Below are 72,089 nucleotides of genomic sequence, written 5' to 3'. Positions count from 1 at the left end.
TTGCCAAGCCTCGTGAGAGGTATTGGCATCGAGGATAAGGGTAGAGACGGAGTCTTGTAGGGTTCCGGCAAGGGCTCCTAATATAAGGTTATCTTGTTTGAACCACGTTATGTAAGCGGGGTTGGGAACGGGTCTGGGGTTAGGTTTGGTGTCGGTGGCAGGAGGTGTGATTGTGGTTGGTGGTGGTGGGTTAGATCCATCGAGGTAGGAGAATAGCCCATAGCCTCGAAGGAGTCGGGTTAGTTGATACTGCCATGAACGGTAGGTTGATGGGGTAAGTTTGATGCAATTGGGAAACGAGATGGAAACGAGTGGTTTGGTGGGTTCATCAGCGTTTGGGATGAGGGTGTTGGTGGCCGACATGGTGAGGGTGTGAAGCACAACTAGGATGGTGACGATCGGGGTGATGATCGATGAGACTCGTGATACCATGTAAGGTTTAAGAAAATGTTATTAATGAATTGTATTTCAATGGCATTATTTACAAGCTATATATAGGGTAATACATGGTATAAACATATAAGAAAATATAGTAACAAATTATATACATTCCTTGAATTGTGGAGAAGATAAGGGAAGGAATAAAACAACTCTGACTAGAGCAATCTTCTTGGCAATATTTGAGCATAATCAAGGATTATGATTTCATATGGTCAACATTGGGGACATTAAAATGTGCACAAATTCTTACAAAATTGTTATATCACGTCCCTGTTTTACTTGTTACGTTTCCTACTTTTTTATTTATTCTTATTTTGCCCTTGGACTATATAATTAATTAAAGTAAAAAATATTTCTCGTTTTTTAGTTTATGGTTTTCGAAGACGGTTTTTACAAAATTATAATCGGAGATGTTTTTTAAATTATTGTTTTATAATTATTGGATTTTGGTAATATCTTTTACAATAACTAATAACTGTATTATATTAAATGATTTTCGTTGAACTTTTCATTTTTGATTCATCAAATATGGTTAGTTATCTAATACTCCCTCCCATTCACAATAAACCTCCCATTTCATTTTGACACACTACCCCACCATATAATTAAATTTGGACCACACAAATACACTACCCCACCATACAATTAAATTTGGACCACACAAATACACTACCCCACCATACAATTAAATTTGGACCACACAAACACTTACCAAAAAAGGAAATAGGGAGGTTATTGTGAATAACCGAAAAAGGAAATAGGGAGGTTTATTGTGAATGGGAGGGAGTAACTTAATAACTGTGGTTAGTTATCTAATAACACTCCCATATCATACTCGCGCGCTCATCATTCATCAAATATTTACCGTCTCAGTGGTAGAAGTGATTCCACATTTTCCCAGGATACACAACCACGATTACGGTTGGAGTTTAGTGATGCATGTGTTAGAGAAGTATAACATTCTTTAACTTTATCAACTTTATTTTTACTATTTATTAAGAATTAAATGAATTTATATATCTAGGGATATTCTATGATATATCCCTGAGTTTTTCAGCTTTTTATATTGTACCCCTTTTTTTTTTTTTTTTTTTTTTTTTTTTTTTTTTTTTTTTCTACATTGTACCCCTAAACTTCTTACTTATTTCTCCATCATAACCTCGTTTAACTCTCCATTAACTTTATCACTATCAAACGACCATACTTTGATCCTTATTCTAACTTATTAATGTTGTATCACCATCCTATATGAGAAACATTACAAATCACTTTAATAAGCACCAACTACTATTAAAACATCTGTATAATTCATGACATGATAATGGAGATATTTTGAACTTTTAGTTTGTTTCGTATACTATTTCTTGGGCTAATGAGTAACTCGGCGAACTAATAAGTAAATGAATAGGTTATCGAGGTAAATAGACGATTTAATAGGTCATTTAAGAAAATAAGTTAGTAAAGACAATAAATAAGGTCTAGTATAGACTAATGTATAGAGTTTAGGGGTACACCATAGAATATAAAAAAAGGAAGGGTACAACGTAGAAAACGGAAAACCACGAGGGTACACCGTAGAATATCCCATATATCTATTATTAATAGGGATCTATATTTCAATATCGTACAGGACTCTCGGAATGTCTAGGACGACCCTGCTCTTTTCTATTTAAAGGGAGTCATGATGACAAGTTTGATGCTTACGACATCCAAACTCAAATCATAAGTATCAAACTGCAATTATTTTTGTCTTTATAAGTATCTTTGAAGATCATTGTATTTAGATTTAAGAATTATATCATTCATCCTTGGGTGCTAAATTATATAAGTAATTTAGCGTTGTTTATTAGATTTTTACACAACTATAACTATGGCTCAAACCCTTGTAGTTTAAGGTAGATCACAAAGTGTAGGAGGGTAGTTACGACCTCCAGAATATCTTAAAGTAATGTGTTTATTTCCATACAACAATATTAAATAGTATCGAAAATGACTATATTTTCTCTTATATATCAATGAGAATAATAAGATTTTCTTCACCCATAAAAAGTGTCAAAAACACAAATGTAAAGATCTTCAATTGAGGGAGATATGGAGTATACATTAGAGTACATTGTTAAGATGAAGTAAAGTATTTCTACTTCCAAAATTAATGAAAGTACACATTTAGAAGTTGAACCAAAATAACCATCCAACTTTATCCTTTTTTATGAATTTAAAGTTACTGATACTATTTTCCCTATCTCGCTTAATAGTTATTTACCTTTTTTTTGGGTGTATCGTTCAATAGTTATCTATTTTCATTTTTGCCATATATTTGTGGGTCTCTCTATGTGTAAGTCAGAGATGAGTGATTTGTATGGTCCAAAGCATTCTCACATAGTTTCTCAATCTTTGTGTCAAAAGCAATAGATACCTATTGACGACGGAGTGGTATTTTTTAGCTCAAAACATTCATAATATATAGAGTTGACAAGTCTGACCCAACCCGAATCCCAGCAAACCCTACTCGTCGGAACCCGATAATATTACAACCCGAAACTGCCCCGACCCAACCCGATGACGACTCGTATCCGGACATGGCCCGATGATCAATGACCCGAACCCGACCCAGACCCAATATTTGTAATACCACGGTTTTCGGAGTCTAGTTTACTCGGCCGAATAGGGCTAACTCGGCCAAGTAAGGGCTAACCCGACCGTTTGTGAGTCTTTCATTCGTCTCTTTCATATCAATTTCGTCGGTAAGTCGCTAGTACTTTGTCAACTGATTAGATTTGTCTTTTAGGGTTTTGCCATAATGGTTGGATTGGTAAAAAGGGTGGATTGGTATGATTGTGATTAGAATTATTGTAATTATTGTTAGGTGAAGGATTCGTAGAGGAACAATTCTAGCTTCCGCTGTGTGCTTGTAATTCGGATTCGTAATAAGGTAGGGTTTCCCTACTCAGTTGTCTGTTTAATTGATTTAAGACGATTTGATTGTTTTATTGGCATGATTGGTATCATTATTGGAATTGTCTATTTTGGATGTTGGATTGGTTGTTGTTTGTTTATGTTTGCGAGGTGCGTCCTCGGCTGAGTGGAGTCATATTCGGGAATGGCTTCACGCCCTTGATTTGCCCCTTGTGGTTCCCGTCACAAGGGGGATGTGCACATTAATGGACATGGGTTATTGCTCGTTGCGATGAGCGGGCCTTAGGTGGGCAAGGCTGCGGTCCCCCACTGGCGGTGAGGATTACCTGTTGCGATGGGTAATCTGGCAGGGCTACACTCTTAGGTGTGTAGTCGGTTACTGGATACTAATGGAGTTTAGAGAATGGTTCTACATTTGGATTAGATTGTATTGGTTGTTTTTGTGATTTTCTTATCTTGATTACTCACCGAACTGACCCCGTTTATGTTTTCTAAAAATGTGGCGATCCATTCGGGGATGGTGAACAGATTGTGACAAGTGATGATTTCATAGTAGCTACGGGGGCGAGGATGGGATGTCATCACTTAGAGTTTTAGCTTCCGCTGTCACGAGTTTTATATACTTTGTTTTACATTCTTTATACTTTGGTTTACAGTTTCGGGATAATGTAATCAGTTAACGTTATACTTTAATTGTAATAACCCGAACTTTTGAGTTCACTCGACCTTGTACTCGATCGAGTGGAGTTTCACTTGACCGAGTGAACATCTCACTCGGCCGAGTGGATTGGATCGCTACTGCTTAGAACCCGTGTGAGTGAGCCTTATCCTCTTCCTTTACTTTTTAGATTTCCTCTATATTTCCCTCATCACCCTATCCACATACACCTTACCCCTTTCACTTCACCATATTTTCCACCACAAATGTATTGAGAGAAAAGTGAGAAAATAGATTAGAAGAAAAGAGAAGGATTCCGTCACTCCGCCTTGAGACGCGAGGTAAGACCGTCTTACACTAGTTATACCTTAATTTAATTATACCACAGACCCGCCTTGACCCCGACTCACCTTAGGACCGCCTTTGACCGTCGTTTGACCACCAAAAAATGGGTTTGACCGAACTAGATCTAGGGTTATAGTGTTGTTATGTGACCGTCTTAAGACGAGTTTTTAACCCTCCATTCGTGTCGGACTTAGGGTGGTATTGGTGGAGGTTGTCGTGGGATGTGTGGAGAGTGGAGTGGTAGTCGTAGGTGGTGGGATAGGGGGCTGTGGTGGTCGGAATTAGGCGTCAAAAGGGGGGAGGCACGAGTTGTTGTTTGTTGTTGGCGGCTGTGGTGGTGGTGGTTTTTCGTGGTGGTTGTGCTCGGACTAGAAGGTGGCGACTGGTGGGGGATCAGGTAGGGACCATCATGGTGTTGGTGGCCCACGGTGGGGACTGTGGTGGCTGATTATTGTTGGTGTCGGGCGTGTTTGTTGTTGTTGGTGTCGGGTGTGTTTGTTGTTGTTGGTGTCGGTTGTTGATGTTGGAGGTGGCTGTAAGGGCTGCTGCTGGCTGTGGCCGAAGTTGGGGTAGTCGGGAGTCGGGATGTGAATAGTTTTAAGATGGGTTTCTATTTAGTTAATTAATTCGTATTTAATTTAATTATATTAGTTAGTAATTATATTTAATTATCGTAATTAGGTGCCAATTTTATGGAGAAGCGCATTTATATCGGTTTGCTTGCTTATTTGACGAGATTGCTAAAGGTAGGTTTACCCTACTCAGTTGGATAATGTGTTTAATTGTTAAATGAGTCGTTTGTCATTTAATTGCATTAGATGAGTCTGTGATTGGCATGTGATACGGTATCTTGCATATTTGTGTCATTTTTTTTTTATGTCGGAGGGCATGAGTGGTTATTTGTTGTTGTGGAGATGGAAGGCGGTTGGGAGACCGTCTTCTGCTTGAGTCGCCTCTTGGAGTTTCCCAATCCAAGAGGGATGTGCACATCAATGACTTGAGTTTTGGAGGGACGCGTGTGGGTGAGGCACGACGTCTGGCAGGGGACCCGAGTCGCTCTTGGGCCCGGTACCACCGACGTGTTCGGAGTACCTTGTGAGAGTGTGGTGTCGTGGACGTGTTCCTGGCACCAGTGGTTGTGGGTACGTCTGGGCCTGTCTCGGTACCGGCGTGACGGTTGGGTAATTGTTTGTCATTCATATCATGGTTATGTTGTTGACTCACACACTTGAGCCGTGTCACACTTTATTTATCGTTACTGACGTTTGTTTTGTCTATGTAATTGTCACCTATCTCTGGGGTGGCCTGTGTCGATCCATATGATATCCTTTGGTCAAATGGGGAGCAGGTTAAGTACAGGTTTTGCTTGTTGACGTGATCGGGATTTGGGCCGCGCTTTGGACTTGGAGTCAAGTACTTAGATAGTGGATAGATAACATAGATAGTAGTCATGAGTTGTATTCCTTTATTTATTCATTCATGTTTTGTAATCACTAAACTTGTTATTTATTTAATAAAGTTTCTTAATTGTAATTCCGATTCACTGCCTCGGGAAACCAAGATGGTAACATCTCCTAATTACCTTGGCCAGGTAAGAAGGGGGTGTTACAAAGTGGTATCAGAGTGACGATTTTGGTACCTAAATCAATAAACCAAATGAACCTAGGTATGTCTAATAAAATGAACCCGACTTGAGTGCAATAGGAGGTCGTTTTTAGGTGAGTAGGATCCCTTATTTCAAAACTAGAACCTATTGTTTCAGTTGGACACTACGTGAATAGTTATGAGTCGGGAAACGCGAAGTGACATGTTGCATTATTGTATGCGTGATATGAATTTTGCTTAGCATCTTGCATGATTTATTTACTGAAATGAAATGTTGCTTGATTTCATGTAGTTATGAATATAGTTTAGTTCCTTGCCTTATATATGGGTCCATTCGATACATGATGATATGTGAAATGTGGCGTGATTACGTGTTTACTATAACAAGTCGATAGGTTTTGCATGATATCGTTATTTATAATGTGGTGCATCTATCGTGTGAAAATTTGGATGTAAGTATTCATATGCATAATGTGTTTTGATGAATGTCTATTACATGTTAGAATGTGATTAGTAATGATTGTTTGTAAATTAGTCGTTAGTGTAAATATAATGTTTGTGAGTCGAAAATTGGCAAATCATAGAGAGGCATCCAACCGAGTGCGAGCTAGTACTCGACCGAGCACCAGTCACTCGACCGAGTGAACCCTACCACTCGACCGAGTGGACTAATTTCCAAAAACTTGAAAACTTATGGAAGTGAGTTACTCGACCGAGTGGAGCGGACACTCGACCGAGTAGACGGGCACTCGACCGAGTGGACGGGCACTCGACCGTGTGGACTCAGCACTCGACCAAGTGCCGATTTCTGGGTTGTAAATTTCGCAAAAATTGAGTTATTACCTAATTTTATTTTACCTCTTTATTCTTTCTTCATTTAAAATTATTTCTAAAATTCCCTTCTGATGTTTGTTGTTCGAATTCAAGTTTTATCTTTCATATAATCCTCTTAAATGAACTAATCTCATCATGTAAGTGTTGTCTTCTTTCCTCTTATTTTCACAACTTGATTTTGTTTAAACCTGTGCTAATCCCTTCAAATTTTGCCAATTAATGGCATGTTTTGTTTGATTAATGATATTAATGTAACACCCCCATACACCAAGGTGCCTTACCAAGAACACCTAATGCATGGAAATGCTACCATCTCGGTTACCCGAAGCAATGTATATCAACGTATTTAAATAAGTGAATGAGTTTAAGTGATTACAATATCAAAATCCCAAACTGTAAAAGAAATACAAATGGATAACCACAGTTTTCAAAGCATTTAAAACGGGGTCAGTTACTGATTACATAAAACAAGATACACAACATACAAACAACACATAACTCCTAACTCCATGATATCTCCACACACCTGACTACACACTAAAGTGTGTAGTCCTGCCAGCATATCCATCGCAACAGATATTCCACGCCGCCAGTGGGGGACCGCAGCCGTACCCACCAAATCCCCACTCATATAATCCGAGCGATAACCCATGATCCATAATGTGCACATCCCCTCATGTGGCGGGTTCCACAGAGGCCGAATCAAGGGCGTGAAGCCACTCACGCAAGTGACTCCACTCAGCCGAGGACACGCCTCAAGAACCACAAACAAACACAACACAACCAATTATACAACAACAACACCAATACAATCCAATACGATAAAGATCAACAACAAACACAACCATCACCAACAACTATGTAACCAATAACCGAGTAGGGAAACCATAACTGGAATAAGCAATCACCAGATCGTCACAACGCAGCTATTCAATAATGCTCCTCTACGAAACCACCTCCTATAATCACATAATCATACCATTACCATCTAATACAACATTATACTCCTAAATTACCCAATTAGGGTTTTAAACAAAATCAACGAAAAGGTATAAAAACTATACAAGGATCTTACCCACGACACGACGAACTCAACGGCGTAAAGAACACGATGATCCGACAACCTTAGTTCTTGGGATTTGATAGCAACGCGAAGGTGAAAGTAACGTAACTTGTTTTCTCTCTTGAAAGGTTTTAGAAAAGATAAAAGTTATGAAGAAACTAACGAGAAGTTTTAAATATCAATCACGCGTTGCTAACAAAATCCGGCTAAAATATCCCGCAGAACCGACTTACTTGATCGAGTAAGTCACTTAGTCGATCGAGTGACCCTTACTCGATCGAGTGCCACAATTACTCGATCGAGTACCCATCAGCAGAACACTGTTTCGTAAACCAAACATACTTACTCGACAGAGTAAGCCCCACTCGATAGAGTACTCAAAGACATAGAAAACCGTAGTATTACAGTCTTCCCTCCTTAAAAAGAACTTCGTCCCCGAAGTTCAACCCATACACAAAATCAAAACATAGAAACTCAAATACGACACAACAACGCAACTAAAACTCAAAACAAAACACCCATCCAAAACTCAAACAGACTCAAAGCAACTACTAACTGTACCAAAACTAACATAAACCATACCAAAACCTTATGCGATCACCTCCTACCCCCCTAAAAGAAACATGGTTACCTCCCTGTAACAACACATACCTGATAAAAAAGAGACGGATACTGCTCCCTCATAGCCTCTTCCGCCTCCCAAGTAGCTTCCTCAACCTCATGATTAGACCATAGGACCTTAAGCAACACCGTTTCCCTGAACCTAGTTTTCCAAACCTTGCGATCAAGAATCTGTTTTGGCACCTCAAGATAAGACGAGGACTCATCCAACTCTATGTTCTCACCTCTAGCACATGGGAGGGATCACTCACATACTTCCGTAATTGAGACACATGAAACACATTATGCACACGATCCAAAGCCGCTGGTAATGCTAACCGGTAAGCAACCTCTCCCAAACGATCCAAAAATCTCATATGGTCCGATGAACTTCTGGCTCAGCTTCCCTTTCTTACCAAACCTCATAACCCCACGTATAGGATACACTTTCAGAAGAACCTTGTCCCCAACCTGAAACTCTATGTCACGGCGATGTAGGTCTGCATAACTCTTTTGTCGATCCTGGGCCGCTTTCATCTTTTGCCTAATCACCTTAACTTGTTCTATCATCTCCTGTACCATCTGTGGTCCTAAAACCACTGCCTCAGCTCTATCATCCCAGCAAATCAGACTCCTACACCTCCTCCCAAACAAAGCCTCAAACCGTGCCATCCCAATACTCATGTGATAGCTGTTGTTATAAGAAAACTCAATCAGATCCAACCTATCCTCCCAGCTACCACCAAACTCCATCACACAAGCTCTCAACATATCCTCCAATGTCTTGATAGTCCTCTTTGTCTGCCCATCTGTTGCAGGGTGAAAAGCAGTACTCATCTTCAAAGTAGTTCCCAGCATCCCCTGCAACGTTTGCCAAAATCGAGAAATAAACCTCGCATCCCGATCTGACACAATATCCTTAAGGACTCCATGTAACCTCGCCACATGTTTCCTGTACGCATTAGCCAACTGAACCTTACTCCAAGTATCTTTCATAGGAATAAAGTGAGCTGACTTAGTCAAACGGCCAACTATTACCCATATCATGTTGTTACCCTGCTGGCTCCTCGGTAAACCCACTATGAAGTCCATAAAGATAGATTCCCATTTCCACTCAGGTACCTCAAGAGACTGAATCTTACCTTCTGGTCATCGTTGCTCTCCCTTAACTCTATGACATGTCAAACTTCGAGTCACAAACTCAGCTGTCTCCCTCTTTATCCCAGGCCACCAGAAAGTCTTCTTCAAATCTTTATACAACTTGTCACCACCTGGATGTACTGAATACGGTGTGCAATGAGCCTATGTCATGATTATCTTTTTCAACTCCTCATCATTAGGAACATACCATCTCCCATCAAACCAAACACTCCCATCTGTATTAATAGAGAACCGAGACACTGTCCCTTTCTCTACTTCAGCTCTCCACTCCACAATCTTAGGATCAAGAGGCTGCTTCCTGCGAATATCATCATAAAGGTCTGGCTCCACTGTCAAGTCTCCTCTAGAATCCCCTTTTTGTATCACATGTATCCTCATCTTCCCTACTTCATCTCTCAACCTCATCAAAGACACCGCTGTGCATAAAGAATGCACACTCTTTCTGCTCAACGCATCAGCCACCACGTTTGCTTTCCCTTCATGGTATATGATATCCATGTCGTAGTCCCCTATCGGCTTCATCCATCTCCTCTATCTTATGTTCAACTCCTTTTGAGTAAAGATATACTTGAGACTCTTGTGATCTGAAAACACTTTAAAGGTCACTTCATAAAGATAGTGCCTCCAAATCTTGAGAGCAAACACAACTGCACCCAACTCTAGATCATGTGTTGGGTAGTTCTCCTCATAAGGCTTCAATTGCCTAGAAGCATAGGCAATTACTCTCCCATTCTGCATCAACACACATCCTAACCCATTCTTCGAAGCATCTGTATATACCTCAAAGTTCTCACACCCTTCAGGTAAAGCTAAGACTGGAGCTGTGGTGAAACACTCCTTTAATGTTTGGAACGCCGCCTCACAACCTTCATCGCAACGAAACCTGTTCTCTTTCCTCATCAACACTGTCATAGGTCTGGCAATCTTTGAAAAGTCTTTCACGAACCGACGATAGTACCCTGCCAAACTCAAGAAACTTCTGATCTCTGCCACGTTCTTCGGTTCTTCCCACTTAGACACTGCCTCTATCTTTGCCGGATCCACAGCTACACCATCCTTGGAAATCACATGCCTCAGAAAGGCAACTTCCTCGAGCCAGAAGTCACACTTAGACAACTTTGCATACAGCTGGTTGTCACACAAAGTCTGCAACACCAACCTCAAGTCCTCCTCATGCTCCTCCTTAGTCTTGGAATAGACTAAGATATCATCTATGAACACCACCACAAACCGATCCAAAAACTATTTGAAGACCCGGTTCATCAAATCCATAAACACTAGCGGTGCATTAGACAACCCAAACGGCATCACCACTTACTCATAGTGACCATACCTCAATGTAAAAGCTGTCTTTGGTATGTCCTCATCCCGAATCTTCACCTGATGGTAACCTGATCTCAAATCAATCTTGGAAAAGACTGCTGCCCCACTCAACTGGTCAAACAGATTATCTATCCTTGGCAAAGGATACTTGTTCTTCACTGTAACCCTGTTCAGCTCCCTATAGTCGATGCATAACCTCAAACTCCCATCTTTCTTTTTCACAAACAGAACTGGTGTTTTCCACGGCGATACACTAGGTCTAATGTATCTCTTATTAATCAAATCATCCAGCTATTTCTTCAGCTCCTCCAACTCCTTATGACCCATGCGGTACAGGGCCTTAGAGATTGGTCTCGTCCCTGGTTTCAGTTCCACACTGAAATCTATCTCCCTCTATGGTGGCACACCTGGTATCACCTTCGGAAAAACATCTGGGAACTCCCCCACCACTGATATCTGATCAGATGTCGAACTCACCTTACTATGGTCTCTCACATGACATAGAATCAAAGGAAATCCCTTCCTCAGATAAGACTTCAATGTCACCGCTGCAATCACTTTAACTTTGGGTTTGACAACAAACCCGCGATAAGACACAGTAACTCCCTTAGGACCTCTCAAAGAGACTCTCTTTTGGTGACAGTCTATTCTAGCCTTGTACTTACCCAGCCAATCCATACCAACTATCATCTCAAAACCATCCATAGGAAATTCTAACAAGTCCACTGGAAGGTCAACCTGCCCAACTATCATATATACACCCTTATACAACCTCCCACAAGATACAGACTCACCCGACAGTATAAAAACCTCATCTTTTACAGACTCAAACTCTCTTAAACCCAAAAGCTTAGCATGACTCGATGATACAAAAGAGTGTGACGCCCCCGAATAAAAAAAAATAAAGGTAAAAACACCATTAACAAGAAAAGTACCCTTGATTACGTGAGCATCCTCCTTAATAGCTTTCTTGTCCATCATGAATAACTTGTCACTGGTCTTTTGTCCACCTCCCTGGACGGTACTCGCACTAGTTGATGGCTTGGCAGCCGACCCCTGGTTGTTATTAGCTGCCAGTTTCTGATAAGAATTACCGCCATTGCGGTTAGATCCCCCGTTGTTGTTACTCTGACCACCCTGATTATTCCATGACCCAGCCGGCCTGTTACTAGCATAACTCTGATACGGACCTTGAGATAAACTCCCCTGTGATGGCCTCTGAAAATCCCTTCCCACAACATTATTACAATCATGTCTCTTGTGGCCCATACCGCCACAGTAGTAACAAGATATACCTCAGCTGCTACTACCACCACCCCGGCCACGCCCATAGGAAGCTCCACCACTAAACCCCGATCCCGATGAGTAAGCCCTCGCTTGGTTATGGTTGCCCCTCTTGTAACTGGACTGACCACCACCCTCACTCTTAGCCTTCCTCTTCTCGGGACCTCTCTCCCTGTTCTGTTTGGCCATTTCGACCAACCTCTCACCTCTCCCTGCTCTCTCATACTCCTCCTTGACATCTGTAAAGACCCCAACCGGTAATTTCTCCATGATCTTATAGGTCAAGCCTTTCTCAAACCTCAGCACTAAGTTCTCCTGACTCAATCCCATATCCTCAACATACCTAGACTTCTCATTAAACTTAGGATAGTACTCAGCCACAGTCATATCCGGAGTCATTTTGAAATCATCAAACTCCTCCCTCAGCTTACTACGAACATGCTCAGGCACAAACTCTCGTCGCATAGCTCTCTTAAACTCATTCCACGGTATAGCTGACTTCCCTTGCCTCACATACAAGTCCAGAGTACTCTCTCTTACCTTATCCCACCATTCTCCCGCAGCATCCCTCAAGTAGAACGCAGCTTGTTCCACTTTAAAGTCCTCAGGGCAGTGAACCATATTCAGAATATTCTCCATCTCCCTATGCCAATTGTCGAGCAAAATTGGCGCTCCAGTACCCATGTATTCCTTTGGGTTGAAACGGGCTATGGTAGTACTCATCTTAGCGAAATATACCCCAACCTCTTTGTCCTTCCCAAACTTCTTCAACGCCTCAGTAAGCGCCTCTTGATGCTCAAGCATCTTGGCAACTTCATCTATACTCATCATCTCAGCCCTAGCATACAAAGCGGATCTCTTTGGCGGGATCTTTGAACTATATAAGAGAAGAGATAAATATAAACACACATCTCACAACTTAAACACGTATATAACCTGTGAAGACCATACTCGACCGAGCTCTCAACCCACTCGATCGAGTTGAGGTCACTCGATCGAGTTACCCACTTACTCTATCGAGTACTTCAACTCCGGAACCTAACCAGAAAGCATCACAAACCCCACTCGATCGAGCCCCTAACTTACTCGATCGAGTAGCCCTCGCTCGATCGAGTACCCGAGTCCCCAACTTACTCGATCGAGTGCCCCAAAACAGCAGCGACTGCCCAAAAATGTCATATACCCCACTCGACCGAGTCCAGCCCACTCGATCGAGTATCCCCCACTCGATCGAGCCATACTGGCTCGTTAGCTACCCGCATGCTCAACTCAACTACTTTCCACAACAACTATATATATATATATATATATATATATATATATATATATATATATACAACAAGCAACATCATATTCACATGTTTCTAATAAGCCACATTAGAAATCAACATCATGCAATTCCGTTATTCATATCAAAATATAGTCATGCAAACTACTCTCCTTTCGCCACCACATTCTCCATTCTCCACATTCATTTATCCACCAACTAATACAACGCATCATTCAATACATATATGCAATATAACTTAAGTAAACACATAGCGATCCCATGACACCCCATAGTGACCGGTTCAAAGTTGTAGGGCAAGATCGCGACTTTAGGACATCTCCCAAGCCTTTTCATTAGCTCCTAACAACTCCTACCCGGGTTCATTTTATTTTGATTCCCTAAATTCATTGGGTTCATTAGTGACAGGTTCCAAAATTATCGCTCTGATACCACTTTGTAACACCCCCATACACCAAGGTGCCTTACCAAGACCACCTAATGCATGGAAATGCTACCATCTCGGTTACCCGAGGCAATGTATATCAAATAGACCATAAAGAAACGTATTTAAATAAGTGAATGAGTTTAAGTGATTACAATATCAAAATCCCAAACTGTAAAAGAAATACAAATGTTCCAAAAACCAATCAACTGAAAAGCAAACTAAGTTCATGACACAGCGGAAGACTCTAAAGATATGTGATGACTCCATCCCAGCTATCCCTCGCGCAAGCCATCTCATACCTGCTCAATAACTGCTCACCATCCCCGAATGATCACCACAGTTTTCAAAACATTTAAAACGGGGTCAGTTACTGATTACATAAAACAAGATACACAACATAAAAACAACACACAACTCGCAACTCCATGATATCTCCACACACCTGACTACACATTAAAGTGTGTAGTCCTGCCAGTTTATCCATCGCAACAGATATTCCACGGCGCCAGTGGGGGACCGCAGCCGTACCCACCAAATCCCCGCTCATCTAATCCGAGCGATAACACATGTCCCTTAATGTGCACACCCCCTCCTGTGGCGGGTTCTACAGAGGGCGAATCAAGGGTGTGAAGCCACTCTCGCAAGTGACTCCACTCAGGCAAGGACACGCCTTGCGAACCACAAACAAACACAACACAACCAATTATACAACAACAACACCAATACAATCCAATACGATAAAGATCAATAACAAACACAACCATCACCATCACCAACAACTATGTAACCAATAACCAAGTAGGGAAACCCTACCTAGAATATGCAATCACTAGATCGTCACAACGCAGCTATTCAATAATGCTCCTCTATGAAACCACCTTCTATAATCACGTAATCATACCATTACCATCTAATACAACATTATACTCCCAAAACCCCCCAAATTACTCAATTAGGGTTTTAAACAAAATCAACGAAAAGGTATAAAAACTATACAAGGATCTTACCCACGACATGACGAACTCAATGACGAAAAGAACACGAAGATCCGACAACCCTAGCTCTTGGGATTTAATAGCAACGCGAAGATGAAAGTAACGTAACTTGTTTTCTCTCTTGAAAGGTTTTAGAAAAGATAAAAGTTATGAAGAAACTGGCGAGAAGCTTTAAATATCAATCACGCGTTGCTAACAAAACCCGGCTAAAATATCCCGCAGAACCGACTTACTCGATTGAGTAAGTCACTTACTCGATCGATTGACCCTTACTCGATCGAGTTCCACACTTACTCGATCGAGTACCCATCAGCAGAACACTGTTTCGTAAACCAAACATACTTACTCGACAGAGTAAGCCCCACTCGATAGAGTACCCAAAGACATAGAAAACCGTAGTATTACAATTAATCACCTTTTTCGTCATTTATGATGTCAAATATGAAGTTTTCATGTTAAATTTTACCTAATTTTTTTATATGAACTCGAAAGTATATGTTCTTGAGTTGATAATTTGATTTTGCATTTATTGCTTGGTTAATGGTTTAGCAAGCACTAAAGTTTGGTTGTTTTTGCTAATTTTGTCGTACACTTGAAATTTTGTCTTGAAAATTTTGAAACTTTAAGGTTCATTCTTAAACTTTGATTTATTTGTGTTTGAAACTTAGTTTAAATTAACCAAGGAGGCTACTATCCTTGGTAGTAACGGCATGTATCATCTTGAATCAAGATTTCATTTTGAAACGTTGCACAAATCTTTTAAAATTTATCGCAAAATGAACAATTTAGATCTCTGCCTTCAAATGTGACCTCATTATTTCTTGGTGCCTAGACTTTGTTGACGTAGTATCGTGTTGATCCAAATGTTGTTTAACAATGCTGGGTATGTTCTTAGAATTTGAAAATTTCATTTTTAAAATTTTCTTGATTTAATTGAGTAATAAGACTTCAATTTTGTTAATAATGTTATGCATTGCCTTAATTTGAGAACATTACTTTAAAAATTTTGCCAATTTCTTTTTATATATGTATCGTAGTGTATATGATTAAATTTTGCATTTTCGTATTTAAATAAGATTTCCTTGCTTCATAGTATTTCAATTTTGTGGTAATGTGTTGTTTTGTTTATGCATGGGTCAATGCTTAGTCTATATTGTGAATTGTATGGTTCTGATGAGTAAAGACGTATAGACTTGGGATTGAAGGGATGTGAGACGGGAGTGAATTCACGAGCTTATTAGGATAAAGAGCAAAGTGTTAATGATGTGTGATTAGTGAATATGGTATCTTGAGAGTTAGGAGCGAGAGACATGAATTTATGGTAAGTCATGTGATGAATGAGAATGCTATTGGTTGAATCCTTGAATAATGTGTTGGAGACTAAGTTGGGTTTGGTTAATTAGTGGTGTAAGTATTGTGGGTAAAAGAACATTGAACGGAAATGAGTCGTATGTGAGCGTATGTCTCGTTGCCTAGAGGTATTGATACATTTAAGGATTTAGGTGAAGGGTTGAAATGCGGGATTATGTATAGTCATCGAGTTTAAGAGTTTGGGGAATGTATTTCGTGAGATAAAGTTGTAGATGTAGCATCACCAAGTTGATTATGGGTATAAGTTTAAGAGCGAAATATGTAATGCATGTGGGTTAAATGATGTTGTTAAGCTAGTTGATCATTGATGTTATATAGGGTAACCGTTTAATTTAAGTATGCATGCACGACGAGTGAGAGTAGTTGGTGAGATTTTAGCCTAGCGGTGATAGTATAGATGTTGTTTGTAAAGTTGTCTCCCAATCGTCAAGTAAAGCGTCCGTGGTATATATCACAAGCTTGTTGTAGTATTTGGTTGAGTTGAAATGTTATTATTGTCTTAGGTGGTATTAATACCATGTTGTATCATGTTTTGTTTTAGTTGGGTTGTAATAATGACCATAAGGCCGTGCGTTTGTTTTAATTAGGTTATTTGATGATGTATTAGTCACCATCGGAGTTTATTAGAATTTGCGTGATAAAATAGGGAAGTTTGGAACCGAATTGAGAATGAAAACATTCTGCCCCAGGTGACACTCGACCGATTTAACCATGCACTCGACCGAGTAGTCACACCTACTCGGCCGAGTGGCCGCCTATACTCGACCGAGTGGTCTACTTTGACCCTTGTTTTGTTCATACTTGACCCAAATATTGGGTGTGTACCCTTATATCGCGGTTTATGTTAGCTGACTTGTGTTGGATGGACATATGGACCTTACATGGGTGATAGTTTGTGAATTATTTACGTTTGACCATATTGGGTAGTTTTGCTATTTAAAGAGTGAAATTCAAATGAAAGTTGTGAATTGACATGTGTAATTGGATTAGAAGAATGATGTGATAACTTGTTTGATGTGTGTTAATTAAGGTGATTTTATCTTATTTTGTATAAGTAAGATGAAAATGCAAGTTACGTGTCGCCTAGTAGTCATTGCATGATGGTGATTGTGGTCTTTCGTATAAGCGGAGTATTAATGATGAATGAGAATGTGGAACATGGTTGAGTCACATTATAAGAATTTTGCATTAGTTGATTGTTTCCTAAAGTCCGTATAGTTGGTGTTTTGATGTGCATACATGTTAATGTATGGGGACTGACGTGATATAGATACGTAATAATCGAGTTATACCCTGTGATAAATACGTATTCATATAACCAACATGAATTAGAAGTTATCTATGAGATTAGAGTTTCGAACCGTGGATTAGACCTGGCGCTTGATCTTTGGTAGGCTCGTAGGGGTTCCCGTAGAGAGACTTCTAGAGAGGTTTCTAGATTGGGATTATAGCAATGACATAAGATGATACGAGATTTGATAATGGATTTGCAATAGGTAAGAGAGTGTGTTGAACCTGAAACATAGTCATTTATGGAAGTAGTAACGAGCGTATGGGACCGCAGTTTGAGGTTTGACAGTTAAACTTCGAGACGAAGTTCTCTTTTAGGGGGAGTAGATGTAATAATTCAGATATTTAGGAAAGAGAAAGTACAGAATGTGAGAAAGTAGTGAGAATTGAGTGAAGAACTTTGGGATGAGTGTGATGTTTAGAAAAGAGCGAATACGGTTGATAGACATGTGAGGTGCGAGAGGAAAGAAATGAGTAAGGTGAACTTCGGGGACGAAGTTCTTTTTAAGAAGGGAAGATTGTAATAACCCGAACTTTTGAGTTCACTCGACCTTGTACTCGATCGAGTGGAGTTTCACTCGACCGAGTGAACATCTCACTAGCTCGGCCGAGTGGATCGGATCGCTACCGCTTAAAACGCCATGTGAGTGAGCCTTATCCTCTTCCTTTACTTTTTAGATTTCCTCCATATTTCCCTCATCACCCTATCCAGATCCACCTTACCCCTTTCACTTCACCATATTTTCCACCACAAATGTATAGAGAGAAAAGAGATTAGAAGAAAAGCGAAGGATTCCGTCACTCCACCTTGAGACGCGAGGTAAGACCATCTTACACTAGTTATACCTTAATTTAATTATACCATAGACCCGCCTTGACCCCGACTCACTTTAGGACCGTATTTGACCGTCGTTTGACCACCTTTGACCACCCATAAACGGGTTTGACCGAACTAGATCTGGGATTATAGTGTTGTTGTTTGATCGTCTTAAGACGAGTTTTTAACCCTCCATTCGTGTTGGACATGGGTGATATTGGGTGGAGGTTTTCGTGGGATGTGTGGAGAGTGGAGTGGTGGGATAGGAGGCTGTGGTGGTCGGAATTAGGCGTCAAAAGGAGGGAGGCATGGGTTGTTGTTGTTGTTGTTTGTTATTGGCGGCTGTGGTGGTGATGGTTTGTCGTGGTGGTTGGGCTCGGACCATAAGGTGGCGACTGGTGGGGGGGCCAGGTAGGGTCCACTGTGGTAGTGGTGGTGGCCTACGGTGAGGACTGTGGTGGCTGATTATTGTTGGTGTCGAGTGTGTTTGTTGTTGTTGGTGTCAGTTGTTGATGTTGGGGGTGGCTGTGGGGGCTGCTGCTGGCCATGGCCACCACGGCTGGTGGTGGTAGTCCATGGTGGCAGCGGTAGGTGGTGGCCGGTGTCGGGGTAGTCGGGAGTCGGGATGTGAATAGTTTTAAGACGGGTTTCTATTTAGTTAATTAATTCGTATTTAAATTAAACTAGTTTTAACCCGCGCAATTTTGCGCGGGGTTGCTTTTAAAACATTATTATTATAAAAATCTTTAAAAATATATGTAATGTATGTTATATTTATTCATATGCTTCTTTGTTAAGTATAACATCTATATAATTCTAAGCATCTCTATTTATTCATATGCTTCTGATTGTACTAATTGTTTTTTTTTTTAAATTCCAGGTATCTAATAATTCTAATAAATGAGATAATTAGTTATATGCCCAATTTTGATATATTTTTGTTAAACTGAATTATTTATCTTAATATTTTTATTTATTAGTAAATTGATAGTTGTATTTAGTATTTTATATTTAATAATATTTATTAATAAAAATGTGATTTTTATCAATTGTTGTAATATTATTTACTTTAACCAATTGTTGTAATTTGCTGTAATTATATTTAATTTTGATAATTATTGTAATTAAACTTTTGACTGTATATTATTTTATATTGCATAATTTTATCATTGTATTATTTACGTACAAATTTTTTGTTTATAAAACTGAGGTAAGCAAACAATAAACAACATAAATCACAAATAAATTAATTGAATGTGAAGTAATGGGGTCCACCATTACTGCTTCTTTGGAAAAAAAAATAAAAAATAAACTTGTGTATTATGACGTGGATGCATGATGTTGCTTTAAATGTTTTGGTATTTATAAAGATAAGATAGATTAGTTAGTAATTATATTTAATTATCGTAATTAGATGTCGATTTTATGGAGGAGCGCATTTATATCGGTTTGCTTGCTTATTTGATGGGATTGCTAAAGGTAGGTTTATCCTACTCCATTCGATAATGTGTTTAATTGTTAAATGAGTCGTTTGTCATTTAATAGCATTGGATGAGTCTTTGATTGGCATGTGATACGGTATCTTGCATATTTGTATCATTTTTTTTATGTTTGAAGGCATGAGTGGTTATTTGTTGTTGTGGAGACGGAAGGCGGTTGGGAGACCGTCTTCCGCTTGAGTCACCTCTTCGAGTTTCCCACTCCAAGAGGGATGTGCATTAATGACTTGATTTTTGGAGGGACGAGTGTGGGTGAGGCACGACGTCTGGCAGGGGACCCGAGTCGCTCTTGGACCCGGTACCACCGACGTGTTCGGAGTACCTTGTGAGAGTGTGGTGTCGTGGATGTGTTCCTGGCACCAGTGGTTGTGGGTACGTCTAGGCGTGTCCCGGTACCGACGTGACAGTTGGGTAATTGTTTGTCATTCATATCATGGTCATGTTGTTGACTCATACACTTGAGTCGTGTCACACTTTATTTATCGTTACTGACGTTTGTTGTGTGTGTGTGTAATTGTCACCTATCTCTGGGGTGGCCTGTGTCGATCCATATGATATCCTTTGGTCATATTGGGAGCAGGTTAAGTACAGGTTTTGCTTGTTGACGTGATCGAGATTTAGGCCGCGCTTTGGACTTGGAGTCGAGTACTTAGATAGTTGATAGATTACATAGATAGTAGTCATGAGTTGTATACCTTTATTTATTATTCATGTTTTGTAATCACTAAACTTGTTATTTATTTAATAAAGTTTCTTAATTGTAATTACGATTTAACTGCCTCTGGAAATCGAGATGGTAACATCTCCTAATTACCTTGGCCAGGTAAGAAGGGGGTGTTATAATAATAATTGTTCTTCGATGGTCACTATTGATATACATACCTTGGGCAACCAAGATGGTAGCACCGTTATATGCTAGGGTGGTCCTTGGTTAGGCGCCTTGGTATATGGGGGTGTTAGAATACTGATCCGACCCGGTATTAACCCGATTAAATTAATGACCCGATAATTATTACGCTTAATATTGATCAAAATGAAAGTGATTTTGTATTTAGATTGATACGTTTGACTTAATAATGAAATAATTAAACCAAATAATGGTTGAAAACTAAATTTAAGGATGAAAAAATGAAGTAATGTGATAAACTAACCGGACCCGATAATGACCCAACCCAAACTCGACTCGATACATCATTTGGCCCGAAATGACCTGACCCGATAACGACCCGAACCCGGACCGAAAAGGCCGGCTGGCCCGATATGACCCGAACCCAACTTGACCCTACCCAACTGACCCGATGTAATACCCTGTAATTTAGTAATAATTTATGAGAATAATTTATGTAATTTAAATAATTAATTAATGGCATTTCTAATAATAATTGCAAATAAGACGTTAATTAAATAATAAAGTAAGTAAGCAAGTCGGGAATTGGACTTAAAGCCAGTTAAGCCTTGGGCCGTATGATATGGATTAATGGGTTGATTATATTAGGCCTAGTATGAGTATTGGTCGGGATTTGAAGCGGGATTTAATAATAATATAATAAGTATAATAATAATATGGTAATTCCTAATAATAGTCGGAATAAGGCAATTAGTTTCCTAATTGGCATCATATACTCTCTAAATCTAGACTATAAATACTATGATATGTAACACCCCATACTCCAAGTGCCTTACCAGAATCACTTAAGGCATGGAAGTGCTACCATCCCGGTTACCCGAGACAATGATAATCAAATAGACAATATGAAACGTACTTTATTAAATAGTTTAACGTGATACAAGTCCAACCAAAACTGATAAAGTAAAAAGTACAACTGTTCTCAAAATGCTAAACCAACTAAACAACGAAAGAGTGTTCGACACAATGGAAGACTTCTAAGACAGATCGTGATGACTCGACCCAGCTATCCCATGCGCATCAACTCATACCTGCTCAATAAATGATCACCACCCCTGAATATATCACCACAGTTTTTAAAACATTTAAACGGGGTCAGTACTAATTACATAAAAACAACAGCTGCAATGAAACCATATTATAAACAACACAAACAGCACATCTCAATCTCCACAACCACCCTATCTCTACATATCTGACTACACACTAAAGAGTGTTGCCCTGCCAGAGTACCCATCGCAACAAGTACTCCTCGCCGCCAGTGGGGGACCGCAGCCGTTCCCACCTAAGCCCCACTCATCTCCATCGAGCGATAAACCCATGTTCATTAATGTGCACATCCCTTCTGTGGCGGGTTCCACAGAAGGCGAATCAAGGGCGTGAAGCCACTCCCGCAAGTGACTCCACTCAGCAAGGGACGCACCCCGAAGATCACAGACAGATACAAACCTATCAACAACATGAAATCAACAACCGTCTAACAACCAACAATACAATCAACCTTTTATCACAGCAACAATCACCACATATTATGTAACTAATACTGAGTAGGGAAACCCTACCTGGAATGTAAACACCACAGACGGTCTAGCAGCTAATCATAATCGTTCTTCAATGAAATCACCTCCTATAAACACACAATCATACAATCACAATCTGACAGCAACAATACTCCCAAAACCCCCAATTTACCCAATTAGGGTTTCAACTAAAATCAATGAAACGATATAAAAATTATACAAGAAGCTTACCCTTGACACGACGATCACAACGGTATAAAGAACAAGCAAATCCGACAAACCAAGCCTTAAAGTTTTGTTAACAATGTGATGGATGCGATGTACGTAACTCTTATTCTTCTCTTTGAAAGATTTTAGAATGTTAAAGGTGATTAAGCAAAGTGACGAAATCCTTTTTATATTAATCTCGCATTATTAACAAAACCCGTCAAACTCAGCCCGTAAAACACACTTACTCGATCGAGTAAGTGACTTATTCGATCGAGTGACCCCTACTCGATCGAGTCCCCAACTTAATCGATCGAGTACCCTATAGGTAGACTACTATTCTGCATAAAAAGCTACTTACTCGACAGAGTAAGCCCCACTCGATAGAGTATCCATAGACATAGAAAACCGTAGTATTACAGTCTTACCTCCTTAAAAAGAACTTCGTCCCCGAAGTTCAACCCATACTAAAAACAAACATACTAACTCGATTAAGACACAACAACGCAACTAAGAACTCTTAACACCAACTCCACCAACTATGCCTACCTCCACCGCAAGGCTCATGATATCGTATGAACTACATCATAGTCTCTCTCGACACCAACTCCAAACACTACCAACTACTATCCACAAACGCTGCTAGCTCTGTAACATACTATCCACTAGAAAATGCGATATCAAGACTGATAAGTGCATATTTTATATATTTTCATCCTCTATATTAGCTTCATTTTATTTGTTATTTAGCACTTATCATAGTGTCATAAGCTAATATTTGTTGTTCTAGTGTATTTGCTTGTCTTAACATGTTTTTGTAGGAATCTAAGCATTTAGAGGCTTTTTCCTATCATTTGTACACTAAGTCCACTAAGCTAAACAAGACCTAATATTGGACTAGCATGTAAGTGTTTGAATGGGTGTTTGCATGAAGATTTGTTGGATTAAAGTGAGAATTACATTTGAAGCCTAATGCAAAAATCAAGCCCAAAATGAAGGTCCATAATAAGGTGCAAGCATTAGATACCAAGAAGCTTAGGATGCTAAGAATTTAGAGGATTACCGGGTGATTAAGGAGCATTAAAGCACGAGCATAGAGATTCCTCAAGCAATTAATCAAGAAATTAAGGAATTAACCCGGAAACACACGACCTCGATCGGGGTGGGGTGGCCCCGATCGGGGTTGCATGCCTCTTGGTGATTTACGTTTCACTCTCCTTTCCAATAAATAGGAGAGGTATTCCAAGGCTTTAGGATCCAATTTTTACGTCTCATTTTACTTTACAATAAGCCTTAAGCATTATATTTCTCTCATTAGTTTTCTCATTAGTTTTCAATATTGTTAAGCATTTGGTTCTTAAACATTTTGTTCTTAATACAATTCAAGCATTTGGTTTTATTTGTCTTTTCCATACAAGTTATCTTCTATTAAGGTATTTCTAATTCTAGTTTTCAATTTTACATTTCTATTTTAGTTTACACATAGTTTATAATTAGATACTTTATTCATATTTCATTAGCATAATTTCCTTTACATATTATATCACCTAGTTTATATAAATCATACAATTATGTCTAGCATTTCTTACAATATAGTTTACAATTTACATCTTAATATGAGTAGCTAAATCTCTTAGTCTAAGAGCTAGGGGAGCCATGCATAAATCAAGTATATAATATGATAAAATAGGTTAATAATAATATTGTTTAAATTGCTTCTATCACATGCTTGTGCTCTAACGTTTAATCTTTGTTTAAGGCCTTATTCAATTGATTAAGTTTGTTCATTCGTTCCATAAGTCGAGAGGCACGGAATTGAATTAGACTAAGCATGTATAGTATGATGACCTAGTCATGGACGAGAGTTTCTCTAGGACCCGGTCTATGGTTGACACTAATATCGTAAGGTGAGTGTCTCTAAGCCTAAGCAATTGACAATGTTATTAGTACCAAGTTTATCATGATCATATGTTTAACTTTGCATGTGTGACCCGAACCCCTTAGACTCCCGTTTATTATATAATTTACATCATAATTTTTATTAATCATCAAACAAACAAACCAAACCAAAATCGAAGTCGACCTTGATAAAAATCTACCCATAACAATTCACGACGTAATTCCCGTTTCCTTGTGTTCGACCCCTATTACTACATTAATTTGTGTCTAGGGAAATCATCTTTGTATAGGTACGCGATAAGCCTATCAAATTTTGGCGCCGTTGCTGGGGAAACGGTTTTGTTGCTTTTTGAATTGTCGATGTTTACCTTGTTTTCCTTTGTCTTGGGGAACACTTGTTCCTTAAGACCGTTACTTATCACTTCTCTAGAAATTGTTGTCTTATGCCCAGGTCCTCTCGTAGTAGAGAATTGCTTTCACCGGATTCCGATCCCGAGAAAACATTTAGGAGAAGACGACGTTTCTGGAAGGAAGTGAAAGAAGCCACTTCTCCCATACAAGTTGAAAGTGCTAGAAAGTCTTACTTAGACGATCTAGAAGTTCTTGAAGAGGAGGAGGTTTCTTGTTCATCAACTCCACCACCACCACCATCCACTACTAAAAAGATGGTGAAACTTTCCGATCACTCAAAGCCCACAGCGGCCATGCTTCTGGCTGGAATCACAACCACTCAAATAACCGCGCCGAACTTTGAGATCAAGCCGGCTTTCATTAGCCTTGTGGAGAGGAAGCAATTTGTAGGAAGTCCTTTGGAGGATCCCAACTTGCATGTGCAAAATTTTTGTGACTATTGCTCCATGATCTGTCAAACGGGTGTTACTCAAGCCCAAATAAGGGAGATACTTTTCCCTTTCTCTTTGAAGGACAAGGTCAAGATTTGGATCAATAGCCTTGACCGCACCACCATGGGAATCACCAATTGGGAGACTTTGGCTCTTGCTTTCTATCAAAAGTTTTTTCCACCGGAGAAAACTCAAACTTTGAGGAGCCAAATCACCGGATTCCGACAACAAGCTCTTGAGAGCTTATATGAGGCTTGGGAGAGGTACAAAGAGCTTCAAAGGCAATGCCCACATCATGGGCTAGATGATTGGTTTCTAGCAATAACATTCTACAATGGATGTTGTGCCGAGTCCCGAAGGATTCTTGATTCAGCCAACAATGGGCGGTTTGATCAAATTGACACCGACCTTGCTCATGCCACGATCGAATCTATGGCGGTCCATGATGCCCAATATGTCAATTCCCGAGTTGTGCCATCCAAAGGTAAAGAAGAATCCTCCAACAACTCCGTTTTGGTAGCTCAAATTGCCTTGCTCCAACAACAATTGGCGGAAAGAGATGCTAAAGATTCCCTTCAACAACTCAACGTCGTGTCCTCAACAAGCCAAATCGTTGTGTGTGAAGGTTGCGGAGGTGCGGGTCATTATGCCGGTCATTACCGAGCCCCCATTGAAGAGGTAAATGCTTTTCAAGCTCTAAGACAAAGTTCATATCCACCGGGTACATTTTCCAATACTTATAACCCGAATACAAAATTTCATCCGAACTTGTCTTACACTAGCAACAATGTGCTTAACCCACAACCCCCACCACAACAAAATGCCTATGTTCCTCAACAACAAAAGTATATCCTTCCACCGGGTTATCAAAATCAACAAAGGCCCCCACAAAACAATTACCAACACAATCCACCACAAAATGGCCAACAAAACAACAAAGGAGTTGGTAAGCTCGAGGGCATGATAATCCAAATGCAAAGGGAATTATTGACTCAAATTCAAAAAAATGATCAAGCTCATAGTGCCGCGGTCAAGGTGTTGGAACAACAAGTGGCTCAATTAGCCGCTTCTAGCTCTCAAAGAAAGAACGGTCAACTTCCTCCCCAAGGTGAGAAACCGCACGAGACCGTCAATTCTATCTCCTTGAGAAGTGGTTCAAGCTATGATGGGCCATCCATGACTTTGGATGATGAGGTGGTTGTTAAAAAGGCCAAGCTTGGGGGAAATGATAAAAAGAAGGTTAGTGAAGAGCCTCTTGTTAAGGATCGTGTGCCATTTCCTCATCGATTGTTGATGCTTAAGAGGAAGAGCAAGCTTGATGCCAAAGATGTTGAGCCCCCATTGCCCGACGATAATGACAAGGTGATTATTGAAGAAGTCTCTCCTAATGCCAAGGAGAGTGATGCCATTCCAACAAAGGTGAGTGTTCCCAATGAGGAAGAGAAGGTGGAAGATGTGGAGGATGCTCCTCCAAAAGAAATTGTTCAAGTACCATTTCCCCATCGCCTAGCAAAGCACAAGGAAGAAGGTAAGTTCGGTAAGTTCATGGAAATGTGTAAAAATTTACAAGTCACCGTCCCATTTATGGATTTGCTTACCCAAGTCCCTTCTTATGCAAATTTTATGAAGGAAATCCTCTCAAAGAAGCGATCCTTCAATGAGGTTGAGACCATTGCTTTCACCGAAGAGTGTAGTGCACTCTTACAAAATAAGTCTCCCCCGAAACTTAAGGACCCCGGTAGCTATTCTATTCCTTGCACTATAGGCACATATACCATTGATAAGGCCCTTTGAGACCTAGGTGCTAGTGTGAGTGTCATGCCCTATTCCCTTTGTGAAAAACTTAACATGGGTACTTTAAAATGCACAAGTATCACATTGCAAATGGCGGACCGTTCTTTAAAGCGACCTTTAGGTGTCTTAGAAGATGTTCCCATCAAAGTTGGTAAGTTTTTCATACCCGTTGACTTCCTCATACTTGATATGGCCGAGGACTCACAAACCCCAATTATATTGGGTAGGCCATTTTTACGCACCGCGGGTGCGCTAATTGATGTGAAAAACAGGAAGTTGACATTGGAAATGGGTGATGACCGGGTTTCCTTTAGCAAAAACAACACCATTAGAAGCCCAATGTTACAAGAGTCTTGTTATTTATTTAGCACTATGGACTCTTCTTATGCCTCTACTACGCTTGAATCCTTACTAATGGATCCGTTGGAGGACGATATGGGTGTTGTTTGCTTTGTAGGTGACGATGCCAAGGGCACTATTGCTAAGAGTGCCAAAAAGAAGAAAGGGAAATTTTATTTGAAAAATTTCAAATGGTTGCGGAATGCTAAAGGAGCTATGACATGGAGCTTGGTTGGTGGCAAGCTCAAGAACAAAACTTGAATCAAATAGCTTCTTACGTCGTGCGGGACGTTAAACCAGCGCTTCTTGGGAGGCAATCCAAGCTTTTTATTTTATTTGTTTTTGTTTTATGCAATTTATTGTTTTTCGTAGTTTAGAAATAAAATACTCGACTTGACGATGTTTCTTTTTGTGATTTTTAGGTTAAAATGAAGGAAGAAGAATTTGAAGTGAATTTGGCACGCTTCCCCATGCAAGATCCCCGTTCGGGGACGTGGTTTTCGAGAAACGAGAAGGAATTAAAATCAAATGCGGAAAAGAGTCAAAACCCGAAGAGGAGGTCAACCCCGATCGAGTTCATGGTTCTGTGACTTCCTGGCCTTTGCTTTATACGGGTAAAAAAAGATAGATTTCTTTCTATCATTCAAGCATACTCGACGGTACTCATTTTCTCGTTTCTTCACATTTCTTCACTAAAGATCACAAGGAAACGTCTTCATCCCCGGAATTCATGCTAGCTTGGGGGAGGTTAACAAGTCGAGTAAGTTTTTAATTGCTTTGCATTTTAGTTTAGATCTTGCATCCCATTAAACTTAACCTCTAGTCCTTCTTGTTTTGTGCTTTGAGCCATTTTTTATGGTTTGATTGGGTATTATGAATTGTTGGCACATTGAGGACAATGTGATGTTTAGCTTGGGGGGAGATATTGCATTTGCATATAGTGTAGTTTGCATGTAGTGTAGAAATTTTGAAAAAATTTGAAAGAAATTTTTGCTTTGTGCTTGCTTGTAGCCTACTTTCCTCTTTGCTTATCCTAATAATGGCTTGTTGCTAATGATTTATTCTTTAATGATGGGATATTAGCTACATGGGAATGTCTTGACATATTAGGTGGGAGATGAAGAATGAACTGAATAGGCTTGATCTTGACTTGTGGCAAGCTACAAAATGGTAAGGTAGAGCCTCTTTTTGACCGATGCATCCATATCCGATCTCTCTTAGGTGAGTGTAGGTGTCTCCTTATAATGTGTGTTTCATCAAAACGCACAAGTATGGTTTTCATGTCATCTCTTGGTAAGCATGCATATTTTTGTTAAAGCATTTTGGAGCCATTCACATGAATATATTTGCCTTCTTGACCCCTTCACAAACATTTTTCCCTAGCTACATTATAACTTGCCTACCTTGTTGAGTTAATAGCTTTGTTTTGTTTTGTTTGGGTGCTCAATTGGGATTTATTTCAAAGTTTGAATATCATGTGAGCTTGGTCTTAATGCTCAAGAAAGAAAAACAAAGAAAATGAAAGAGAGAAAAAAAAGTTGAGAAAGAAAAAGGAAATGGAAAAAAGCATGAAAAAATGAGAATGAAATGAAAAAAAGAAGTATGAATTGAAAAGAAAAAAAAGAAGAAGAAGTTGATGTGAGAAACTCTCAGGCATTATTCACATACTTTGGAGAGTTTTCTTATGATTTGAATTGCGAAATTGGGTTAGAATTGGGATTGAGCATCCTTACACTTGGTTGTTGCTAGCTTGACATTAGCTCCACAATCCATAATTCATTTGTTCTCCCTTCTTACCCATTACATAGTGCCTTCTTCCTACCCATTTGGCTTCTTCATCATGCTTGCATTTGATTGTTTTGGCTTGCTAGTTTTGATTGATTACCATATTAGATTGCGGGCACATTATTATAAGTCGAGGATAGTGGAGTGTTTATTCACAAAATTGTCCTTTTTCATAAAAAAAGAGTTTGAGTGCCCCGTGAGAGTCCATAAGTCAAAAGATCATGCAAGAGCTTAAAGGTTCATTCAAAGTTTTCTATGCTACGCCGTCGTGTAAATCTCATCCATGTCTTGCTTTATTCCATGCCCATGTTGTTTCGGGTTTTTAAATCATTATGCTTAGCTTGTTTGGATATTGCAATTGATGGGATTTGGTTTCTTGATTGGGGACAAGCAAGGGTTTAGTTTGGGGGAGTTTGATAAGTGAATATTTTATATACTTTCATCCCCTATATTAGCTTCATTTTATTTGTTATTTAGCACTTATCATAGTGTCATAAGCTAATATTTGTTGTTCTAGTGTATTTGCTTGTCTTAACATGTTTTTGTAGGAATCTAAGCATTTAGAGGCTTTTTCCTATCATTTGTACACTAAGTCCACTAAGCTAAACAAGACCTAATATTGGACTAGCATGGAAGTGTTTGAATGGGTGTTTGCATGAAGATTTGTTGGATTAAAGTGAGAATTACATTTGAAGCCTAATGCAAAAATCAAGCCCAAAATGAAGGTCCATAATAAGGTGCAAGCATTGGATACCAAGAAGCTTAGGATGCTAAGAATTTAGAGGATTACCGGGTGATTAAGGAGCATTAAAGCACGAGCATAGAGATTCCTCAAGCAATTAATCAAGAAATTAAGGAATTAACCCGGAAACACACGACCCCGATCGGGGTAGGGTGGCCCCGATCGGGGTTGCATGCCTCTTGGTGATTTACGTTTCACTCTCCTCTCCTATAAATAGGAGAGGTATTCCAAGGCTTTAGGATCCAATTTTTACGTCTCATTTTACTTTACAATAAGCCTTAAGCATTATATTTCTCTCATTAGTTTTCTCATTAGTTTTCAATATTGTTAAGCATTTGGTTCTTAAACATTTTGTTCTTAATACAATTCAAGCATTTGGTTTTATTTGTCTTTTCCATACAAGTTATCTTCTATTAAGGTATTTCTAATTCTAGATTGCAATTTTACATTTCTATTTTAGTTTACACATAGTTTATAATTAGATACTTTATTCATATTTCATTAGCATAATTTCATTTACATGTTATATCACCTAGTTTATATAAATCATACAATTATGTCTAGCATTTCTTACAATATAGTTTACAATTTACATCTTAATATGAGTAGCTAAATCTCTTAGTCTAAGGGCTAGGGGCGCCATGCATAAATCAAGTATATAACATGATAAAATAGGTTAATAATAATATTGTTTAAATTGCTTCTATCACATGCTTGTGCCCTAACGTTTAATCTTTGTTTAAGGCCTTATTCAATTGATTAAGTTTGTTCATTCGTTCTATAAGTCGAGAGGCACGGAATTGAATTAGACTAAGCATGTATAGTAGGACGACCTAGTCATGACGAGAGTTTCTCTAGGACCCGATCTATGGTTGACACTAATATCGTAAGGTGGGTGTCTCTAAGCCTAAGCAATTGACAATGTTATTAGTACCAAGTTTATCATGATCATATGTTTAACTTTGCATGTGTGACCCGAACCCCTTAGACTCCCTTTTATTATATAATTTACATCATAATTTTTATTAATCATCAAACAAACAAACCAAACCAAAATCGAAGTCGACCTTGATAAAAATCTACCCATAGCAATTCACGACGTAATTCCCGTTTCCTTGTGTTCGACCCCTATTACTACATTAATTTGTGTCTAGGGAAATTATCTTTGTATAGGTACGCGATAAGCCTATCCAAGACACTCATAACATCAAACGGATTGTTACATTCTACCACCCTTAAAAGGAACTTCGTCCTCGAAATTTACTCACACTCATAAACATCATCATCCCACTGTCAACACTCTCGAACTCCTAAACATCATCATCCAACTGTCAACACTATCGAAGTATTCACCCATTCCTAACATCGAACTACTATAAGCATGGCCATGACCTTTTAACAATATCAACCACAATACAAATCCATCCTTTATGCTACATCAACGCTCTATTTCCAATTATACTATAACATGCACAACCAGCAAACTCTCTTTTATAGCATCCTACTCCTCTTAAGATAAACGTTACGTCCTCGTAACTCACTAATACTAAGTCCTTAGCTATATCTTCTCATTATCCTCATCACCACCGCATGTCAAAGATAGCCGCCTATAATCTGAACAATCACCATTCCTATATCTAAGGCTCTCTTACTTAACAGTTCTCATACCTCAATTCACTCGGCACACCACCTAACCTATACCACAAAATCTTTAGCTTAACCAAAACTTCAACTGTTCCCTATTACCGCCAAAACGACATAGTCCTCTATACATGCACCTATCTCCATACTCAAAACTCACGATCCACAATTATTACACACACTCACACTAGGTCCTCAAGTTCTCCCTTTTATTACCACAAACTCATCCACAACTTTCCATGATACTAATGTCCAACACCCTATACTCATTGTCTCAACAAAAGATTATGGACCACCTGCAACTTTCAGATCTGTACAACACATGTTCCACGAATCACTCACCATCACTATGTCAACCAATGCCTCCTCTAAAAGAAGATCACAAGCACTCCAACAACCCGTCGCAACTGTGTCCCATTAACAGAATATCACTATACTATAACAACAACGGAAACATATACAACTCTCTTCCATGTCATACTCTACCCTCACTCCGAAGCTGAAACGAGCAAGAAACATCAATAAACAAAACAACAGCCTATACGTCCAAACAAAACTCACAAGCAACAACTGTAAGCAAAACAACAATCTATATGACTGGTATATTCATTCGAAAACGTACTCATCCCACCTACTCCACCACAGCCGATGACGGCATCGCAACACCGCCACCAACAGTCGCACTGCAGCGCGAAAATACCCGCATCATAACACGAAATATCGTGCCCAGATCACCACCCGAGGCACAACAGCCACATCGATAGTCATTGCAACTTATACAATTCCTATAAACACAACTTCCTGGACAAGCAAACTTACTCAAAAATGCTTTTCCAGATCACAACGCAACATATTACACAGAATAAACAGATAAGAACCTCATGAATATCATCCATACCTTTTCACGGAATAAACATGTATCATGAATACACATGCAAGTTTAACTAGCCATGCCAGATCACTCAAACTGTCACTTTTTTAATATCATTCCATTAGGTTACTGTACCCAACATACAATACAGAACATTCAAATAACAACTTTATAACTATCACACCATACCACTTATCGTGAGGTCAGAACCTCACACAAACATTTATACACATCATAGACCCGTAATCATATCCAACTAGTCAATCTTGATCATGTAAGTTACCACTCGATAAAGGTTACCTCTCGCCCGAGCTTAACTCGTATGCCCCTCATAGCATATTCTCCCGTTTGCATAACCATCACCTCATGCCAAGTATAACCATACCATTAATATTCAACTACTAGCACCCGCCTCATATCACCACATCTTATACTTCCTTCCAAACGTACAAATCAATCCGGCCTCTACAAAATCAACCTCTTCAGAATTGCTATCCTTCTATCTATCATCACCCTTAACCACTAGTGACAACACCACAATACCCCCACTGCTCGTATAACAAACCTTTTACACCCATCTCTAAACATCACGGTTTCTTTCCCATCTCTGGTTAACATCCCAAATAACGAAGATCAAATCCATCAACAAAAATTACCTCAACACTATTCCCAATTCCATCCTTAATTGCATCGTCACCTAACTCACCACCAAGATCTCATATCGTGTAAATTCTTTACCCGGCTTCTTACTTTCCTTAATTCCCTGAAACTCATGACTAATCATATTGTCCTGAAACTCCTGTATAACCATTAACTAACATGCTCATGATAGTATCATACATCTGGACGATTCCTGACTTCTATATTACATAACTCCGATCGACATCTTTCTCGGCTTACTTTTATCCTTCTTATCTCTTTACACTCAACAATACCAATCAATAATTCAACTCCTTATTCCTTCTACCTAACTCTTTAGTGCTCCGGTTACCTTCTCATTGCTCCAAAATCCAATCCCATTATTTTTTATCAGTATCATCTCACTCTTTCTTACCATGGATCTTCTCTTATCATGCTATCACTCACACTTATCACCAATCAGTCCAGACCATCCCATGCTATCACTCACACTCATCACCAATCATTTTTTTTTGAATCCCAAAACTCATTTCATACTGTTAATTGCCCAAGGAAATCACACATTAGTTTCACCTCTTGATAATACAAATTCCCAAACTCACTCACTATCTGCAAATCCACGTCGCGGCATGTCTCCACTAAGTTCACTATATACCACTTTTCTCCATCCCTCTACAACGATCTTTCATTACATATATTCTTAACCAACACAATCTAACCATCTCCCTCCATAATTCCTTACACATCTCAAGTTGCTACTACCCACATCCTTCCTTTCAACCTTTTCATTCTCACGTTCCTTACACTTACATCACTCTTTACTCATATACACTTACCTTTACATCACTCAAATTCGCAATTATATCACTCACCACGTCTCACAAAACTTGCACCATGCCTCAACCAGCTCAGCAATGTTCCTTTTCTTTTTCCATTATCCTCTCCACCGAACTCATACCCACCATAAGGTGTCACTCACCACATCATAAAATTGGGTAACTTACGCATCAAGATCGACACACATGTAAAACAATGCATAAAGAAGCAAAATAATACCTTTGAATTAAACATAATATGCAACGAAGTCAAAAGATAAGCATATGACCCAAAATAGGGGTCACTAGATCGAGTACAACCTACTCGATCGAGTAGGTGAAGGTCACAAGCACGTATAACAAACTACCAGGACTACTCGATCGAGTAACAAGAGGTGCACTCGATCGAGTGAGGGCCACTCGATCGAGTACCCTACTCATTTCTCAACACTGTCCAATTTTCGTAAAACGATCATATCTCACTCGTTTCTTGGTCATTTTGGGTGTGTGACCTATCGTTAGAATCGTAAAAGAACAAGCTATCACCTCCAATTAGAATCACACTAAAATCATTTATGCATCTCAAGTTATAACAATTTTAAGACAACCTCTCTATAATCGAACAACATAACTATTTGATTTTTACTTCCAAACAACTTAAACAACCAAGCAAACAAAACCAATCCAAAACTCATAAAACCAGTACCCCTAACCACATCTTACTATATACAAAAGACAAACAACAACATCCCTATGCACATATATTATTCAACTTATCAATCATGTACTACCCGCATGCTTTAACTTTATAACTTTTCGTAAAACAAAACATACTCATACCTTACAAATCCTATTTCCATGTTACTAATACAACAATATTACAAATCTACTTCGTCACCTAAACATATTCTTAATCACAAAATTCATATTCTCATGCAATTGCTACTCCATCTTTTCCAATCAATTCTACCATTTCAAACACATTCTTCATCTAACATGTGCATATGATACAACAGTAGACAAGTATATGAACTTATTATATAACTTTACGCAAACAAAATATTCGTATACGACACAACATTCATATTCACATGTTACTATTATGCCACATTATAAATCATCCATCCTGCAACATCATTATTCATCACATATTCTCATATATGAACTACTCCCCTTTTTACACCACATAATTCATGATTCTCATATACCTTTCCAACAATTCCAAACAACATTGTAAACCAGCTATCATGCAACATGCTTATTCACAACACTTTATCATATAACCACTTCATCATTTTCCAACATTTCTATATAACACATCATCCAACATACGCAACAGAACATTAGTAAACACATAGCGATCCCATGACACCCCCTAGTGACCAGTTCAAAATTGTAGGGCGAGTTCGCGACTTTAAGACGTCTCCCAAGTCTTTGCATTAGCTCCTACAACTTCTACCCGGGTTCATTTTAGTTTGACTCCCTATGTTCATTAGGTTCATTGGTTACAGGTTTCAAGATCGTCGCTCTGATACCACTTTGTAACACCCCATACTCCAAGTGCCTTACCAGGATCACTTAAGGCATGAAAGTGCTACCATCCCGGTTACCCGAGGCAATGATAATCAAATACACAATACGAAACGTACTTTATTAAATAGTTTAACGTGATACAAGTCCAACCAAAATTGATTAAGTAAAAAGTACAACTGTTCTCAAAATGTTAAACCAACTAAACAACGAAAGAGTTTTCGACACAGCGGAAGACTTCTAAGACATATCGTGATGACTCAACCCAGCTATCCCATGCGCATCAACTCATACCTGCTCAATAACTGCTCACCACCCCCGAATATATCACCACAGTTTTTAAAACATTTAAACGGGGTCAGTACTAATTACATAAAAACAACAGCTGCAATGAAACCATATTATAAACAACACAAACAGCACATCTCAATCTCCACAACTCCACCCTATCTCCAAATATCTGACTACACACTAAAGTGTGTAGCCCTGCCAGAGTACCCATCGCAACAAGTACTCCTCACCGCCAGTGGGGGACCGCAGCCGTTCCCACCTAAGCCCCGCTCATCTCCATCGAGCGATAAACCCATGTTCATTAATGTGCACATCCCTTCTGTGGCGGGTTCCACAGAAGGCGAATCAAGGGCGTGAAGCCACTCCCGCAAGTGACTCCACTCAGCCAGGGACGCAACCCGAAGATCACAGACAGATACAAACCAATCAACAACATGAAATCAACAACCGTCTAACAACCAACAATACAATCAACCTTTTATCACAACAACAATCACCACATATTATGTAACTAATACTAAGTAGGGAAACCCTACCTGGAATGCAAACACCACAGACGGTCTAGCAGCTAATCATAATCGTTCTTCAACGAAATCACCTCCTACAGCTAATCATAATCGTTCTTCAACGAAATCACCTCCTATAAACACACAATCATACAGTCACAATCTAACATCAACAATACTCCCAAAACCCCCAATTTACCCAATTAGGGTTGCAACTAAAATCAATGAAACGATATAAAAATTATACAAGAAGCTTACCCTTGACACGACGATCACAACGGTATAAAGAACAAGCCAATCCGACAAACCAAGCCTTGGGATTTGTTAACAATGTGATGGATGCGATGTACGTTGTAATACTCCGTATTTATAAGTCTTGGGGTACTCTATCGAGTAGGCCTTACTCTGTCGAGTAAGGGTAAGTTGCGAAATAAAATAGTTTCGACGACTTTAGGTACTCGATCGAGTAGTCCGGGGTACTCGATCGAGTAAGGAGGTACTCGATCGAGTACCTTGGGTACTCGATCGAGTGTCCGCTTTTGGGAAGTTTTCTCGGGTTTTGTTAATTATGCGATTAAGGTATTTAAGCATCGTCGTCATTGTTTTAAATCACTTTTACAAAACCTAAATCCCTTTTAAGAGAGAAAGCAACTTGATTCATCTTCCTAATCGCATTCTTAGCAATTCCGGAGTTCGACGGTCGATTCTTGTCGTTATTCGTACCGTTGAGTTCCTTGCGTCGAGGGTAAGATCTATGTACCCTTTTTATTGTTTTTCCCTTGTTTTGGTTAAACCCTAATTTAGAGATTGGGGGTTTTTGTGTGTAGTATGTGATGTGTAGCCTCTATGTGTTATATGATAGGAGGAGGGTTCGTAGAAGAGGCTTTTTGATACAAATTGTGATACCGTCTGATCATTGTGCTTTCCGGTAGGATTTCCTACTCGCATTAGTCCCATAATGGGATATTGGTAATGTGTTGTAATTGGATGTTTGATATAATAATTGTATTGTGATTGTGGTTGTGATTGTTGTTGTTTGGTTCTCGAGATGCGTTCTCGGCTGAGTGGAGTCACTTGCGGGAGTGGCTTCACGCCCTAGTTTCGCCCTTCGTGGAACCCGCCACGGAAGGGGATGTGCACATTAATGGACAGGGTTATCGCTCACTATGTGGAGCGGGGATTTGGTGGGTACGGCTGCGATCCCCATCGGTAATCGGTCCAAAGGGACGATCGGGATTGAGATGATGGGAATTGGTTGGCTGTGTGTGTGTGTGTGTGTGTGTGTGTGTGTGACAATTAAGCTGTCTGTTTATCTTATTATTGTTATACATGTTGATTGTGTGATTAGTACTAACCCCGGTGTTGTTTTGTAAACCTGCGGTGATCCATTCGGGGATGGTGAGCAGATATTGAGCAGGTATTGAGATAAGTACTGGGATAGCTGGGATGCCACGACATGATGATAGGAGTCTTCCGCTGTAGCCTTTAGTTTATTTACATTTCAGTTAGACAATCAGTTTGGAATAATGTATCGTACTTTTGGTTTGGTTTTGAGGATTGTATCGATTCACTAAACTATTTATAATAAACATTGTTTCTCTATTGTTGTTTGATTATCATTGCCTCGGGTAACCGAGATGGTAATGTCTTCATACCTGAGTGGTCCTGGTAAGGCACTTGGAGTATGGGGGTGTTACATACGTAGCTCTTATTCTTCTCTTTGAAAGATTTTAGAATGTTAAAGGTGATTAAGCAAAGTGTCGGAATCCTTTTTATATTAATCTCGCATTATTAACAAAACCCGTCAAACTCAGCCCGTAAAACACACTTACTCGATCGAGTAAGTGACTTACTCGATCGAGTGACCCCTACTCGATCGAGTCCCCAACTTACTCGATCGAGTACCCTACAGGCAGACTACTGTTCTGCGTAAAAAGCTACTTACTCGACAGAGTAAGCCCCACTCGATAGAGTACCCATAGACATAGAAAACCGTAGTATTACATGATATCTGAAAATTAATTCACAAAGAAAGAAGAAGGAGATTTAAGAGACGGAATGAGCAATTAGCGATAAAAGGTAAAGATCATTGTAATTTATGTTTATATTGTCTTAATAATTTAAGTTAACGTTTATACACCGTATGGACTACCGTGAACAGTGCCGATGACCTTAGTAGTTTCCCTTGACCGTCGTGACTCTAGTAAGACCGACCTTGACCACCGTTGACCGTCGTGGGTGGCGGATTGAGCGTCTAAAAGAGGGATGTCGTGAGCAAGAAAGACGGGGTTTGTACCGTGTGTGGTTGTCGACGTGACTGGGATTTGGGTGGTTGGTTAGGTCGGCGATAGGCGGTCCTATTGGTGGTGTTGGGGTGGTGAGTCGTGGTGGTTGGTACGGTGGCTGTCCAGTGAGGTGGTCGTTTGGGTGTTTGTGTATTAGAAGGGTTATGTGTCATTTATGAGGGGTTGCGGGTTGTCGTGAGGGGTCGTGGCTAGTGGTGGGACCACCGTGGGTCAAGGGGGACTACGGTGGTGGCCACTGGTGGTCGTAGAGTGGTGTGAGGAGGAGAGTGTGTGTATGGTGTTGTTTGTGTCGGGTTTTGAAGGGGGCTGTTAGGGCGGGTCTTTGAGGGTGGCTGGTGGTTGGGGGATGGTTGGGTGAGTCGTGGTGCAGGGATGAGGTAGACGGGTTGGGTGGTGACGGTGGTGGTCTGTGGTGTTGGGTAAAGGCGGGTTTGTGGGTGATGGTTGAACACGGTATAAACCGTGTATGAGAGGGGTGTTGTTGGGTGTTTGTGACGGGTTTCCTTTTGGGCTTTTCGGTTTGTATTTGGAATTGGGTTTTAATATCGTTATCCTTTAATAATAGTAATAATTAATTAATTTGATTAATGAATATAATTTATAAATTATTAAATAATAATAGAATGTGATAATTAAGAATTGATGAAAAATTATACTAATAATTATGTTAGGTGACGATTTGTAAAGAAATTATAGTCGGGTTCGGATTGCTTTAATTATTTGGATCGCTTGAGCTGCTTGTTGGAAATGCTTGCCAAGTAGGGATAAATCCTACTCAACTCTTGTTTATTAATGTTCGGTATGGTGAATTATATATATTGAAGTGAGATTGATCATATGTTGATAAGTGAATTATTCATTGGTTGATATTATCGTATTTGTTGGAAGGGAGAATTATATTACATTGTGTTGGTTGTTATTAATAATTGTGATGAGGTGAATTAATTATTATCGTTGATTGTGAATGTGGAAATTGTGATAAGCTTTGCTATAGTCAGATGTACGTTGTTGAGGGAGTTTGTACTTTGGGGTGATGGTAATATGTACGTCGTGAGGGAAGGGTACTATTACATAATGGTGGTACGTTGTTAAGGGAGGGGTACCAAAGTAATGTGAGCATGTTGTTAAGGAAGGTGTGCTAAGTTACGAGGAGGAGCACGTTGTTAAGGAGGTGTGCAATGTGAATTAAATTAGATTGTCTATCGTATGTTCTTGTTGTTAGTGTTTATTCCTACTCAATCTCGTGGTTGATCGTGTATTCGTGAACACCTGTGATGAATCATAATGGTAGCAAATTTGACAGGTACTAAAGATTAGCTGATTTGGGAGCAATGAGATGCGTGAGGACTTGGCCAGTCTACCTAGAAGTCTAGACCACATAGATTATATGAATCACTTTATTTATTTCCGCTGCGAGTTGTACTTTAATTTATATTATGTTTAGTTGGTTAGTTTGTAATAAACATGTAATCGCTAAAGTAGGATTTTTTTCGTGGGTCAATTCACTCACCTCAAAACACCAATTGCAACCAACAACCACCACAAAGAACACAACTACGACCTACCTTACACTCCCCTTTACCTACATACCAAATTTCAGACTAAACAAAACATCCTAACCCCATTTAAAGACACACGAAAAACCCCATGAACACTCGCTTTATAGTTACCTTCTCTGACCGGCCTTACTTTACACAACAATAAACCTCACATAAGGCCACCTTTGACCATCGTGGTTATAACCTCTGAAAAGCTTGTATTTTCACCTTTCCAACGAGTCCAAGAACACCTCAAATCGACCTCGTTTGCTATTTCAAACATCGACTGAAAGTTACCCCATTACAAAATGTTGCTCCTCCAGCCACCATGTCGTGTTTGACAAAAAAAATTATTAAAGGTTGTGTTTTACAAACCTATTTTTTTAAAAGGTAATGTTTGAAAAAAAAAAATTTAAAAATTGCGTTTCACAAAAAAAACCCTAATTTTTTTCCTTTTTGAGGATCCTAATTCCTAATCTAGAACATACGTACCCTTGCCGAATTAGGAGAGAAAAGTTGGGAGATTAGAGAATAGAGAAGAATGCTAGCGAAAATAAGAAACAACCACGTGTCAAGCTATTTGTGGTAAGCTGAAGATGATACCCCACGCGCGCGCGTAACAGATTACCAAATTTTCAAAAAAAGAGACAAGAAAGAACACGTGTCGGGGACACTTTAAGTTGAAAGGACAGCCACAAGACTCCACTCCCTTCCTCTCTTCTGGAGAATTCTACGTTTCTACCTAAATTCTCATCTCTTAATTTTTTTATTCTTCTTAAATCAAAATACAGGTATTATACTATATTATTATATTAATAAATAATAATATCTAAGGTCCTATTATACCCCCTCCAAAATCCCTCCCACATTTCACAACTCCTCTTCATTTTTCTCCTTCACTTTCTCTCTCTAAAACTCTTTTTTTATTACAAAAAATCAACTTTGTATTTTCCTGTAGATTGATTTTCTGTGGAGCTGACTTGTCTGTTTCTGTTTCTAATTGGTTGATTCATGCAATTTTTGAGCTCAGCTTTATCAAATTTTCATCATGCTTGACCAAGTAAGTTTATTTATTTATATTTTTTTTGAGTGTTATATAGATGGATGGCAGTTAGAAAATTAATGGGGTTTCTAGTGAGTTGTGAAAAGTTGCAGTCTTTGTCACATGAAGGTGAAATAACGATCTGGGATTCTTGAATTTGTGAAAAAATTAAGTAAGCATTTGTCTTGTGTTAGTTTAGCCTGTCGAAAGTTTGGAATTCAGATGATATGATTAGGGACTTTGATGTGTTATTGCTAAGTTATCTATCGTATTTCCGTATTGGGATGTACGGAATATTACCCTTATTACCCTTAATACAAAGTACTCCGTAGTTATCTATTTTTATTTTTGATATCTTCTTGTGGGTCTTCTACTCGTCCCCAATCCATGTGCAAGGAAGAGATTTTTATTTCATGTGGGTCCAAAATCACTTTCTCTTCTTCTCTTGATTTTAGCCTCAATATAATACTCCAAAAGGAGGGGGCCAAATATTAGATGACAAGTGGAGGATCTAGTTGCCATCAAAGGCATCCTTATAATAGAAATGAAACAATTGATTCAGACACCCAAAATGGAATATGCAAACAAATGACCAGGATGGATGGAGGGAGTAGATAATTATTGATCGGGATGGATGGACGGGGTAGGAATTTAGGATTGAGAGTAGAACTCTTCATCACCCTGAACTGAACCATGAGTTCTAGTGCTCCCTTCGTCCCACTCATTAGTTTAGTTAAGGTTTGATTGTAATACTGATATAAAAGCTAAACAAATGAATGATTAAGACGGGGGAGTATATAAGTTTGAGAGTTGATTGAGAGCACTTACCTTGTCAAATTCAATTATGTTACTTTGTCATATTAGAATTTCTTCTTATTATTATTAGTTCAAGTGATCACTCTTTATTTTTTTAGTCCAATTGATACAGTTGAAGGCTATTTACTTGGTCATTGATTAGGGGGCATACATGACTTTTCAATTAGTAATTTAGTATCCTTTTGTACTTTTATGATGGTCATCCAACTGTATGTTGAACATTTCTTCATTGCTATTGTCAGGGGAAAACTAGTGGTGATCAATCAAACTCATTTCTCTCGACCGAGAACACTATGTCAATGGATGTCTGTGTGCAATCGGCTATGGAGGAAGGCCAGATTCCCAAGGTCTTGGTCTTTCTCATACAGTTTACGGCTCCTTTCCTCACTTTGCTTTTGGGTGTCTTACTCTTCTTCTGTCCTCTTTTCTTACTATTAACAGATTCGAAAGCCCTATACCATCACAAAGCAGAGGGAAAGATGGACAGAAGAAGAGCATGAGAAATTTCTTGAAGCCTTAAAGTTACATGGCCGAGCTTGGAGAAAGATAGAGGGTAAATATTCTGCATAAGTTGTATTCCGAAAATCTATTTGACTTCATACTAGTTTTTGTTATTGATTCGGTACTTCTTATGCAGAGCATATTGGGAGTAAGACGGCAGTCCAGATCCGTAGTCATGCACAAAAATTCTTTTCTAAGGTCGATTGCCCATTTTTTTGATTGTTTAATGCAAGTCCTATTGCTTTTGACCTCGAGAGCGTGCAAACGGTCTTTGGAGGGTCAGTTTTGGGCAATGTAATTTATTGACTTGAATCTGTGGTGTGTGTGGGTTTAGGTTGTTCGTGAGACAAGTAACAGCAACACAAGCTCGACTGAGCCCATTGAAATACCGCCACCTCGTCCTAAGAGGAAACCGTCACACCCATATCCTAGGAAGCTTGTGCTTCCTCCCAAAAAGGAAAATCCTATGGATCCGCTAGAAAGATCTGTATCTCTGAATTCCTCAATCTACGAGGAAAGAAATCAGTCTCCTACTTCGGTCTTGTCCGCTGTGGCTTCAGATACTCTAGCAACTGAAGACTCGGGAACACCTAATGGCAGCCAATCCCCAATATCTTCTGCTGCTGATCTAGTGCCATCGGATGACACATCTAAAGATGACGTGCAGGTGCCTGCATCAGTTCCCAATGAGAGCATTTCCGCGGTATGATACTAAATCCTAGTTTGCCTTGTACTTTATGAATAAATTTCTGAGTTTCTTTTGTATGAGAATTAAGGAACATGCTAAGTTGTAGATAAATGCAACTGTTGTTTAAACTATAACGAGCACCAATAAAAAAATTAGAAGGCTGAGGTTCATTCATGAGAGCTTAATATTTTAAATGTTGTATTTGCACTCATTTTATGCTTTTGAATCCTCAGAAGAAGTTGGACCTCTTCCCAAATATGGATTCAGTTGATAAGCCAGAAGCAGGTGCTATTAAGGTCTTGAAATTATTCGGCAAGGATGTGGTTGTCCCAAGTGATCCTTCTGAAGCATCTATGGGCCTGAGCAAATCGCTTTCTTCAGATATGGGGGAAGACGTAGATACTGCTATGCAAACTGCCGAAAATCCATGGAATTGTCGATCATTATACTATGTGGATGGAAGCGGAAACCAGGTGGAAAAACCCACTCCACTTCCATGGTGGGTTTTCTTTAGGGGATTGGCAGTTCCTCCATCTGAATTACATGTGGAAAACGCTCTGAAGAAGGAAGAGAGTCCAAGAGAGGGTTCATGTGCAGGTTCAAGTAGCGAATCAACCAATGACTTGGATGGCGAGAGTCAATTAGAGGACCAATACATGGAGAATAAACCAATTTTGCCTGTGAAAAGACCAAATACAGACAAATCCAACAAGGGGTTTGTTCCCTATAAACGATGCTTCTCAGAAAGAGACATGCAGTCATCAACTGTGAGCATCAACGACGAAGAAAGTCGAAGAATTCGACTTTGCTTGTAGCAACGCGCCTAACTTGTATTTGTTCCAGTTTAGCTAGCATGTATTTAGCCTCACAGCCCGGGAAACCCAGTACAGCACATATGGAGATACCAGTGCAGTGATTGTGATTAACCTGATATAAGGCCATTTGTAGAACTGCAACAAGGTCTAGGCTAACAAGTTTTCCGGCAGAAGGGAACCGTGCTGTTCCGATTTTACCCCCTGCTGGATACATGGCCTGTGTAGTGCCCTGTTAAAAGTTTTTTGACACTGTTACTAGGTTGTATCATTTCATTTTTTTTTTCCTGAGGATTAGGTTTCTGGGATTAGGTGTTGTATGTTAGCTTCTCAGTTTCTTTTTTACCCCTTTGTTTATGAAAATGTGAATTATTTTTACTTATAATATATATATTGGCATGATTTTGATTTTGAGGTATGTTATATGTGTAACCGTCTCTTGTCCATTTTCTCTAAAATAATAGCTTTAATTCGATACACCATTTCGTTAGCACATCATCTTCCATTAATCGAAATTGTGACGGTAAGATTGTGGGAGGAAGAAATCTGAATTAGAGGAGGAAAAAGGGTGACCCAATGATTAATGTCATGTGGTTGTGAAATTTTGTATTCCTTGACCTTGCAAAAGCCATCAAAGTAGATTTTTTATATGTGGCTATGAACAAGAGAAGAAAAATGTGTTGTGCTTTTGTCCATCTTGTGCTCTTATCTAATTGTGGGGCATAATGTTATATCTTGTTCTGGATTTTGCCAATTATCTACTCAGACATGTCACTGTGGATTTGAAATAAACTAGATACTGGGTCTATCCAACTAATTAATGGCTCCCACCGTAAAAGCCTTTCATCATACACAAATTCTCATTATAGACGACGGACACTATCCGTCTATATGTATAGACGGATACCATTTATCCTCACAAAATACCCATTTACCATAAAGTGGGAAGCATATGGGGGTGCCCCACCTTGTCCCCTCTACTCATTTTATTAGAGGTCTTTACCCGTCAATACGCCCCACCCGTCTATACCAAGACCTATTGTTCATCATATTTGTGGCTCTCAGCAGACACAATTACGGTAATTTCATATTCCCTTCCGCCAGCACAAAAATCAAAGAAAGAGGAGTAAACCATTTGTGAGTATCATTATGGAATAGGTAAATTAATGACCGGGAGTCCGCTCCGGGACACTCTTAGGTAGTCGTCTTTGTTGAAAAACTGACTCCTGTGTAGCTGTGTTCATGGGAAAATGGCGTGCTTGGGCTACGGTTATTTTTTTTAGATGGTAAGTACGAAAAAAGGTGGGATGAAGAGCAAAATGAAGACGTGGATATGGATATTAAGCACCTAGAAAATGATTTTATAACCATATATTGCCTTCAATGTATGACTAGCAAAATCAAAGTTAACTGGTGCGAGTGGTAAGGGCTCTCATCTGTTAAACAAGTGGTTAGAGGTTCAATTTCCGACTCTTGCGAATGAAAAGCCAAACTTGGGAGGAGTCAACCTAATAAATTATCTTCCCGTGCGAAACGTCGTCGATATTTTGTAACGAATCGTCGACGTTTTTTAAATAAAAGACCATCATTACCCCCCCCCCCCCTCTCTCTCTCTCTCTCTACTCTATTCTCTCCCAAAAAAAACAAACTTAAAAAAAAAAATACAACATTGCTAACTCCATTCAATGGCAAACTACCAAGCATCTAAATCAACAACTAACGACGAATCATTGGTAACTCAACTAATTAAGTAATTAATAATCTATAGAATTGTTATTTTTTTCGTTTGAATCGCACATTGCCGGACATTGCCTAGTATGAGTCGATTAGGAAAGTGGACGTTGAAATGAACAAGGATGTTGAATTTGAAAGTCGCAAATGGACTGAGACATTGACATTCAACGTCCCTTATGGACTGAGATTGAAACTCAACGTCCCTTATGGACCGAGACATTGAATCTGCACGTCTGGCTAGGGAGGGACGTTGATAGTTGGCATTAGAATTGGAGGGAGACGATGAATTTCAATGTCCATGATGAGACAGACGTTGAGTATGGGCGTCTCTGTTGGGGTTAACAGGATTCACTTGAGGAATTTGGTGGTGACGGTGTTAATTATAACCGTTTATTTGTGACGGAAACAAGCTTTGCAAGCCGTTGATTTAGATGATTCGTTGTTTGACATTGAATTCGATTAACAAAGTACTCCCTCCATACCACACCAATGGTAACATGGACCCACTTTTCTCCTCACAAAAAATGGGTCCATGTTACCATTGGTGTGGTATGGAGGGAGTATTGATTATAGAGGAGAGAGGGAGAGAGAGTGAGCAAGGGTAATTTGGTCTTTTTTTAAAAAGCGTCGACGACTCATTATTAAACGTCGACTACGTTTCACAAGGGTGTTTGGTTCACCCAATATAGGTATGAGGTATGAGTTTGGAATGAACCAAACTCATACCATGTGTTTGTTTGACGGAAATGAAGGTTTCATACCCATACCTCAAACCCATGAGGTATGGGTTTCTCATACCCATGGAGGGGGGTGGGTATGAGATTGATACCTATGGTATCAAATTAGAAATATTAAAAAGTGATAAAAAAGTTGTAAAAAAATCTTTTTATATTTTTATTTGATTAAATTTTATCTACATGATTTAATAATATAAAATTGTTATTAAAAAAAATTGTATTTTGAAGATTTTTTTAGCTTTGATTGATTTCTAACCCCGTACCCCCAAAATTGAACCAAACACAAGGTATGAGGTATCAAGTTCCAACCCGATACCACCCAGGTACGATTCCCGATTCCAAACCCATACCAATGCGTGAACCAAACAGCCCCTAAATGATATCCATAACCTCCACAATGAAAACTTGGCACAATGCACAACATGAAAATGTCTTCTGGCCTTCTAAACATTGAAGGCAGTCGGGAATTGGGAAAATCGGCCGCTAGCCCTTTTTTACTAACCAGTACCCCAATTTTGACTGATTTTGACACTCGAGGAACAAGTCATTTCAGCTAATTTAAAAGCTTCAGTCGGGTAATAGAATTAGCAGAGAAACTGCTTCCGACTATGTACATTTTTGACAGAGTACTCTCTCTTTATTTCTTATACTAAAATCAGACTTGACAACATAAAATAGACATACCGAAAAAGTTAACAATCAAATTAACCATGAATGCGAATATGCAATGACACACTTTGGAAACTGTCATCGTAGGTGTATTAAAATTATTGAATCAAATCACCATGAATACAAGGCCTTCCTAATTCTTCATTTATGGGCTAATTTGCATCAAACTATCTCTTCAAAAAAGTACGTACTAAGTATCTAACTACATTATTGCGTCATTTTTCGAGGAATTGACCTCAATAATATGGGAGCAAGATGATATACAATCACGAATACTTTGCTTGTACCTAAGCCTCCACTGAATGGCCAATTTCCATCTTTCCATATACCTCTTCACCTTCATCCAAGGACGCAGCACAACTTCGTTTTCTCCATTTCCGAAAGCCATTGATTCTGTAAATTTCCGAAACTCCATACAAGTTACAGAAGATACATTGTTGGGAATCTCAATGGACTGAGCTTCTTGAGCCTTGTTGATTGCACGGAATGTTAACTTATCGTCCTCTATGTTTGAGGGAAGACTTCTAAGAATAGCCCGGCAATTTGATATAATCCACCTCATAACTTTTTTCTCGTTCTCAGAAGATAGCAGGGACCCTGACGAGGCGAGGTAAGAGACGGTTTTCCGCTGGTTTGGAGGAGTGGCCCACAATCGTAATGCAGCGAGTAGTGCGAATGAAGGTGTTCCATCGTGTTGGATGTAGAGTGAATCTGAAGGCCATGAATGGCAGGTATGTATGTCATGTCCTAATGGAAGGAAGACTTTGTCATTTGGATTTTCGTTCAGAAGGAAGCCATAATGTTCAAGAAGCTCCAAGTTTGTGTATGTCCCATAGCTTAACAAAACCTGCGTGAATGAGGGAAACAAGTCGGGTTTTACTTTTAGTCGCCATAAAACTTTGAAAGTGAACATTCTCAAGCCAACCTGTGTAAATTATGGCAACTAAAATTCAACGACTCGCAAAACAGAAACAAATTAATATGCTTGGACTGTTAACTTGATAAACAAAAGTGAAGCGAAGGGAGTAAGAACTAGTGGACGGTAGCTTCTTGTGCCCGGTGTGTCAAGAACTCGATTTAGAGTCGCTTACTTTTTCTGTTTCTTTCTTTAACCAAGTTTTAAACTTTTAAGCTCTATCATACCCCCTCAATCCCTACAATAATTGTTTTTGCACCCTGCCATCTAAATCTGGCTTTCACCATTGCTAACAACCATCTTGCTAATTATGGAAAACAACTAACCCCCTCATCTGACAGGAGAGGCCAAACCCAGTAACCTGATTACGGCAACTTGGTAAGAGTAAACTGGATTTACAGACGCTGCTGGTCGAACTTCTCTTATCTCAATCAAAAGGAAATCAGAGTTAACAGACTGATAAAATCGGCTTTTTAAACTTGTTAAAATTATTCAAGACTCTTCTATTTTTCATTTTTCATCAATTTGTTCCACTCCTAGACCAGCCAAGCATCTTACCTGCTCATTCTTTTGATAGTTTTTCTTGGCATAAAAGCAATAAGCAGCAAACTCTTCTTCATAACCACCATCAGTTAACCTCTCTGAAAAATGCTCACCGTCTAAACCGTGATCCTTTGTGTCATCAACATAACTCTTGGAAACTCCAATGGCAGCTAATTCTTCTCCAGGACAGGCATAGTTGAAAAAGTCACCCACAGGGCACAAGCAACCAGCAGCATCCCATGGTACGTGTAATGTCCTTGAAGATATCTGGACCCCCCCACCCACCAGAAAATCAACACGGTTAGATGACCTTTGAAATACAATAAAGTCCATTTAAGAAAATCTTTGAAGGAAGTTTGTTTATACTTTCAGGCAACAGGCAAGCAAATTGATCATAACAACTCTCGGTAAGGCGTACAACAAATGTATATGAGTAGACTAATAGCACTCCCTCTGTCTCAACTAATTCTTTTATGTTTTTATTATTTTGTGAGGAACATTTTATCAAACTTAAAGATTTAGTTGAGACAGCGGGAGTAATATTGAAGGCTCAATTCAAAACTAACTTATTAGGAAATGTGAGTATGAATCGCTACTCTCTGCTTCTAGTTGAATCCTTGGGGATCCTTGGGGGTTTGATTTCATCAAGGGATTCAACAACAAAGTTCTTATGGCACGGTTTCTAGGAGGAGCTTGTGGCAGGGGTCCTACAATTCTCATACAAAGAAACCCTTGCCACAATAAGCTACAAGCAAATCTGAAAATCAACTTTAAAACCGAGATAAATCCTAGATCTATACAGTGCTTTGCATCATGCCCATTACAATTTCACAAATAGACTGCGAACTTAAGGCCGGACAAACCTTGACATGTTGACTAATTTAGAACATGTAGCTCTAATATGTCATGTCATGGGCTGACAAATTCATTGAAAGGGAAAAGTCATGAGGCCTGAAAGTTGACGCTGATACATAAATGATTCTGAGCGCGACAAGGGCAGTTTTGTCCATCTACTTGCCACTTATCTCACGTCTAGAGGTGTCATTTGGCCCTGTAATGATGCTAAAATCAAGGAATATGAAGGATGAAATGTTGCATTTGATCTCGGCTAAGGAGAGCAGCACACAGAATAAGCACATATCTTTGTCACTGTAGTCCTGCATTGCAGCAAAGAAACGAAAGACCACATCCCTTTTTCTTTAATTTCCGTGTGCCTTTATGGTTAATGGCTACTTTTAATCTCGATCAGAGTACTTGTTTAATCTCAAGATTTAATTTGCTTGTAGGAGGGAAAACCGATCCCACCATTTCCCTCTCCCTCCAGTCAAACAAGGTACCAAACAAGGGATTTGTCTACCTACCTTTTCCTCTAAATCCCTTCATTCAAACAAAGGGTAAAACTTTACGGCTTCAAGAGCGTTTACGCCTTGAAAGACGAAGCGTACACATTGTTATAAGAGTGCACTGAGTAATAATCTCACTGTTGCAGAAGACCAAAGCCACGCCTTGAAAGTCAGGAACCGAGGCTTCAAATTCAGTTGTTCTAGCAGTCCAATAGCTTCCTTCCATTCTAACTCAGCCTTTGATATAACCTTCTCCGCTAACCAGATGGCATCGTCTACCTATCGATTAAGATTTGACAATCTCAGCAAAGAAACATCTGGACTGATAATGATGAAACAATTTGGAACAAAAAAAACCTTTGGCACTATTTCAGCATATAACAAATATTTAGAACGTCAAATGTGGTAAAAATGGATATAGAGAATAAAGCAACGAGGGTCAACAATTCAAAAAGAAGTAATTAATAGAAAACAATGATAAGGGCCTAACTTGCAATGCTTTTGCCTCAAACGGACCAAAACTTGCTAAAGTGTCATAACTCCTGGGTAATTGCATTAGATAAGGATACCAAGCAGACTTCCGCCCTTTGTTCATTTCAGCTAATAGACATACAGTCAAAACCTGCAAAAATCACACCAAAAAGTGAATATTTCAGTATAATCACAGAAAAGATGTGAAGATCTTAGAGCAGGTACTATAACAGTCACAGGAATCTGAAGTTGGATTAAGATTATCTTTGGGTACCATTTGTTGTCTTTAACCTACTCTTTAAACAGATTTGGTGCTGTCTCTTGATGTGGGTTTATAGAAACTGTGGGCAGGGAATTAGTTATTTGAAACAGAAATAAAATACATTCACGACGGGAGATATAATGCCATAATCAAGATGACATACTGAAACCAGCTTTGACAGTATCAGACAGAAGAGAAACAATGAAATTTGAAAAAGTTCACTATGTTTAAGGCGTTCGGCAGCCACTAGTCTCTCCAACTGTAACATTTTGAATAACCTTACTACTATTTGGGTTCCTATTTAATCTAACTTTAAAGTATCTTATGACACAAATGCCTTTCAAAGTGGAAACTTATGCCTAGACTGTTTTCTTAAAATAATTAGCCATCCTTTTCACAACCGAAGTCAAGTAAGCAGGGAAAAACTATGAATGGATGAAGGAGCCACTTCCTAAAGATGAGAAACGAAGCATCGGGATTGACTAGGAAGTAAATGAAAGGCTACGAAATCAACAACCAAACCACATTTCAAAAGAAGATATTTCATTCTGCCGTCTTCAAATTATATCTAAGTTATCTCAGTATCATCACATTCAGGTCACCTCTGAAGCCTTCAAATTCAATTCACCCCAGGCAGCTACTCAGAAGTGTAGGTATAAAAGAAATCAGAGAGAGAACAACAATAGCATATTCTTTTCTTCATATTGAGATCCAAAATGATGAATACAATGAGAACCCAAGTACTTCTTCTAGGCAATATAGAACTCAATGATATTCCACGATGTTGTATACCGATCAGTCCGTGCCAATTTTTACCATCATTATTTCTCATGACAATCTACTACCAACTAACTCAATCTGATCTCCGGCAACATTCACCCTTCAGACGTATAATCATTATCATCATCCTAATCTTTACCTTAAAAGCCTAGGTAGAAAGAGACACCATCCTATTTTTTTCTATAAGGTTGTAGCATTTGAGTTATACAACAACAACAACAACATCAGAGCCTTAATCCCAAAATGATTTGGGGTCGGCTGACATGAATCATCCTTTAGAACCGTCCATGGGTGAATGTACACCTCAAAATGCGAAAAAAAATAGAATAGGGAAAAATGAAAAACAAAAGGGAAAGCGAAACATAATACAAAGTCCAGGTAAACTTATAGGTTTTAAAATCGAAGTCCGAATTTCTTTTATAAAAACTTAAAATTTAAATCGAGAATAAAGATTAAAACGTTTTTGAAAACCGAAGTAGAATTTAAGGATCCGGAATACCTTAAAAGTAAACCAAGTAAAATATACTCCCTCCTATTCTAAATAACTCTCCCTATTTCTTTTTTCGTCTATTCACAATACTCTCCTTATTTCCTTATTTGGCAAACTTTTATACTTATTTTAATCACCCACTCCACAACAATACCTCACAATACACATACTTTATCTTATTCTAATCACCTTACCCCACAACAATACTTATTTTAATCACACAATACCTTCCCTCTCTCCAATCTCCTACCCACTACAATACTTTACCATATAATAATCCCCTCCATTAATTCCCGTGCCCTCCATAAAAGGGGAGGGTTATTAAGAATAGGAGGGAGTATAAGAAAGTGGTTGGTAAAAAAAGTGTAATAAAGGAGAGAAGAACAAATAATTTTTTTAAAAAATTAAATAAAAACACTAAATATGTCCAACGGTTTTGAAAACCGAAGTAGCATTTGAGTTGTAAAGCTAGTAAATTTATTCTGGCAAGAGACATAATACCATTTTTTTCTAAAAGTCATTTAAGCCATAACTCAAAAAATGGTTTGCGCCGTTGTGAAATAGGTCATCCTCATGAACAAAATAGAAATTCTTAAATATCATATCATTCCCCTTGAAAGAATTCATACAGTTGTTGAGGATCAAGTGAAGATAATCTATAACTTGTGAAAGGATGCCTAAAGGATCTATAATGCTTCGTTTGGATGGAAGGATTTAGAGGGAAAACAAGAGGGAGCGGAAGGCTACAATTCCCCTTCTTTGTGTAGCAAAATGGTTCGGAGGGAAAGTTATGGTCTTATGGATCCATTTTCTCTACTACTAGGCAAGGTAAACTCCCTCGTACATACGAAATATACGGATAGAAAACACTAACTCGTCAATTCAGTTAACCCCAAAGTCATACAAGCAATTCACACACAATACAACTTGACAAACTACAAAATTACGAATTCAAACCTCTGAAAACAAAAAACCAACTTTAAATTTGAGACAATAAAGTAGGAAGACGAAACCTGTGTAGAAGAAAGACAAGGATGAGTACTAAGAGCAAGAGCAAAGTTATGATCTTTTTGCACAACACTATCCGTAGTCAACAATGCTGATTTGGGTACTCTCAAAATTAACTCTCCTTTCTTAAGCTCGCGTACAGCTGCCATACCTCTCCTAAAACAAGAACAAAAACAACGACGACAACATTACCCTAGTGCCTGAAGGGCTCTCGCAAGTTACGGGGTGAGGGGGTCGGATGTACACAGCCAAACTTCTCATAAACTCCACAAAAAGGTAACACAAAACAATTATGTACAAAATCAAAACTACCCATGTCATGAAATACTCCATTGTTGCTTAATTCGAAACTAAATTCAAATTAAAAGGGTAAAAAGGAAAAGTACCCGCCATTATCAGGGAAGTAGGAGACTGAAAGAGAGTAACCCAAACATGAATTAGATGAAGCAGATGAACAAGGAGGTGTATCTGAGACTCCAAGGGAAGTTGCCCATTTCAGGAAGTTGTCTAAATTTGCAGCTTCATCCTCCATTTTTCAATACTCAGGTTTAATGGCGGTAAGTCAAGTGTAGAGAATAGAGATGTGAAAACGGCCTCACGGGACTTGGGAATCACGGGGGTTAAGATGATGGGTTAGAATTTAAGGAAATTTTAAGAGAAAATTGTTGATTACAGCCTTTTAAAAATCACTTTTTGAAAATTACAGCCTTATAATTTTTTTTTTGAAAATTACATCCAAAATATTACTTTTCTTCTAAAATTGCACCAACTTGAGGTTTTCGGTGAATTTTTATGATGTTTTTATGATGTTTGGGGTGAATAATTGGTTTGTGTTAAGGAGAGGTAAGAAATCTGGGTAAGTAGGCTCTCAAATAATAAAGGGTACATCATAAAAACATCATCAAAATTCACCAAAAACCTCAAGTTGGTGCAATTTTAGAAGAAAAATAATATTTTGGATGTAATTTTCAAAAAAAAATTTATAAGGCTGTAATTTTCAAAAAGTGATTTTTAAAAGGCTGTAATCAACAATTTTCTCAAATTTTAATTTGGGTTTTCGACTTTTATCTAGACTAGACTAGACTTAGAAAAGATCATATGTACAAAAAAAAAAATTATATACTTCCTCTTATTCGGAATAACGGTCCCATTTACCATTTTCATCTATTCACATAACTGTCTCATTTACCATATTTGGACAGGTTTAATGACTTTCCTACCCTTGGCTCTTTTCTTTATTTACGACTCCAACCACCCCTAACCCATCTAAATTAACACCCCTCTCCTATATTCTTACCCTTATACAATACTTTTCATTATTTAACTTCATTCCTTAATTTTCATGCTATTGTCCAAGTGGGACAGTTATTCCGAATAGAAGGGAGTATATCATTTTATAGTTTGAAATAAGAATGTTACTAAATATCAAAAATACTGAATTGACTGCGTATAAAATAAAGACAAATTCTCCTATGTGACGATTAATAAATCCAAATTAATAGTAGCTTAATAGTGAGTTTTTTTTTTAGAAAGAGCTTGTTTTGGTAATTTTTACCGGATTAGGTTGTATGAGGTCAATGCGGTCTTACTCGTTGCGTATTGTTTGTATGATTGTATTCAATGCTAAATAAAGGAATTAAATGCGTAAATAAGGATTGACACGTAAGATTTGGTGACGCGGAAAACCCAATGTGGGAAACAACCGCGGGAAGGGACGGTACCCTTCCAAATATTGCACTAGCTCATTAATTGGGGAATGAGTACAATGGAGACGGAATGTAAATCTAGCTAGCACAATGTATTTTGCGTGAGATCTTGAATGCCTTTTCTTGATTGCTCCTTTGGCTATTTATAGGGTAGGAACCCTAGATATATCCTACCTCGTTTATGGAAAGTAATATTATTTCTATTACAACTCTTTTCATAACGAGCCGTCTCCCTCCATTCTCCCTGATCTCCATGGCTTCTCCCTAAGATCTCCCTGAAGACTTTCCAAAACACGGGACTCCTCCATCAGCGGGCTTCTTTTATTCTCACGCGCTACCTAGCCCAAACCTCTAAGCAGATTCTTCTTTGTACTTGGGCTTCCCTTGCTTGCTCTTCCTTCACGGCCCAACTCTTCAATAGAGATTAGGTGGGCTTACTCCCATTAGGTTAAGATGCAGATTTTAGCCCAAACAGTTTGCCCCTAATTCCTTATGAGATACATCTCGAGGCGTCGAATAAGGAATTACGTGTGCTCTTTTCGAAATCTCGCGCCGTCTCTCACACACCTTCCCAAGCACTCATCATTGCCCCTCCCTTCTCTCCCTCATTTCTCGCGCTCCTCCTCTCTCTCTCTTCCTTTATAATCTCAACCCTCCTCCCACACTTCATTAATTCCAAAAATTAAAACCTCCTCATCTCCTAAAACCCTTCCCCTCCTTTCCATTCCTCCGCCGGATTCCGTCTCTGCTGCCGCCACCTTCGTCACTCCTCTTCAGGTACTTTTCTTGCACATTTTCTTTAAACCTTTTCCTTTCTCTCTCCTCCTACCATGGGCAAAACCCTTCACACCGCTTCAACTTCCGCCTCAACCGACCAAAACCCAGACCCCGTCTTCCCTTCCCGGAATCTTTTCGTTCACCCCCACGATTGCAACTCTGCTTTGACTACTGCCGACATCCCCTTGATTAAGGGTTTGCTCGGCCTCGGTAACGAGGTTGATATTGCTATCCCGGAGCCGGGTCAGAAGGCGGACGTCATCCGGCCGGAGTGGGTCTGCTTTTATCTCTATCCGTTTAGTACGGCCTTCATTTTCCTTTCCCAAAGCTTATGCAAGACTTCCTTTGCACCAATAACTTCGCCATGGCGCAAATTTCCGCCAATATTTGGAGGGTTCTCCTCTACTCTCTGGCAACTAGCCAGAACACCGGTATCTCCATTTCCTTGGGCGATCTGGCCCATATGTATGACATCAGGTCTCTGGGAAGAGGTCAGTTCTCCTTTCGGGGCTCTGGGAAGACCCCCTTCAGGCATGTGTCAAAATCCAGGGACGAGAAGTGGTTTGAGGACTTCTTCTATGTGAGGAAGGCTTCTATCCAGCCGCCTGCTGACTACATCTTCGAGAAATGGGTCATTACTTAGAGTAAGTGGCTCTCCTGACGCCTGACTTGTTCATCTCAATGCTTACTGGCTTACTTTGTTGCTTTTGTGTAGGTCCCTGCTACCTGACTCGTCTGGGCGATCCGATAGCTGCTCGCAACAAGCTGTTCTGCATTCCACTATCTGAGAGAAAGTTCCCCGATCTGCTACCCGACTTTTCACCTGCCTCTTCTTCCAATCCACAGCAATCAGCTCACAGCATGTCTTCTGGTAAGTCACTTCATGCTATCTTTGGTTATACGTACTCTTACCGCCTATCTGGTGCTTCTGACATCTGAATTCTTAGCTGCCTGTATGTTCAAAAGTTGACCCCTTGGAGGCCATCCTTCAAAGTGCCAAAAGAAAGAGATCTGCTGCGAGTCCCGACGTAGCTTCTGCCTCCAAGAGGAGTGCCCCTGCTGCTTCCTTCTAGACTCCTCCTACCCATTCCAGTACCATGCGCTCTGAACCTTTAGAAGTAAGCCCGTTGTCCCGCCATCCTCTTACGCCACCGGCTAGTCCTCCTGCTGCCGCCAGTGGTGGCATCATCGCTCACTTCCCTGATGGTTTTGGGAATATTGACAAGGTGCCCTATTGGCCTGAAATCGACCAGATCCTCTTCCCTTCCTTAGTGGAAGCTTTCTCAGAGTTTTCCCCAGAGGAGATGGCTGAGAATGACGTGCATAACGCCTTCATGGTGTGTACCCCTCCTTTATTACTTACTACGAATTTTCCTTTTTAATGACAAGTTCGCTGACTCTTTCTTCTTCTGCTCACAGGCCTTCCAGTCAGCCTTATATAATAGGAAGATGATTAACGTGGTCCAGACTACCAGTAGGGCCACCAGCGCCAGAAATCAGGAGCTGACTGGAACCATTGCTGAGCTGGAACAGCAGCGTGTTGACTTGAGAGGACGGGTGGTGGAGCTAAAAGCCGAGCTTGCTGGAGCCAAGAAAAAGCTGAAGGAGGGTGCTGACCAACTGGCGCGTACTCAGGAGGTATGCAGTACCTTCTCTGATTCTCTCAAGCGTTCTGAAGAGAAGATCAGCGAGCTGATCTCCCTAGCCACCAACATTGTTGCCTATGCTACCTGGCGGGGAAAGATTAGCGGAATGCGTGCTGCTCTTGAGGAGGCTCCAAGCCAGCAGGCCTTTGAGGAGGAGGAGAGGCAACTGGAGATGCTTTACCCCATCCAACCTGATTTAAGCGTGCTGATGCTCGAGGTTGGCGAGGTGAATTCTCCCCCCGGCGGAGCGAGCGAGGGGGGGGATCTTGGCTCATTTCGGAAGTCGTTGTTGCTTGAGAGGAGCTCGGGAGGTCAGCTGTTGACGAGGGCATGCAAGCTGGTCCTATACCTGAAATGGGAAGTCAGCAGGAGGACGCAGAGGAAGTGCCTGAAGTGGAGGTCATTAATGTGACCTAAAGTTAAAAGTTTTTTAGTTTCAAACTTTTTGGGTGGTGATCTGACCCTGTGTGGGCAGACTTGTAAGATTTTTAAACATTTTCCTGTTTTCGTTTGTTCGCTGTATGGGTAAAAATACCCTCTCATTTTCATCATGACGTGGCAATTCACCATTGGGTAAAACAGAAGCACACGGATCAATAACAAGGCAGCAGGCTGCTGGACGCAAGGAAGAACAAGGGGGAATGAACCTGGACATGCAAGTAGAACAAAGGCCACGTTTGAATTAAGTAACAAACAGCCATCAGGAACATTGAAATGGTCAACAAGAACGTTGAAGTGATCAGCAGAAACATTTCAAAGATTAGCAGGAGCTTTGACAAAGTCAGCAACCACTTCCTATTTCATAGGAAGTGAAGCGTATGGTTGAGAAAATATAGGAGCACGTGCAACCACCCCAGGAACGGCTATAAGAGAGCAACAAACATCGTATTCAAGACACTCTGGATCCCCCATTCATTCCACTCGAAGAAATATCACTCATCATCTGCAATACTCAACATCATTAACACACTTAGAATTTTATCCATTGTTCATATCATTTGTACTTAGTCATTTGGAGATCGCAGCTGTACCTCCTGATCGTTCCATCTAGGTTCACCCTCGAATACTATTACTACTAGTGGATCATTGGCGGGATACCATTCCCCCGGCGGTTTTCCCACATTTTGGGTTTCCCGCGTCACCATTTTGCTTGTGTCGTTTGTCTCTCTTTCTTTTCGTTTGTTTCTCTTTCGTACTATCTGTTTACTTTCGTTCTCGCTATGCTCTTGCTACTTATCCACTTAAGTCTTCATCTTCGTATTTTAACTAGAATAGCTGCATTGACTCACAAATCTTTAATTGGTAAAATCTTACCAAAACAATTTGGCGCCCACCATGGGGCATTGTGGTTAAATCTTGGTTAAAATACCTCTTTTCGAAATATCCTAACATCTTTATAGTTGATCATGTCAGGATCCAATCAGAACGTATCAGATCTGATGAGTACGTCAGTGCAAACTCCAGTAATAGGGGCGACGCCAGCAACCTCCAGTGTTCCAACAACAGCGGTCCCTACCACCAGAGTGTCTGCAGGCCAGGCTCAGCCCCAAGTATCAGCAAAGCCTCCTTACTCCCCCAAAATCACATATTTGGGAGTAGGGAAGGCTGGCAAATCACCAGTTATTAATCATGTGCCAAAGCCTAATAGGGATAGGACTCCGCAGCTCCCAGGATCACCAGGACACCTGATAGGATCCCGTCTCCCAGGAGCATCACAACCGGATCCGGTACAGCAGTTGCTCTAAGGAATGACATCCTTGTAGCAGGCGATAATAGGGCTGCAAAGGGACAATCAATCCTTGCAGGAGAAGATAGATGCAGTGTCACCCCTGGGAACAACCCAGCAGATGGCAAGGTCAACACTCGGCCAGGGGAATGCCAGGGAGTACTCAAGGAGGCTACTGCCGCAAAATCTAGTAACCAGGCTCGATATGGATATGCTACCACCAGGGGTAACCACTCCACCCGAGCAAGTATATCCAGCAGGAACAGTTGCCACCCAAGGTACGATCCAACCACCAGGGGTTCCACCACCACCAAGGGTGCCGCAAACGTACCCCATGGTACTCAATCCTGTGGGATTAGGAGCACTGACTCCAGATCCCATATCAACAACCAGCAGTACGCCCGTGGTACCAGGGAGCAGTCCAGGGGAACAGTCAGCAAGATACGCATACCCCGGGATGTGCTCCTATATGCCATATACTCCAGAAAGCCAGTTCAGGCCTATTGTGAACTCAACACCATTACCTGGAAGCTACATGGTACCTCCTTACATGCTAGGAGGAACACCAAATCCATATGGGGTCTACTCAGTACCCCACAACCAGGGTATGGGGGTAGGAAGGCATGTAGAGCAACAGTTGCAGGATATCAAGTCCCTACTTAGTAAGGTTCCAGGGTTACCACGTCCCATGGAGGTGGCAACCCTGGAGTGCTATGCGGATTCCCCCTTTGTGGACAACATTGCCCTTGTTAGCATGCCAAAGGGGTTCACCACGCCAACAATGACGTTATATGATGGAACAGAGGATCCGCTAGAGCACATCAACCAGTACAAACATAAAATGATGGTGGTTGCAGCAACAGGGCCTGAAAAGGAAGCATGTATGTGCAAAGGATTCGATTCCACCTTGTCAGGAGCCGCACTCCAGTGGTTCGTTAACCTTCCCAACAAGTCTATTTCCAGCTTCGCAGGGTTGGTAAACGTCTTCAATCAGCAGTTCGCAAGCAGTCGCAAGCCAGAAAAATTATCCAGTGATCTATACCGGATCGTCCAGAGGTTCGGTGAGTCCACCGGGTATTATCTCGCCGGATTCAATGTGGAAAAAATATCTATCCCTAGGTGCGACCCTACTACAGCAGTCAATGCCTTCAGAAGGGGACTACATCGCGACTCTGATTTGTACAAGGATCTCACCAAGCACCCATGCGCCACCTTTGAGGAAGTCAAGCAAATGGCAGAGGATACTTATCGCCTAGAGAAGGATGAGGACAGAAGGGAGTTGTCCAGCAGAAAAATCACAACGGAGAAGAAGAACGAAAGAGCCAAACCCTACAGCAAGAACACAGTGAACAAAGTCTCAGGAGAAACGGAAGCACCGAGGCTCCACCTAAGCTCAGCGAGTATGGGTTCACCACTGGACTTCTTTGGGGTATTGAAGGCAATCGGGAATCGGGGGCGGGGGCCAGGTGGCCCAAGAAGCCTACCCCCAGGGAGAACGACAGAAGAGATGCCAGCAAAAGGTGTGAATACCACACCGATATTGGCCACAATACAGAAGATTGTGTAGTATTACGAAAGGAAGTAAAACACCTCTCTGATCTTTGGATGCTTGGATCACCCGCTCCCCAGGGAGCGAAATGCGAAAGGTCGATCTGCGACCGGCCCAACCACCCCCACCTCCACCTTACTCAAAGGTCGTGAGCGTCATCACAGGAGGATCGAAAATATGTGGTCTCACTTATTCAGCAGCAAAACGCAATGCAACCGAAACTAAAGGAGATAAACCAGAGTTCTCCCTCAGGGTCAGCAGATAGGATCTACCAGCAATCTCATTCGACGAGGCAGACATACCCGATGAGGCAGAACACTACCATGATGCCTTGATCATTACCCTTTCTATAGGGAACTGCCTTGTTAAAAAGATATTGGTAGATACGGGAAGCTATGTGAACCTCATAATGCTGGAAACCTTGAAGAACATGGGGTTCAGCGAGAAAGACCTGATGCACAAGGCAGTACCCTTGGTAGGCTTCAGCGGGGAAACTAAACAATCCCTTGGAGAAATAGTGATTCCTACCTTTGCAGGGGGTATGAACAAACAGGTACGGTACTTGGTCATCGATGGTCCGTCAACTTATAACGTGATACTTGGCATGCCTTGGATCCATGAAATGAAAGCGGTACCATCAACGTACCATCAGAGCCTGAAATTCCCTACACCCTGAGGGGGTACAGGAGATACGGTGAGATCAAAATGTCGCTCGGGATTGCTACAAGAACGCTCTGAAACCCATCAGTACTGGTCCAAAGATAGCAATTCTGAAACCGTGGTCCCGGAGAGGTAGTATATCGCACCTCCCCAGGAGGAACTCGACGAAGTAGTCTTGGACCCACAGTTTCCAGCAAGAACAATGCTGGTGGGAGCTGGTTGTGCAGATAACATCCTTGAGCAGATAATTGAATTTCTACGTACTAACATGGATTATTTCGGCTGGTCCCATAACGACATGATTGGCATAGATCCAAGTGTAATTACACACGGTTAAATGTAGACCCTAACTTTCCTCTAGTCCAGTAGAAAAGGCGGAAATTTGCTCCTGAAAGGAACGAGGTGATAAACCAAGAGGAAGACAACCTCCTGGCAGCAGGCAAGATCAGGGAAGTTAACTACCCAAAATGGCTCTCGAATGTTGTGGTTGTACCTAAGAAGAACAACAAGTGGAGAGTATGTGTTGATTTCACGGATCTTAACAAAGCCTGCCCAAAAGACCCGTTCCCCCTGCCGCACATTGATTCCATGGTAGACGCTACAGCAGGGCATGAACTACTTACCTTCCTTGACGCCTGGAGTGGGTACAACCAGATAAAAATGGACCCTAAGGATCAGGAGAAAATAGCCTTCAGATCTGACAGAGGCTTGTACTACTACAATGTGATGCCCTTTGGCCTCAAGAATGCCGGTTCCACCTATCAGCGCCTGGTGAACAGAATGTTCAAGGAGGAGATATGGAGAACAATGGAAGTCTACATTGACGATATGGTAGTCAAATCTGAGAATGCGGAACAACACATGTCCCACCTGGAAAATGCCTTCTCGATCCTCAGAAAATACCATATGAAGCTGAACCTCCTGAAATACACTTTTGGAGTCTCCTCGGGGAAATTCCTGGGGTACTTGGTGACACAAAGAGGGATAGAGGCCAGCACGGAGCAAATCAAAGCAGTACTCCAGTTAGAATCTCCTCAGAAGCCAAAGGACGTACAGAGGCTCACAGGACGAGTAACAGCCCTAAACCGGTTCATATCAAGGTCCTCAGACAGGTGCCGACTGTTCTATGACATCCTGAGGAAGAGTCAGAAGTTTGATTGGACGCAGGAGCATGAAAAGGCGTTCGGAGAGCTCAAGCAGTACCTAGGCACCCCTCCTATTCTCTCCAAGCCAGAACAGGGAGAACCATTGTACTTGTATCTGTCAGTAAAGGAGGTGGCTGTAAGCGCTGTACTAGTACGAGAGCTTGAAGGCATGCAGAAACCAGTATACTATATAAGCAAATCTCTGTTACCTGCAGAAACCAGGTACACATCTCTAGAAAAACTCGTTTTAGCACTTGTTACTGCTTCTTACAAATTGCGTCCCTATTTTGAGTCACATACAATTTCAGTCGTGACCAACTACCTCCTGAGAACCATAATGAGGAAACCCGAACTGTTAGGGAGAATGGTTAAGTGGTCTGTCCACCTAAGTGGGTACGACATGAAATTTGAACCCCGAACAGCCATAAAGTCCCAAGCCCTAGCCGACTTTGTGTCAGACTTTAGTCCCGCCCTTCAAGTACAAGCCGATAGTGAAATCTTGACCCTAGGTGAGGCTAAAGGGGAGCAGGTATGGGAATTACATGTTGATGGGACATCCAATACGAAGGGAGCAGGGGTAGGGCTGGTCCTAAAATCACCTCAGGAGGAACAGATAATACAGGCAGTACGGTGTGAGTTCAAAGCAACGAATAACGAGGCTGAATACGAGGCCCTAATCTTAGGACTCCAATTATTTGCCTTAGAAATGTAAATCAACCTCATCAAGGTGTATAGTGACTCCCAACTGATTGTCAACCACGTGAATAACAAATTCACGGCCAGGGATCCTAAAATGGTAGCTTACCTGGAGGTGGCGAAGGAGCTCAAACTCCGCTTTGCCTCCTTCCACATCCAGCAGATACCAAGGGACCAGAATGTTGAAGAAGATGCTCTCGCCACCCTAGGAGCAGCCTTCACTCCAGGGGTAGTGGGCTCTATACCATTCATCCATGTCATGAAACCTGCCATACGCCAGAATGAACAACAGAATGCCAGTAAGGCTGCAACCACCCAGTGGACATACGAAGCAGGGATACTGTGTACCGCCACACCCCAGGAAGAACCTGATGATTGGCGCAAGCCTTACATTAGTTGGCTACTTGATGAGGTATTACCACCTGACCAGAAAGACGCCATGAGTTTCAAAATGAAATCCTCCAAATTCGTACTCATTGACGGTATCCTATTTAGGAAGTCCTCGGCAGGACCCTATCTGAGGTGCTTAAGCGCACATTAGGCACAGGCAGTAATGTGTGATATCCACAGTGGTGATTGTGGAAATCACACAGGGGGTAGGAGCCTGTCCAACAAGACACTAAGGCAGGGTTACTTCTGGCCTACCATAAGGAAGGACGCCATAGATTACGTCAAGAAATGTGAAGAATGCCAGAGGCACGCCCCTGTCAGCCACCAGCCAGCTGAACATATGCATCCGATCATCTCGCCTTGGCCTTTTATGAAATGGGGAATGGACATTGTGGGACCATTACCCCGTGCTTCTGGAAACAGGACGTACATGCTGGCAATAACGGATTACTTCTCTAAATGGATAGAGGCAAAAACTTTCCCTCAGGTCCTGGAGAAGCATGTGATATCTTTCATCAAGAGGAACATAGTCAGCAGATATGGCATCCCTTCAGAAATCATATGTGACAACGGGTCACAATTCATATTCAACAGAACGGAAGACTACTGCGCCAGGTGGAACATCAAGCTGTTCAAGTCTACTCCTACGAATCCACAGTCCAACGGTCCGGCAGTATCCAGCAACAAGATAGTCATGAACAACCTGAAAAGAAGGTTGGAGGAGATAAGAGCCAACTGGGCCGATGAGCTTCCCTTCGTACTATGGTCTGATAGAACCACCCCCAAAGTGGCAACAGGTCAAACACCATTCAGTCTGGTATATGGGGCCGAGGCAGTTTTTCCCTCTGAGGTGCAAATGCCGACACATCGATATGCCAATACCACCGAAGAAAGAAACCAGGTAGAACTAGCGCCCAAATCAGGATGGCAGCCTACAAGCAGACAGCAGCCAGGAGTTACAACAAAAACGTAAGACTGAGAACACTGCAGGTAGGGGACCTGGTACTCAGGAAGGTATTCCCAAACACCAAGAATCAGAGTGCAGGTAAATTCACCTATAACTGGGAAGGTCCCTACCGCATAGAACGCATCGTGGGTAATGGGGCATACAAGTTGAAGACTATGGACGGGGAAGCTGTCCCTAGATCCTGGAACATCATTCACCTTAAAAAGTATTATGTCTGAGGTTCCAGGTGCAGGACCCAGAAGTTCCACCTCCAACAGGTACACCCCAAGACCCTTGAATCCCAGCATTCAGTACTCCAGAGACCTTGGAATATGAACTAACTTGCTAAAAGTGTCTTTGACTAAGCAGCTATCGCTTGAAGGGGAACAATCCCAGAACCCACTTGCTGGAGCCACAGCTCACTTTCTCATAAGGTACATACGTAAAGAACTAATCATTTTGTTTCGTACCGCCTGACTGTACCACCTGCATTGGTCTAACAGTAACATCACTTTTGACAGCAGGAACAACTAAGTTACCAGGCAAGGTCTTTCATTCAGTACGCATGTGCTAAGTCTCCTGAATTCAGCAGGTACTACTAAGGAAATGACACCTTACAACGTATCTTTCAAATCCTTTGAGTCAAAACCCTTTTTCTTATTTTCCCTTGGTGTCAACTTCACAGGTGTCACAAGGAGCAAAATGTGGAAGGAGCGTACTTAGTATTTCAAACGGCCAAAACGAAACTCTTTCTTTTAAGTTGTTGCAAAAATTCTGGGGGAACACACTTTGTGCTCCCTAAACTATTTTGGATTTATGAAATTGCTTCCATTTTTAAGTTTATCTTTATTTTTGGATTGGATATGGATATGATAAGTTGAATATTAAGGCAATGTCCTAGTAGGCTAGCTAATGAACAGGAACTAGCAAGTTGTTCCTCCTGCAGGAAGTACCCAATGTGCGCGTGGTCGAAACAGAGAGATTCGAGCATCCCGATGGATAGAAAGCTCCCTGAACCACCATAGGCACCTCAACAAGTATGAAGCCGGCACAAAAACAGAAAGAACAAAAGAATTGCTAGCAAAATAACAGAAGGAACAAAACGAAAACTTCATAAAACACCCCTCAACAGGGGGAACTTGAAAAGTAAATATTTTTGCCCCTCCTACGAGGCAAAACAAAAGTACCAAAAGGTGCCAAGCACCAAGAGTCAGATTACAATAGGCCACCACACAGGGTGCCCAACAAAACGTCAAGATAAAAATTAAAATTTAAATGCCTAAACTAGGCAGCAGCAGCAGAATCTGGGGCGGCATCAGCAGGAACATCCACTAGGATGTTAGGCTCCTTAGCAGCCACTCCTCCAGATGGGCCTTCCCTTCCCTGGGCGACAGGGATCTCCTCCCTAACCTCCTCAAATGTCACGACAGCTGGTTGCTCAGTCCTAGCACTGGTCTCTCCATCGTCACCACCCAGCAAGTCATTGATGAGGCTGAAGTCCGGTTTGACCGGATATGCAACGTTGAACATGTGTTCTTCCTCAGCAAGGTCCCAACTAGAGTGCTCACCCACCTCAAACTCCTTGATGCATTTAATCTTTGTTTCCCAGACGGAAACCAGTGTAAAGTCCAAGAGCAGGTGCTTCAGCAGCTCCACCTCCATGTGATCTTCTTCCATGCGCCCTTCTGCCACCCCTCTCTCAGCATCCAGCTGCTTCTAGACAGCTGCCTTCTCCTCCGCCAACTTCTTTTGAGCAACCACCTTCTCCCTCCTAGGCAGCGCCAAATCTGCATCCACCTTCCCCAGGTTGACATTGAGGTTGTTCACCTCCCCCATCAATCTGGCGACCTCCATGCGCAGGACAAGCCGTCCTGCAAAACCTGCCAGAGGAACAATCAGCAGCCCGAACAAACAAAATCAGCAATATGTAAAGGGAATTAAAAAGCTACATGTAGGGCGCGCCCAGGAGCTTCATCTAGCACAACAGGGAGGGGAGTATTTCCCAGAGAATGGACATCAGCCGAAAGCAGGAACTGTTCCATGTGAGGCCAGAGAGGTACCCCACTAGAGCCATACCTCTTGGGAAGGCGAATTACGGTGGAAGTATTGGGCAGGGGTGGCCTAGGAGCCACTGCAGCCAGAGGAGCAACCTCAATAGGGACAGGCGTGCTAACCGGCTCCTTTTCAGCAGGGAGCGATGACCTCTTCCTGGGAGGAGGACCGGAGGAGGCAGAAGCAACTTGCTTCCTCTTTCTATCCAGCAGGGAGAGGGAGGAAACATGAGTATTCCCTAGTACAGGAACACAGTTAGAACATAAACACAAAATAACCGTGTAGCAAGAACAAATACCCAGGAAAAACAAAGCCTTACCAGACGACATCTGGAATTCGGCAGCTGGGGGTTCTTGCTGACTGGTGGAGGTACCAACTCCCTCTTCCTCTTCTTCCTCTTCCCCTTCTTCTTCTTCTTCTTCTTCTTCTTCTTCTTCTTCTTCTTCTTCTTCTTCTTCTTCTTCTTCTTCTTCTTCTTCTTCTTCTTCTTCTTCTTCTTCTTCTTCGGGAAGAAAGTACACCAGGGTAAGAATGAGTTGCAATAGGGAGAGTGAATAAACGGTCAACCACACTATGATCTCTTGAGGGAACTGACTGCTTCAAACCTGCAGCAGTACACCAGTAAGAACATTAAAGTAAAAGAAAAACAAGAGACACCCAGAAACTAAAATTACCTTTAGAGGCCTCCCACTTATCAAATAAGTACTCGGGGGTGGGGGGCGGGGGGGGAGAGAGTCAATCTTAACAAAGATGAATTTTGTGTTCCAGCCTTCGTCCCTCACTTTAGAAGGAAGGATAACGCTAGGGTTGCTGCGGTCAGAAGACCTCAAGGTAATCAGCCCGGCAACAAAAGGCCTGAAAGTATAGAGAAGAGCAAGGTCACCTAGACCAATCCGCAGATTATGATCCTCAGCAAGGATACAAAGCGAGACCAGAATGCGCCATGTATGAGGTGCAAGTTGGCAGATCGCCAACCTAACGTGGCGCAGAATCCTTTGCACCAAAGGAGGAAAGGGAAAAGACAAACCCTGGGTAAAAGAGTACTCGTACATGCACGCCCAACCGGGATTATGGGCATCCGGCGCCTCCCCAAGCTGAGGAATGTGAATCACGACCTCCTGCCCAAGGCCAAACCTCTCTCTCACCTCCTCAAGGGGGGTGTCAGCAAAACTGGAATCACACAGATAGTGGTCTGCGAGAATCCCAAAGGATCAGAATGGAGAGAGAGCAGCAGCAGATGGACCCCCACGGGGAGAAGGAGGAGGAACAATACGGCGGACAGACTTTCTGGCCATAATTGCGGAGTTTAGAGGCGAAAAAATTAAGGGAGAGAGTAAAAAGTGAGAAGTTACCTGGTGGATAGGGAGATTTTATAAGAGAGGGAGGGTAATAGGGTTTTAGGAAAGAGGTTAATAGAAGACGAAAATAAGGGAAGTGGGAGGGGGAGGGGTGTATTTATAACAAAAAAGAGGGAGTTAAGAGAGGGAGAGGAGGTTAGCAGAAGAGAGTTAAGGAAGGAAGTTAGGTTGGGGAGCAATCGAGGGAAAGGAAACGTGGGGAAGTGGGGAGTTATTAAAGGGAAATGATTGATTAGACCACTAACGGTTAGTCTCATTGGATAAGGGTGCAAGTGAGCTGACGTCATACTACGACATCACCACTACATGCAACATCCAGGAGGGAAGCAACTCCCAGCATCCATCGAGCGAGAACAGAACCTTGCAGTTGCTTGGGGGTAATTGTATGGGTAAAAATACCCTCTCATTTTTATCATGACGTGGCAATTCACCATTGGGTAAAACAGAAGCACACGGATCAATAACAAGGCAGCAGGCTGCTGGACGCAAGGAAGAACAAGGGGGGATGAACCTGGACATGCAAGTAGCACAAAGGCCACGTTTGAATTAAGTAACAAACAGCCATCAGGAATATTAAAATGGTCAACAGGAACGTTGAAGTGATCAGCAGAAACATTACAGAGATTAGCAGGAGCTTTGACAAAGTCAGCAACCACTTCCTATTTTATAGGAAGTGGAGCGTATGGTTGAGAAAATATAGGAGCACGTGCAACCACCTCAGGAAAGGCTATAAGAGAGCAACAAACATCGTATTCAAGACGCTCTAGATCCCCCATTCATTACACTCAAAGAAATATCACTTATCATCTGCAATACTCAACATCATTAACACACTTAGAATTTTATCCATTGTTCATATCATTTGTACTTAGTCATTTGGAGATTGCAGCTGTTAGGCCCAGATTAGCCTGGCCTGACTGTAACCTGGCCTGACCTTACAAGGCTGATTGGGGCATACGGAGACCGGACAATTCTAACCACTGTCAGACAGATGAAGAATATTACAGGATGAATAAGCTACTTAGTCCCAGAAGAAAGGCCTGATGGTAAGCACAGAATAGCCTGGCAATACACCTAAACAGGCTGGATTAAGCTGAAGAGCAGCAAAACGATTATAACAAGATTAATGTTCATGTCCTATTCTCAAGGAAGACCAAGTCTAACCACGAAGCTATATTACCAATGAACCTGGACATACAAGAGGAGAATGAGTTGAAGAAATAATCAAAGGAGAACGAGTCAACCGAACTAATAGGGAATGTGTCATATTAATCCGGTAACAGCTCCAATAAAAGAGGAAGACGTTGAAGATCAATGTAACGTTTATATTTGTATAACTATAAATATTGTAATCTGGCATTTGTATTTTCATTCATAATTCATCAGTGTAAAACCACTTCACTACTTATTTTTCATTACTTTTCGAGCACACAATTACTTAGACAAATTTGTATCCAGCTTATCTAAATAATATAAATATTATTCTTTATACTTAATTTTTCCCTGTTATTCATTTACAATATTCCAAACTTATAGAGCTAGATACCCAAATTATCCTTTAATCAAGCCGGACCCATTCAGGGAAAATCCTGCTAAAACAATTGGCGCCCACCGTGGGGCATCTAGTTCTTCAACCAATAAAATTCCCTTTATCATTTTTCATTTAATATTCACATACAAAAATGGTGGAACTCACCCCAGAACAACAATTAGCGGCTGCCATGGCCAAAATCAAAGAATTGGAGAGAATCCAAGAGAAGGCAGCCCAAACAGAAGCAGAAATCAATAGGCTGAAGGAATCTGAGTCCAGCCTGAGGAAAAAATTGGAAAATCAGGCTTCGGGCTCCAAGACCAGATTCGAACCAGGAACCCCATTCTCATCCATTATCAAAAACATTGACTTTTCCAATTTTGGAACCCCGTAGAAGGATACATTATCCGGTACCCCAACCATTTCCAATGATGAAACAAACAAAACTGAAGCACCAATAATGATGGCTATGCTTCAGGAAATCCAAAAACTCCACAACAAAATAGAAAATATACCCGGAGTACCAGACCACGTGGTGAAGTAGAAATTGACAGCTTTGTCGACTCACCCTTCGATTAAATTGCAAAGATTGACCTTCCCAAGAAATTCACCGTCCCATCCATGAGAACTTATGATGGAACCTCTGATTCACAAAATCACGTTGCTATATTCAAACAGAAGATGTTGGCTGCCTCAATACCCAGTGAACTCATGCAGGTCTTCATGTGTAAAGGCTTTGGTACAACCCTGACCGGAGCAGCATTACAATGGTTCATCAATCTCCCAAATGGAGGTATCAAGAATTTTGCAGAATCGATCAATGCCTTCAACCAACAATTCGCAAGCAAAGAGAGACATGGCCAAAAGACCCGAGAACTGTTCGTGGTAAAGCAACTCCCCAAGAATCTCTCAAAGAATTCCTGGCCAGATTTGTCAAAGAGAAGGTGGCCATTCCCAGATGTGATGAAGAAACATCGGTAGAAGCCTTCAGGCAAGGAGTCCTGCTTGACAGTGACATCTATGCAGACTTGACCAAGAAAGCATGTCCAACCTTTGCCACTGTTCAATCCATCGCCTTAGAGCATGTCAGATTGGAGGAAGATCTCAACTTCAGGACGAACTCATCCGGAGGAAAGCAAGTGTAATACTCCGTATTTTATATCGCTAATTGAGTCGAGTTAATTGTTTAGTCGTATTGATATCGTAAGATCGAGTTATTCGTAAACTTGTTGAGACGGGTTTAACTGATCGAAGTCACGTTAGCTAGTCCTTTTACCAACCACGCTGACCCATGGCATTTACCCTTTTACCCAGGCACGATTACCCATGACCCATTTACCACTTAACCTAATTTTACCCTAACACTGCAAAACTCTACTCTCTCACCCGCCTCCCTCTTTTCAGCGGCACAAATCCCAACATTCACGTAAATCTAGAGAGAGAGAGAGTGAGTGTGGGTGTTGACGGCGCAGCAAGGAAGAGCTTAGAGTGGTTGTCAACGCTTTGAGGCGGCCGTAGTGGTGGTTTACGTGGCAGTTTAGGTAAGCAGTTCCTCTTTCTTTTTCTCTTTTGTCGTTTGTCGGGTGGTTTTGGTTGTCACCGTGTGTCTCAGGGAGGTGGTAATGGTGGTTGGTGTCGGGAAATTGTATTGGGTGGTTTGAGGCGCCCCTGTTGGTGGCGGTTAGGGTGATTGTATGCGGTGGAAATGGCGGCAGGAGGCTTTGTCGACAGAGACAATCGACGGGTTTAAGCGGGGGTTTTCAGGCGGGTTTAGATGGTTAGGTTAGGGTGGCACCACCGTGGACTCGGGGGAGGTCGAAACGGCGGTGCCACGGCGTCTGGGTGCGTGGTCTGACGGCGAGCAGGACTGTGGTGGTTTGGCAAGGGTTAGGTGATGGCTGCGGTGGTTGTGAGTCGAGGACAGGGGGCGTTTGGTGAGGCACGGTGGTGAACCAGGCCAAATGACGGCCCTGGTTCGACTCGCCGGCGGCAGTCAACCAGGTTGGGGTCGGTTGTTGGTGGTGGGGTCGAATAGGGGAGCAGGCCTGGTGGTTGTCGTGGTGGTTCAGGCGGCGCGTGAGGGGTGTGGGCGAGAGTGAAGGCGCGGGTTGTAAGAGTCGGGTTGATAGGATTATTCAATGTTTGTTTCGATTCTCTTGATCGTATAACTCGTTTTATCTTTTATTTATCGTATTCTTAATTAGCTAATTTAATACCCGAGTCATTTAAAATGTTTAGAGACGGGTTTGAGTCGGGTTTGTTAAAATGGAAAAGCTGCTAGATCGGGAAATTTTCCATTTAAGGAAACTTTCCATTTTTAAGAGGTTTCTATTTTAGTAACTTTCTATTTTGGGAACGGGAATGGTTTAAGTAATTGTTTATCATTTATTTATCTTTCAGAGGGCGAATTGTTGTGGAATATTACTGAGCACCCAACTATTTGATCACAGATCGAGGTAGGGAAATACACTTGACTTATTATCGTTGTTGTTGAATTGTGTTGATTTGTTTGTGTTTCATATGACCAAACCGTGAACGTTGATGGATTCGTGGTTGTTGATTCATGTTATGATTCATATCCTGGAATGTGCTTGATCGAATTGATCGTATTGAGTATATTATCACAACATTCGAACCGACATGATTCTATGATTTCCGAGTTCAATGATATACATATTGTGTTGCATTAATTTCTTGAGCATTCATATGCATTGGAGATGGAGGATGTTGTGGTGATGTGGTGTGGTGATGATGATGTTGTGATAAGGGCCAGGCGGGTTCTCACAGACTTGCCCTGTGTCCTCAACAAGGAAATGGGCGAGATCGGCTACGGTCGATATATAGTCTACCGGGGATCGGTATGGCTGGGTTGTACGGGTTGTGAGATATGAGTTGAGATGGAGATGGAGGTGACGGAGGAGCATGCATATCATACTTTGTTGTTTCATTGTATTCCCTACTCAACCTCGTGGTTGCCCCTGTGTATTCGTGAACACCTGTGATGAT

The 72,089-nt window shown here is 40.8% G+C and overlaps 2 protein-coding genes and 1 non-coding gene across 5 annotated transcripts; 1 reads left to right on the top strand and 2 right to left on the bottom strand.

Moving 5' to 3' along the window:
• Positions 1-25,487: 25,487 nt before the first annotated feature.
• On the bottom strand, positions 25,488-25,594 carry LOC141624628 (small nucleolar RNA R71). Its single transcript, XR_012534433.1, has one exon. It is a non-coding gene; the product is annotated as a small nucleolar RNA R71 (small nucleolar RNA).
• Positions 25,595-40,861: 15,267 nt separating this feature from the next.
• Positions 40,862-44,366, top strand: LOC141616837 (protein REVEILLE 1-like). 3 transcript variants are annotated; one of them, XM_074433997.1, is made up of 6 exons: positions 40,862-41,149; positions 42,190-42,294; positions 42,389-42,500; positions 42,585-42,646; positions 42,783-43,151; positions 43,370-44,366. In XM_074433997.1, exons 1-6 carry the CDS (start codon positions 41,138-41,140, stop codon positions 43,949-43,951), a joined length of 1,242 nt encoding a protein of 413 aa, XP_074290098.1. In that variant the 5' UTR covers positions 40,862-41,137; the 3' UTR covers positions 43,952-44,366. The 3 variants fall into 3 exon arrangements, with proteins under 3 accessions (XP_074290098.1, XP_074290099.1, XP_074290097.1); XM_074433998.1 differs by lacking the exon at positions 40,862-41,149 and adding an exon at positions 41,629-41,774; XM_074433996.1 differs by lacking the exon at positions 40,862-41,149 and adding an exon at positions 41,783-41,869.
• A 2,760-nt stretch (positions 44,367-47,126) lies between these two features.
• LOC141616836 (protein SET DOMAIN GROUP 40) lies at positions 47,127-53,515 on the bottom strand. Its single transcript, XM_074433995.1, has 6 exons — positions 53,288-53,515; positions 52,907-53,057; positions 50,381-50,512; positions 50,029-50,169; positions 48,563-48,814; positions 47,127-47,935 (listed from the first exon to the last, which is right to left on the bottom strand). Exons 1-6 carry the CDS (start codon positions 53,431-53,433, stop codon positions 47,291-47,293), a joined length of 1,467 nt encoding a protein of 488 aa, XP_074290096.1. The 5' UTR covers positions 53,434-53,515; the 3' UTR covers positions 47,127-47,290.
• Between the last annotated feature and the right edge of the window lie 18,574 nt (positions 53,516-72,089).

This window comes from Silene latifolia, chromosome X (genome assembly GCF_048544455.1).
Source record: "Silene latifolia isolate original U9 population chromosome X, ASM4854445v1, whole genome shotgun sequence".
Taxonomy (NCBI): Eukaryota; Viridiplantae; Streptophyta; class Magnoliopsida; order Caryophyllales; family Caryophyllaceae; genus Silene; species Silene latifolia.
This window is presented reverse-complemented; position numbering and strand designations above follow the sequence as displayed.

What these genes read in the sequence shown, in the direction of transcription:
- LOC141616837 (XM_074433996.1), top strand. Translation starts at nt 41,825, where the DNA reads ATGAGTTCTAGTGCTCCCTTCGTCCCACTCATTAGTTTAGTTAAG. An exon ending in CACTCATTAGTTTAGTTAAG is followed by an intron (nt 41,870 to 42,189) that starts GTTTGATTGTAA and finishes TGCTATTGTCAG; the next exon opens with GGGAAAACTAGTGGTGATCA. An exon ending in CCAATGAGAGCATTTCCGCG is followed by an intron (nt 43,152 to 43,369) that starts GTATGATACTAA and finishes TTGAATCCTCAG; the next exon opens with AAGAAGTTGGACCTCTTCCC.
- LOC141616836 (XM_074433995.1), bottom strand. Translation starts at nt 53,433, where the DNA reads ATGGAGGATGAAGCTGCAAATTTAGACAACTTCCTGAAATGGGCAACT. An exon ending in CTTGTCTTTCTTCTACACAG is followed by an intron (nt 50,513 to 52,906) that starts GTTTCGTCTTCC and finishes TGATTTTTGCAG; the next exon opens with GTTTTGACTGTATGTCTATT. An exon ending in ACTATCAAAAGAATGAGCAG is followed by an intron (nt 47,936 to 48,562) that starts GTAAGATGCTTG and finishes TCATTCACGCAG; the next exon opens with GTTTTGTTAAGCTATGGGAC.